This window comes from Labeo rohita, chromosome 5, assembly GCF_022985175.1.
Source record: "Labeo rohita strain BAU-BD-2019 chromosome 5, IGBB_LRoh.1.0, whole genome shotgun sequence".
Classification (NCBI taxonomy): domain Eukaryota; kingdom Metazoa; phylum Chordata; class Actinopteri; order Cypriniformes; family Cyprinidae; genus Labeo; species Labeo rohita.
Window position 1 is genome coordinate 46,783,435 of NC_066873.1, and position 72,089 is coordinate 46,855,523.

The window sequence follows — 72,089 nt, forward strand, 5'->3', positions numbered from 1 at the left end:
TATACAGTTGTACACGTTAAACACAAGGGTGTAGGTTTGGTTTTGACATTGGTGGCAGACAACAAACGTTTCGTTGTTTGATCAAAATTATTGCTAGAGTCAGTTTAGTAGAGAATATAGGAAAATATAATTTAAATTGTGTTTTCTGCTAGCTAAATTTTACATACATAAACAAATGTGGCTCTAAATCTCTCTTTTCTTTATTCAGAGTTGATCTAGACATGGAACCTATCCAAAGTTCTGTTCATCCTAAAAAAAAACAACAACAAAAAAAAAAAAAAAACACATTTACTATAGTTACACCATGGTAACCACAAATTAACTATAGTTTAGCCACAGTTTAACCATGGTATTTGTAGTAAAACTGGGGTTATACGAAATAAAGCATGTTTAATACGCTTTTGTTCATTTTCTTAAGGGATCTGTATGTGTGAATACTTTTTCCTCTGTTTTTTTTTTTTTTATAATTGTACTGCCTTATTGATTTTATGTTTTCTAATGTTTGATTAAAATAATCAGAAAAAAAGACCGTGAAACCGCTCCGAAATTCTGATCTGAAAGAAATGATTCGATGTACGTGGTCCGAAGTCCTGAACTGAATCAAATGAAACACGAACCCGCACCGAAGTCCAGATGCGAATCAAATGATTCACGATCCGAGCTCCACAGATCCAATCTAAAGCAAAATAATCGCGAAATGATTCGCGAACCCGCGCTGAAGTTCTGATCTAAAACAAATGATTCGCGCTCCGAAGCCCCGGTCAGATTAATGATTCGCGAACCATTATTTCTGATCACTCGAAGCGCGGATCGCGAATGATTCGTTCGCTCCGATTTTTTGCTAGTGAATGGCTTACAATGAATGATCGAAGTCACTAGTAAATGACCGAGTAGATTCGGTTCAGCTGTTCCTCTTTTCGCGTCTTCAGCCATGTTTACACGACACTTTCAGTAGCACTACTGTCTTAGCTCGCTAGTTTTATGACATTAACTGAAATTAAGCAAAAAAAAAAAAAAAAAAAAGAGAGTAAGTTTTTTTGGATTGCTTGAATTTTGCGTGCTTACTGATAAAAACAAAACACATCTTTATCCATTGCATTTCAATAATTCAAGCACTTTTCAAGCACCTCTTCAGGAATATTACTATTTTAAAGGGTTTTCCAGTCCTTAAATTTCAAAAAGTCAAATTCAAGTACTTCAAGCTCTTTAAGCACCTCATACAAACCCTGTAGTGCATTAAAGACTCCAGTGTGAGACAAAGACAAAAATCTCAAGACATTCAGATGAAGAGGCAGTGACATGTGATATTGAACATCATCAGCTTACAGTAAAACAATCATTTGACCTTTAACCTTTCAAACTCATCTCTACTACACACAGCTCACGATCTGAACCGAAACGGGAGGGTAACTCGCTCACCGAATACAGGGAAAGCGTGCTGAACTAATGCAGTCAGGTGTGAAACGGAGCGGGCCGGGTCTCTCACCTGTGTTTTTAATTAAAGCGTCAGGAGCGAAATGGAGGCTGGAGGCCAGACGACGGCAGTCGATCCAGCGCTAGAGATCGTCAATAAGCGCTTTGTGCCGTCGTCAGCTACGGGTCATTTACAATTAAAATCCAAGCGTTTCATAAATGCACACATTGTGAGGCCGGTTTTCCCGAGGCTCGGCCGATCAGAATAATTATTAGGCCGCGCTTTGAATGACGGCACTAATTTGTTTGGAGTGTTTTTGAAATGACATCAGTTCTGGGCCGGATCAGAGCGAGGAAAGTTAAACACGCCTGTGAAACGCCATGTTTAACCTGTGAAACGCCTTCTCTAATGTTTATGTTCTGACTGCATGAGAACAAACTCCATCAATCACTCAGTGATCAGCAACTCACAGCATCTTCGGCTTTTATCACGTTAATCTGCTCCCGGAGCCGTTACACCGTCCCTCCTGTCCTGTTCTTTACCCAGCGCTCCGTTATAGGAATAAAACCAGAGCTGAACATATGATCACCATGTATTTTTGCCCACATCGCTCCAAACCCAAATGCTGTTGTTTGTTCTGTGAAACACCAAAGGAAAAGTGCAGAAGAACCTTCACTCGGCGAAGACCGTCAAGATCCAAAAGAAAACAGAAGACACAATAAATAAATAATGAAGACGCTCCGAGTGCCTCACGTGCGATTATTTACCCATTTCTGTTACTCACACACAGAGCTACTTGTCTTCAGAGAGTTTGGAATACAATGCATGTGATTTATATATATATATATATATATATATATTGTCAGTCCTGGGTTTTCGTGTTCACTGTGATGGTTGCTGTTTAAAGCTGCATTTAGATTCTCCAAACACTTACAGACATACAGACATGAGAGCGAGTAAATGACGGCAGAATGATCATTTCTAACTGAACTAACCCTGTTTGCGAGTCCGTTCTCTCTCAAATCTTCCTCCTGATCTTGTAAATTGCGCAGGAATACGAGAACACGTCAGACTTGATGTTTTATCAGACATGAAACACTTGTAGAAACAGCGTGAACACCTGGCAACACACGGACAGAGTTTAAGATTAATTACCAGAGAAAACGTACTTGATATGAACTGAACGCCTAGTAGAAATTCAGCAGATCCAGTCAAGGAGGCTCGTCTTTCTCTGTGCGAACTAAACTCTGACAAAGCAAAGACAAATGACTTCTTACCTTAATGTAAAAAATAATAGCTGTAATCTTGCTGGAGGGTCTCAGGTAATTTCACATGCTGAATCTCCATCGACTGACAAACAGAAACAAAACCCAGTTTTCAAGTTCAAGTTTCAACAGTGAGCCTCCTGACGGGCAAATAACGGAAACAGCGATGACGTGAAACTGTAGTGGATTCATTTTCTCTGTTTTATGTCATTAGCTGCGCGGATTCTCACTTGGTGCCGTTTGTGAGATGAAACTCAAGTCTGTCTCAAGAGAAAGTTGGAAATTCTGAATTCCTTAGTTGACGCCATTCAGCGAGCCAGAGCCTTCAGCTGAAAGGTCAAAGGTCAGGCTGCTTTCACTGGGATCAGAGGTTACGATTCATTTGGGCTTTACGTGTCACGGCAAATAGATGAAGAACATCTTCGACTACAGAGCGCCGCCGTTCGTTTTGTTGCACATTCGTCCGCCGTTAGACTGTAACAGAAGGGGAAATCACGTCTAACGCTGATTACCAGAGAGGAAATGAGAAGCAAAGAGCAGCGCCGTCTCGTTTAGTTCATCTCATTGATTTGCATTTGTGACCGCAGGCGTCCGCAGCTGCTTTTACAGTAATGAATATTCCTGCGCCAAGAGAGGAAAAGATCATCAGCTACGGCAAATAAAACAAAGAACAGTGTGATTTTGAAACACGAATGTTTTATACAAGCTTTATTTACAACTTGAATAACAACTGTACATTTTGCAGCATTGGAAGCACAAATTCATCAACAGAGTCTGAATGGAGACACATTACGAAATGCATCTAACCGGTTCACGAACTGCTGAACGTCCCTCCAGCGGCTCACACATACAGTATGTACATATTGTATACAAGCAATATAAAACTTGGCAAATGGAACGAATATTTGCTACTTCAGACAAATGTTCACTCAGATCAGTGTTTCTCTGCTCATGGACGGTTGCGTTTAACCTCTGAACTCGGTCCACACGTGAGAAACGCACTCGATCGCTGTTAAAAACCACACAAGAACACCGCTGGAGTAAAATACACACTGATCGTCACACGGACGCGCGTCCGTCCCGTCCGGCAATCGTTGCGCATCATTACGTGAATATTTAGTAACAGCTGATGAAGAAAAGCAGCAGAGCAGGGTTAAATGTCAGAATTTGTACTGCTGTGGTTTGTAACGTTGTGTCAGAATCATCATCATCAATCATCATCATCAAAAGCACTTACTGATTAAGTATAAAACAAACAGAAGGATGTTGTGCTAGCGAAGCCGATGAAACACTGTTGAGTTCCTCTGTCATTCTCACACTGATTCTACTGAAACACGTCCAGCATCCGGACGCTGAAGAAAGAGTCCATGTAACGGCTGACGAAGCAGGTATGAGGAGGATGAAGAGGCTCGTTTGTTCATAAACTACAGAAAATACTGAAACACTCCACAATGCCACTAAAATGAACACATGACGTAGGAGCTCATCCATCTTTAAAGCGTAACAGTCATAGCCGCGCGTCCAGCGGCCGAGCTCGCGTCGACGGAACGGTTGACGAGCGCCGACCCCGGCCGCTTCCGGTCGGAAGGTTAGCATTCTGGGTTAGTTAGTGTGCAGCGATGGGTTAAACTCAGCAGCATGAGCTCAAATCACACTCTGTCATGCAGCCCCGCCCCCTGACGTCATGCAGCCCCGCCCCCTGCCGCTCATGCTTTAACGTCACTGTGAAAAAGAGAGAGATTGACAGGCGTCAGTCACACAGATTCAGCGGCGAGCGTCCGCCGAGCGTCACCGGAGGGCCACGCGCGACTCGCGTGACGTCGGCGGACGCCAGGCGGTGATCGACAGCAGCTGTGAGTCTGTATTAAGGCATCGGGAATGAATCGACAAAACAAACGGCGAGAAGCACCGAATCGCCGGAAGAAACGGCTGACCGACGCGCTTTTAAAATCAAAACATCATGACGATTGCGTTTGGTGCAACATTCTCTCCTTCGATGCATAGATATCAATAGAGAATAAAGAGGACAGATTAAAGAATTACAAAGGAACAGCAGCTTAGACCAGCCTAAGAGCAAATAAAACACTCACGAGTCTCCTGTGCGTCAGTAACAACTCTTAAAATACTGCAAAGCCTCCTTTAAAAAGTCTCGTTCCTTTGGAGTGTGTTCGATAATTAATGCTGATTGAATTGAGGGGGCGTGTCCGGATACCCTGATTGGTCAGATCGGTGGAGAGGAGGAGGAGCATATTAAGACAGCGAGGGTGGGAGGGGGTGGGGTGGAGTCAGGCGTCCTGATTGGCTGAGGTGGCGGTTGCCGTGGCGACGTTCTACCTGGCTGCGGTGGGCTGCACGTGGCTCGGATAACCCCGGCGGTTGCTGGTGGCCTGTCTCTGACGCGCCAGGAAGGACTGACCCGAACCCGTGTTGGCCAACCGGTCCTCGGCCGCTTTCTTCTGCAGCGCCATTCCCTGAATAAACACACACACACACCCCCCCGATTAACCCACAGCACAGAGGAGAACAGACTAACTCCAGCGCTCTCGATTACTGTGCTTAGCGTACACCACCTAGTGCACAGTGTACTAGTGTTGTCTAGCATACTGATTGTTTTATAATGCATATTGATTCTAAATATCTGAATATTCTGCAGCATCAATAGACCAACTGTGTTTTCTCTCTGACAGTCAGTGAAGCGCAGCACTGCGTTCATCACCACACAAACAGCACATGATTCAGTGACTCCTCCTCTGCGGGTATAATGTGCATGAGATACATTAGTAAACCTGATGTGACAAAAACTTGGTTAGTTGGTTTTATTCAGACAGCTAGAGGAGGAGGGGCAGGACTCATGTGCAGCGTAAGGTGACGTTCTCATGTTCTCGTGACAGTGCTGATACGCACCATGTTGTACCAGGCAGATACGATGAGTTTCTCCTCCTGGTCTCTTTGAGACTTCGTCTTGTCATACTCCTTCTGCGCACAGAAACACAGTACAGTCACGTGACTGAGCAGCGTGTGTTCGAGCATTTTCATGACGTCTGTGTGTGTGTATATAGTAATACTAGTAAATTTTGACCTTGTGGGGAATTTTTGGTCTCCATGAGGAAATGAGCTCAAATCACAGAAAACGAAGTGTTTTGGGAATCTATAAATGCCTCTAGTTTTGTGTGAGTTTAGGTGTAGGGTTAGAGTGAGGAGATCCAGTAGAAAAACCATTACACATATTGAATGAACCCATAATAACAGGTAGGTGTGTGTGTGTGTGTGTGTGTGTGACCTCGAGTGAGTGCAGCATCCTCTCGCGCTCCTGCAGCTGATTCTTCAGAGCCTGAACTTCAGGAGCAGAACCCTGATTCTGTTTGGGGTCCAGTGTACGAATGACCTGCACACAAACACACACATCATCAACATCAACCACACACACACACACACACACACGCACGCACGCACGCACGCACAGAAGAGTGTGTCAGACGTACGCTCTTGGCTTTCTCCAGGTACTTCTTGTATCTCTCCTCCATCTGTTTCATATCTTCGTCCTTCTTCTTCAGCGCGTCCTCCAGCTCTTCAATCCTCTGAACTGAAATCATTCAACAAGCTCTCATTTAACCACAATCTGCACACACACACACGTGTTCATGTATGATCGTCGGTGAGTCTCACAGCTGGAAGTGTGTTTGTTCTCCAGCTCTTCAATCACTGCGCTCTTCTTCTGAAGCTCGTTAGTGGCGTCCCTTAATTTCTCCCTACAGACCGAGAACAATCACATTCTGTGTCATTCATGCTGAACTGAGCTTCTGTAACGTCAGAGTGATTTTCTGCTGATACTCACAGATGTTCCTGACACTTCCTCTTCATGAGCACCGTCTGGAGCAGGAGAAGAAGCAGAGATGTTAAAGTTCATCCAACACAAACACACACGGACCTCACGACGCATTAATGCTCATGTGAAGCACTGCAGCGCCTCCTGCTGGACACCGGCGGAACACGACCGCATCCACGCGCCGCCCTACATAGTGTGCACTTCTGAGGTGCTGGAGAGGGCTATGGGGCGCTGCTCACGACGTGCGTTAAGAGTCCGGTGTCCAGCAGAGGACGCCGAAGAGCTCGTCCACAATCACACAACAACACCGTCAGCAAATCATCCATCAACACCAGAGCAAACAAACGAATGAACACTGTCTAAACACTACAGGAATACAGATATCAATGTGATAAAACACCACTAGAGATGAGTCAGGATGTTATACTAGTTATCAACAACTGACCAGTGCTATTTTAGTATAACTGACACAAATGGTTTTAGTTTTAGTTAACTATAATAACCCAGCAGCAACTGAGTAGTGGGTTAGTGAGGTCAACTACTGAATTTCTGGAGATGTTTTTGTGTGAACAGTGTTCCAGTTTCATGAGGACTGTTTTCAGCAATTAACATACATGTCTGGTGAGTCAACCTAAACCAGCCTTAAACAGCCCTTGTCTAACTCAAACCAGTTGACTACTTGCTCAGATAACCCGCCATATATATATAACTTTACTCTTTAATACTTACATTTGATTAAACCCCATTATCTGTTTTTAAAAATGAGTTCTGCTTCTAATGAGCAAAACCAAATCAGTGAAAAAAAAAAAAAAAAAAACATTAATTCACACAAGATATTCAGTGATTGACAATCAAACTCTAGTGTGATTGAGAGTGCAGGACGATTCAAACACACATCAGATCATCAGATCAACACGGATGCGTCTCGGTCGGTCAAGGCAGGATCATCTTCAATCAGCGTCACCAAACTCACGTCTCATTCAACAGTAAACCCAGCAGAAACACGGCTAGTAATGAATGGATGGATCATGCTCCTCTGATCATCAGCTCATAGAGATCCAGCAGCAGGAGACACGCGTGTTCGCTCCATGACACACGGATGCTGGAGGAACCACACGTGTGTGTGTGTGTGTGTGTGTACTTGTTTTTGCTACATTGTGGGGACCAAATGTCCCCACAAGGATAGTAAAACCTGAAATTTTTGACATTGTGGGGACCGGCTTGTGGTCCCCATGGGTACAAAAGCTTATAAATCATACAGAATGAGATTTTTTGAGAAAGTAAAAATGCAGAAAGTTTTCTGTAAGGGTTAGGTTTAGGGGTAGGGTTAGGGTAAGGGGACAGAAAATACAGTGTGGACAGTATAAAAACCATTGCACCTATGGAGAGTCCCCACAAAGATAATAAACCAGACGTGTGTATGTGTGTGTGTGTGTGTGTGTGTGTGTGTGAGCTGCCATGCGATCGAGCCGAAAACAATCACAGAGCTGCAAAATGCCTGACTGTACTTACAACAGACTGAGAGAGATTTGATGGACAGACAGAAGAAAGCAGAGCCTGTTACCAACGACAGACAGACGGGATGACGGTCAGACTAAAGTAACGGACACACACGTGTGCTTCTGATGATCATGATGATGATGATGATGATGAAGGCATCACGCTCCACACGCAGCCGGCCGGATGACCGACGGCTCACCTGGATCATGCTACACCGTGAATGACATCACAGAAACAGGTTAGTAACAACACGCAGCCGAGCGTTAGTTAGTGCGTACGATCAGCCACAGAGATGAGCGAGTATCAGGGTTAGTGACGCTTAAATGTGCCGTGAGACAAACATCACGATAAACACTGTGTCCATCATGCTGGAGGAACAAAACAAGCAGCGAACGAAGAGAATGAAGCCTGCGACTGCGCTTCTGCCGTTCATACACGACATTACAGTCAAATGATAACATGATGATGATGTGAGAAGAGCTCGTGTACGACACAGAGAATCTAAAGAACTGATGCTACGATCGCACTCTAGTGCTGCGTGAAACCTGTAGATCACGTGTGGACAAACAAACACGCTCACGCTCCTCTCTAAACCGCTCAGAAGATCTGCTGCGGCTCTGCATGATGTTTCTGCACGTGTGATTGTTCATTACGACACTTTAACTCCTCACTCTGAGCAGCTGCTGGATGTTTTTGTATATGATGAACACCTGTATTTGATGGATCGTTATTTTCTGCCTTTCAATCTACATGATACGTGAAACTGATCCGACACATTAATTAAATGTCTATCGAATCACATTTCACCAGTAAGTTTTATTGCACATCACACCGTGTCTCCATGTAGTGTGAATGTTTTAAAATAATTACAAATAAATAATCAAAACAACTGTTTAAGTTTTGTCCTGTCTTTAAAACATAAATGTGTTTACATTAATTTCACAGCATAAAAGCATTAAGAGATGCAAGCGCATTTAACCAAACTCAAGCTCTGAAAATGTCAGAATCGCTATAGAATCAGTGAAGACATGAGCAACTCGGTTTGTGAAGCCTTGCTCTCGAGGAATCATTTAGTTCAATTGTTTCCAGAGTGAAAATAATAAATATATGCATTTATAAATATGAACATATGTATTAAAATAAATAGTCTGTGTGAATGTGAATTTGTATTTCTGAGCTGCAGTGATGAGATCTCGCGTTTACGGCCTTATCACATTCAGATCAATAGCACTATATCTACTGATATATGCTGATATACAGGGCTGAAATGTTGGACTCACATCATCTGCTTTGGATCCTTGTTCCTGAAGAGACTTCTGCAGCTCCTCTACCTGAGACTGACCCTCCAGCAGCCTCTGATTCACCAGCCTAACACACACACACACACACACACAGACGTCAAGTCAGGTCATTCTCGTGTATAACTACATGCTCTAGTCCAGGGGTGTCAAACTCGGTTCCTGGAAGGCCGCAGCCCTGCAGAGTTTTGTTCCAACCCTGCTCCAACACACATACTATGCAGTTTTCAATGAAGCCTGAAGGACTTGATTAGTTGGATCAGGTGTGTTTTATTAGGGTTGCATCTAAACTCTGCAGGACCGGAGTTTGACACCCCTGCTCTAGTCTGTGCTGTGCGTGATCTGATGAGATATCTAGAAAGTTATCTGTAAGTTTATATTAGAGTGTTCCTGTCATCACACATGTGATTTGAGTGTTTTATACACTAAAGGGTTATTAATCTAGGATCTATAATGCTATTAAATATGTTTCAGTAACTCTATTGAGGTTCATGCATTACAGTGCCTGTTGAACACAACCCCAAACTTAGACTTCCTTAAAAGACTGACTAGTCATTCAGGTGAACCACCACCTAGTTGATGTTCTGTGAGCGTGAGAGTGTGTTTTTGAGTGTGAGTGACCTGTTCTCCGTCTCCAGCTCGTTCTTCCTGCTGTTGGCGTCCTCCAGTAAACTCTGCAGCAGAGCGATCTGTTCGTTATCAGATCCCTCCTGAGCCAGTTTCAGCATCTTATTCTCATGCTGCAGGCGAATCAAACGCTCCCTGAGAAGACAACATGACAAGACAACACTAGTCAGGACAAGAACAGGAGCAAACCAGACCATGATAACTAAATAAATCTCTGCAGCCAGACATCTATCAAAAATGTAGTTCCATCACCAGAGGAAAACTCAAGCAGATTCTGAGTTACACAGTTATAAAGAACGACACAGATTCGGTCAGAGCTGCAGGAGCCTCTCGTGGACAGAGATCTGAGCGCGCGTGTGTGTGTGTGTTCAGCGCTCGTGTGGCTTCATGTCACTGTATTTCACCTACCGAATCTCTGGTGTGACGATCTCTGCGGCCAGCGAATCGGACGGCTCGTTACTGCTGAGCGGCACCAAACCTGGTGAAACAGGTCGGCACGTCAACCCATTATATACATACATTTAATGAATTAAAATCAAACATATCCTCTATAAAAATGAGTCACTGCATGGAGTTTAAAGGAGTCACCTGACGTCAGCTGAGACTCCTGAGCTTTTACACACTTCAGCTCCTCAATCGTCTCCTTCAGAGAGTCTCGCTCCGTCCTCAAGCGCTACACACACACACACACACACACACACACACACACAGGTTCATGTCATCAGCTTCATTCTGTTATTTCACATCACGTGTGAGATTTGTACGGTTTTCTCTGCATGCAGCTCAGATATAATTGCTTTGACAATATGAGTCTAAAATTATCCGCTCTGCTAATAAAATACATTCAGAAACTGAGTAACGTTTTGTGTGAAAGTGTGTGTGTGTCATCTTCAGAAAATCACACAGAACAGAAACAGTGTTGATGTCAAATTAGGCTAAAGTGTCAATTGTGTTTAATTAGTGAGTCGAGTCAACATCTAATTTGGCAACATTCACACGCTTCATTTAAAAGACAATTCATATTCAGTATTGATATTCTGTGACCTCATAACTGAACTTTATAACATTAACACGGTTATTTTACTGTTTATTACTGTGAAGCTGCTTTCAATTTTTTTTTGTACAACGCACTATAGAAATAAATGTGACTTGACTTCATATTGAGAGAGAAATGAAGATCGAAGAAATGAAGAAATGAAGACTGGAAATGAAGAGGAAGAACAAAACAGACGAGCAGGAGCAGTGTGTTAGCGACTATAATAAAGAAGAGAAAAGAGTGAGATAACAGCAATGAATGAATGAAGTGCAGCTGCTGCTTTATCAAAAGACTCTACAGATCGGCTCGCTCGTATCTCCACGCGTCTGCAGCTCGTTCGTGATTCACCGCAGGAGCTTCACAAAGAACCGCCCTAATAACGAGAGCGTCCGGTGGCTTCGCTACGAGCATCTCGTGATTTAATTGAGCCGCTTTCTTACATCTTTCTCTCTCTGAAGAGAGTCGACTTTCTCCTTGACTCGTTTATACTCGAACTCCATCTTGTCGGCCTTCTTGGACTCCTCCGAGAGCTTGTTCTGAAGCTCCACCACCTGAAAGCACAGCAGGAACGGGTCAGAGTCGTTCAGCGGGTGTGAATGCGGGAGCAGCACATGCTCGGACTGATCACATGACACCGGTTACTGTTCTCAGAACTGAGTTATAGAGATTAACATCACTGTGATCTTGTCTCTCTAATAAGACAAACATCCTCCTGAGATCTGAATGCAGCTTAATGCGCTTTTATCATGTGTTCACGCTAAGGTTAAACATGTTTATTCATGATTTAGTTGACTAAAAGTCTGGGAATCTTAGTCTAGTTTTAGTCAATTAAAACTCAGTCACATTTTAGTCATGCTGCTTAATGGTTAAACTGAAAATCACAATTATTTTGCTCAAAATTATAACCACAAATCAAGAACATTTCAACTCATGCAGATGCTTCATGATTTATTATATTATCATAAACACTCCCTACATTGTAAAACTGGAAAAACACTGACATTCCTAATATTAATTCCAATAATTTTTAAACTATATTCATGTCTTTCTATTAAAACAACAACAAAAGGCTTTGTATTGCGGCAAAGAGGAGTGTAAATGCATTTATTCAGCCTCAATCGCAAACAAAGCAGTTGAGATCTTGTTTGGATTTATTACTTTTCATCAGTGAGAAGGTTTGACGACAGATTTACCACATATACTGTAAAAACGTTAATTTGGTGTAAAGTTGCTTTGTATCGTGAAAAGCGCTATACAAATAAATTTGAATTGAATTGAATTGAATTGACGCAGCAAAAAGCACAAACAGCCGTGTGAATGAACACAGACTGGCTGTTTTACACCTTCATTTGAGCAGAATGTCTTAACGGAGATCGCTAAACTACAACTTAAACGTCTGTCCATGTTTAACAGTGTGAGGGAGAGCGAATGTTACTGGTTTGGGAAAAAAAAAAAAAAAAAAATTAACACAGGTCACAAAATGTGTCCTTTTAAAATTGTGATATCTGGCAACCGCAAGCATGAAAACTAATGGAGGTCTAGATTTTTTTTTTCTCCTCTTATTGATGAAAAAAATATAGAGACATTTTGGATAAAGCAAGATTTTTTTTTTTTTAAACTACATTTTAGTCTCGTCTTGTTATTGCGTGTTGATGCAGACACAGTTCGTGACTAATGATGACTCTGTGTGGTCTTAGTCATGGAAAAACAGGTCATCACTGTTTATTTTTCATCAAATGAACACGAGTTCGCACCTGTCTCTTGTAGGTCTCCAGCTGTCCTCGAGCAGCGTTGGCCTTGCGCAGATCCTCCTCCAGCGTCACGGTGTTCTGCATGTAGCTGGTGTTCTTCTCCTCCAGCAGCTTCACCTGCCGTCTCAGATCGCCCAGATCCTCCAGCTTTTTCTTATACGCGTCCACCTGCGCCTCCAGCTTCGACACCTTATCAGACGAGTGCCTGAAACACGAACACACACACGCGCTCGTAACTCATCCTCAGCGCTGCGCTCCGTGATCTCAGGTCCGTGTCTCACCTCAGCACGTCCATCTCGTCTTTGAGCGACTGCGCCTCCTCAGCCAGAGAGGTCAGCTCCTCATTCTGACCTCTGACCTCCATCAGCTCCTTCTCCAGCTCCTCGCAGCGGATGCGGTAATCGTCTTTAGCCGCCTCCAATCTGACACACACACACACACACAACTCGCCGTCAATCACACATGATCATGTCATGCGAGCATAATAAATCTCTCAAATAATTTCACATCAATATTTCAGAACATAAATATTTCACTGAAATAAAATGAATATATCAAACACTGGGACCAAAAATAAAGTGTCTCAAAATGGTCAAAACAAAATCTCATTACTGCAGCACAGCCAGATGATTCTTAAATTAGTACATTCATAATACATAAATATTGTACAACACACTTTAATTTAATATCTTTTTTTGCTGTTTTGTTTTGCATTACAATAATGAGAATTAGATTTTTGATCTCATTTATGGAAATGGTCCTTCGTCTTAATCAACTTTCATCAGATAGAGATTAAAGGCTGTTTTCAATCAGACGTGCAGCTGCTGTGATTGCAGTGATATAATGACTGATTCACATGTTGGTGATAATGTGATGTGGTCGCTGGATTCATTCACAGTGTGACAGAATTAACGTGGTGAAGTAAAGCTAACGGTAAGGTTTCGCTCAGCGTGAGAGTGTCCAAACGGTGCCCGAGTGCGTCCCCAAACCCCGTGCGCCCGCTATTGAGGTGACGCCCCAGCGAGAGGGTGCCGGTGCCGTGATATCCCGTGATATCTGTACCTCCACTGGGGCAGCGTGAACGCCAGCTGAGACGGCAGAGAGAGACACTGCCAGTTCAGCCGAGACTCGTCCAGAGCGCTCGTCCTGTTATTACACACGACACAGGCCAGTCATTACGAGCACCGACCTCACATCATCATCAACACAACAACAGGACTGAAGCGCTGCCGCTGTGAGCGAGTGAGTGCACACACGGTTCACGACTGTAGGTAACTGGGTTGATGCTAAAACCTTAACCCACAGTTTCACAGACAAGGCTTAAGCCCAGTCCTAGACTAAGTCTGAACTGACAGAAACTTGCAGTGACTGATCTTAAAATATATCAGTGCCTTAGTTCTGTCTCAAGAAGCACACCAGTAATGTTTTTTTCTAAGCACGTTTATAAAAATGACTTAAATGTCGTAATTGAACTATGTCCTATTCCTGGCTTAGTCTAAACCCTGTCTGTGAAAGCGGGATTAAGTGTCTAAAACATACGAAAGTGTAATTTCCTGATCGACAACATGTTTGTTGTTCAGGGGTTTGAAGCCGTAATCTGACATTAACCAGCAGGCCTGTCACGATTGTGCTGCTTCTGCTGAAAATTAACTGTCATACATAGAAGTTTGTTTTGCTCATGTCATAAATAATACATTATTTTCTTTTTGTTTATTTGGAAAGATATCATTAACTATGCCTATGTGATTTGAATGCTGTAACAATAATATTTATAAGTTAATATATTTCTCTTTTTGTACAACTTTAATTTTAGCACATTCACACTGAAGTCCAGCAAACAAGAAATACATAACGAAATGGAATAGAGTCGAGTGTTATTAACCTACAACCTTCATTTTGCATAAAGACCTTAGACTGTCTTGCTGTATTTTACAGCTGTGTGTTTTTATTGTTACATTGTTTTCATATTGACTGCGTGTCATTACCTGTGTGTGAAACTGTAAGGTCTACAAATGTTTGGCATGATGCAAATGTCTAATAACAGTAAAATCTGAGCATTTTCGACTGCTTTTCCTCAATTATAAACTTTAGTTTGCAAACCAAAACCAAAAGTGCAAACCAAACCGAACGCATCTAACGTTCACGTGCTGTGCTGTGAGTGAGGTTCGATTCTCTTGAAGTGTGCGGCGTCGGTCACTGAGTCTGTCTGGGATCATTAAATACCAGTCCTGAAATCTGACTCTCCATATACTGAAATGAGATTCAGTTCAGTTTTCATGCACTTGGAAGTAACTAATTTGAATGACAAAATGTGACTGGAATTTAACCTGCACAATTATCACGGTCAAACGCCTGCGATCAGACGATCAATCAACAAATGCAACAGGTCTGGTTACCGGTCCAGATCTTCAGCGCTCTGCTGCAGCGGCTGCATCTCTTGAGATTCTCATTAGTATTAACGTCTGAGATCTCACATCAGACCCATAAACCCGCCCAATCAATAACGCACTGCTTTATTAACAATGAAACGGCTCGTTTGATTAGAGTTTACAGGCTTTTAATCTTCAAAGCTCGTGAACAAACACCCTGCGGCAAAACAAGGGAGCGATCAATAATCTCCCAGAGTTCAAGCAGACGGACCGCAGCAAACCCTCCGAGCGCTCACTACACGGGACACGGACCAGAGAAAGACTTTACTGGATTAGAGCAGCGAATCGGTTCTGATCCGTCTCTGTGATCTTTACATTTACACCAGACACCGCATTCAGATCAGAACTGCATTATCAGACAAATCGCTTCACGTGACACACACACACAGCGCTACAGTCCTACACTAACGCTAAATAAATACATTAAAAGCTGTTTGATGATCGCGAGTATGATGGGAACCACATTTCAATCGCTGGTGTCTTTACTCATACTATCGTTGCTGTCAATAACCTACTGGAGTCCATGCATTACAATGATTTTACTAGTGCGTTGTCTCAGAACACCCCTCAGCGTGGTCATTCCTGAACTCTGTTTTGGACTGTCCAGGGTGCGTCTGTGCTCCTCACCTGAAGGTCTCCTCCTGCAGCTGCTCTAGCTGCGTCTGAAGCTGCAGGTGCCTGCGTCCCGCCGGACTGTTCAGATCCTCGATGGAGTCGGACTGGTTGAGCCGCTCCATCAGCACCTGGTTTTCAGCCAGCAGACTGCTCTTCTCTTCCTGGAGAGCCGCCACCTTCAGCACAGACGGACAGAGAGTTAACGAGAGGTTAGCGCTCGTCTGCGTGTGTGTTCGTGTCAGTACTGATGATGGTGGATGTGCTGCTTCTCTCTGCCGTTTATAGAAACGTTTCTAAATCAGAGTTTATTACTGAAAACAGCCTTAAATCAATACTGCCACCAGCCTCTAACCAACGGACCCTCTGCAGTGAATGGGTGCCATCAGAACAGCTGATAAAAAGATCACAATAATCCACAAGTAATCCACACCACTCCAGTCCAGCAGTTCACATCTTGACAAGACAAAAGCTGAAACAAATCCATCATTAAGACGCTTTTAACTAAAATACGAGTCCATAATCCATAACAACATTTCCTTCAGTGAAAAAGTCCAACTCCTGTGGTCTCTCATCAAAATCCAGCCACATATTTGTTTAGAGCTGTTTTGGCTTGTAAACGGTGCTTGTTCTGTGCAGATTCCTCTCCTGATTCAGATCAGACCATTTTTTCACTGGAGGAAGCGTTAATATGGATTATGGACTTGCATTTAGTTAAAAAAGTCTTGATGGATTTGTTTCAGCTTGTGGATTATTGTGATGTTTTTATCAGCCGTCTGGACTCCCATTCTGACGGCACCCATCCACTGCAGAGGATCCATTGGTGAGACAGTCAGTACATTTACATGGACAACAATACTCCGATTTTAACACGATTAAGACAATACTCTGATTAAGAATCTACCATGTTAACAGAGATTTTTGATTACCTTAATCCGGCTAAAGTCATATTCGAAGTAAACACAAATCGAATTAAGACATGTGGAGTATTCCTATTTTAGTCGCATTATCCAAGTGCAGTATAGACATGTACACACCTTAATCACACTATTATGTGAGATTTAGGACTTTCCGTCGCAATTTGCGACAGGATACACACACAGCAGTGATTAACTGTTTGATGGCAACACCATCATCTGTTTACACAGACAGCGTGACAAATAATTAACTGCAATAATTAAAGCTTTCGTAAAATTAAAAATGAAACAGCCAAAACTGTTTATGACACCATAACAAATACGAAGTATAGGAAGAGTTCAGATGCCAAACCAGCTAAAAGCCATCTCGGTCAAAAATGAGATAATGATACTGAGTGAATGCTCTCGACACATATTATACGTCCATCAAACACTTTTACTTCAAACTCAAAAATACCAGCCTCAGCCCAATCAGAAGTACCGGTACTTACATAGAAACCTATACATCTGAGCCTGATAAAATGCATTTTTTAAAGAAAGACGTCAGATGGATTTAGCTGGTTTGGCATCTGAACTCTTCATATGTTGATACGCGAAATTCTAGAGGGAAAGTCAGATGGCGTCGCGTGGGGACGTAATGACGTGTGCCATTAATCGGTTTATGTACTATAACATGTAAAACGCAAACGTGAAAGGAATATTCTAAAATCAACTCATGTAAACACCTTAATCATAATATTGTCTTATTCAGAACTAGATAAATAATTCAATGACTGATGGCCATGTAAACGTAGTCTACAAATCTGATGAACAAACAAACCCATCCTAATCTCAGATGATTTTCATTTTTGGGTGAACTATAGTCACATGATAGTAAGTGAAATGAATTTGATTATTAAGCCAAAGACTTTTTCTCTAAATGGGCCTAAATGTTTTAAGCAGACGTACAGATGTATGTATTAAACTCATACGTATATAATCAATAACAAATCAATCGTAAGTTCATAGGTGCATCATGCGGCGGTCTGGCACACAAACGCACTCTACACTCAAGCGAAGCTGCGGCCGCATGTTCAGACGGACACGAGTCATGAAGGCGCTCCTGCGCACTGAACTCTGGGTAGTTTTGCTGCAGGATGGATCTATCCATGTGTACAGATATCAAGCGCTACAGCTGATTGGCCCATGGTGGCGTCTACTGTTGCCATGGAAACCATAGGGCCGTGTCACACAGGGAGGAGTGAGGATTAGTCTACGGGATGACGGCACTGAACACACACACACACACACACTATAACACACGTACACATACACACACACACACAACCACACCCACAAGCCAGGGCTATTATAGTTTTCCATATATATATGCAACACAAACTGTAAATATATTAAAACTTTTTTTGTTTGTTTCATTTCAGTTTACATTTTCTTCACTTTAATGATGTTAATTCTTCTTTCTTTAATTGTTAGTCGTATCCATTCGATCAGTTTATTACTACATCAGGCAACTAATCATGCAGAAGTAATGTTCTCTACAGCACTTCATCAGAAACCTGCGTCACACTCAAAGCTGTTTGTATCAACAAAATGATTGTGGTTTATTGTGTCTCACGGAAACTAAACCATTTAGCGCTCACTGTAAACGACTGTAAACTTTCTTTTATTACGGTAACATTAAAAAAACAAACAAAATGTGTCAGACAGCCTCTTCCTGTTTAAGTGGACCAGCACTGATTGAAAATAAACTAAAGTCTTTACAAGTTCTATGCAGTTTTCATTCCTACAGCATCTGTTACAACTTGTTTTGAGTTTTCCATTACAATAATAATCCTGGCGCACACACACACACACACACACACACACACAGAGTTAAAGGCCCTGCACACTAATTAGGGATGTTATCAAGCAGACAGAAGATTCTGGACGCAAAAACAGCAAAGGGTGAGAGCAGAAGAAAAGAAAGACATTTACCCTCTCTTCTAGATCAATACATTCTAACCTCAGTCTATCTCGCTCCTCTTGGACGAGGTACGCCTTCAAAAGCAAGGCAGAGGAGGAGAGGTTACCACATCAACAACAGCACACAGAAACACACCACAACACCTCACAAGCAGTTAGCATTCGCTAAATCAACACCGGAGCCTGTTACAATCACTACAATACTACACTACACAGACATTAGATTAAAAGGAGAAAATCAATGAAATGGTGGCGCTTTACCGTGTTTACCTGAACGTGCACTGCACAGATTTAATCCATGCATCGTCTAGCGACCAAACATCTGCTAACAAAACTACCGCTACAGGCGTCCTGATTAGTGACGTTCGAGATGCAGATCGGACACGCGACGGGACCGACGCGCGTCACACGAGACGCAGGGAAGCACGTCCGTACCTGCATGTCCAGCTCGTGACATCTCTGCGCGATCTCCTCTTTTGTGGCCAAAGCGTCGTTCAGCTCCTCCACCGTCTTCTTCAACTGATCGAGAGGAAGAGAAAAACATTTCACACAAATCTAATCGTGCATTTATCATTCGTTACGTCATCAATAACTGCGCTGCACTGAAACAGTAAGTCATAAAGCGGACGGTACCTGACGGTCCAGATCGGCGTACGAGTCGTTTCCTGTGGACACGGGCGTCTCTTTGCTCATCAGCTGTGGGAACAAAGCGACACATTAACACCAGTCTATAACATACAGACACCGACGGCACATCCGTGACACACGCCGACCCACCTCCTGGATGGCCGTCATGACCACGTGCTGCACAGACTCCTCCATCATCATGATGGTCTGGATATATTCTGGAAACAAGATCATAATACAACGTCACCATCAGTGAAGTGCCAGAACTTGTCCTACAACGATCCTAAAACCCCACTGACCAATGCTAGTTTGGCTGTCGTGCATTACTTTATCAGACAAGCTTCAAGAAAAGTGTTTTTCCACTTTTCCAACTGACCACATATAAATAAAAGAATAAAACAGGTCGTTATCAGCTGAATGTGTGTGTATTAATTCTGAATCCAACATATGAACTTGATGAATTCAACATGTTGAACTTTAAAGTGACAGGATTTTGATGCACAGTTCATCCAGAGATCATCTGATAAATGATTCAATCTGACCCAATCTCTCAGGACTAATCTTTGTCTTTCTGTGCATCTTTAGCTGCCTAAATCTGTCTGACTTCATGCTTAAACACACACACACACAGACACACACCTTGCTTCTGTTCGCAGTTGACAGCGCAGCCCAGGATGAGCTGCAACATTCGGCCCAGTTCAGCTGCATCTGAATGTTCTGCGATGAGATTGACGTCTGGAAGAGTGAAATCATTGATCTGCTGCCCCAACACCTGCAGAACCACAGACGGACGGGTAACGACAGCGAACAGAAAGAATACGGGTCAATTCAAGAGAAAGAATCACGTGACTATTACTTATAGCAACATAAACGTGTCACGTGTCAGTGTCACACAGACGGGTGCGTCTCACCTCATGGTTGTAATCCAGAATACCTTTTAATATTTTCTTTAAATTGCTGATCTGAAAAAAAAGCACACACACAAAATGAAAGATGGGTAAGACGTGTGAACACAAGTGTGACTGAGAGCAGACGAATACCTTTAACCTCCAGTTGTCTCCAACTTCAGGTTTGATACGACTGATCCAAGCGTCATTGAAATACATGCCGTCGCTGAGAGAGAGACAGAGAGACGGAGGATCAGACATCGTGAATGACCGTCATTCAGCCGCTCATCATGTTAATGACATCTGTCTCATTAATAATCATTCACAGATTGCAGCGTACTTCATCCGTAGCTGAACTGATAAACTGTTTCTATTGCAGCTACACCCATGTGACTCTTAAGTTCTGCCAGTTTAAACCTTTCAAGTGCAATAACATGTGCAAGAGAACTCAATTCATTCTTACACTGTTCTGATCAAGCTGACTGTAATACAGCAACTACTGAACTAAGTTCTGCTTCAGTTTATGGTGCCTGAACCATCAAATACGCTCACTTATGCGTCAAAATGCCTTAACGAGCATAAACGCAGTCAGTTATGAACATAAACAGTTGGGAAAAAAAATCTGATGTGCAGTATATTGGATCTGTGCATTTGGTCTTAAAGTGACGGCAGCCTAATAAACCTGCCACCGTCTCTGTGTCAGCAGAGAGAAAATCACTCACAGCTCTTGTGGGTTTAATAAGGATTGATGTGTTTATTTCATACAGAGAAAACTATGCAGTGTTTTATACATTCAGTAATACTGATGTTTTGAGTGCACTGACATCAGATGAGAACAAAACGTAATCTGAACTGATCTGAATAACAACTCTATTGTCTTCTGTAGAGCTGCTTTACAGCTGAAATAGAGTTTGTTTCACAACTGACGAATTTCACAACATTAAAACTGTTACTTTCCTGTTAATTACTGTCATGCTGCTTTAGAACAATGTGACTTTCTTTTACATTTATTATTTACATTTTATGAAATTTCAGCATCATATCAACATTATTTCCAGCAAAAATAATCGTATTGTGACATCTTTTATATGAATATGTTAACATCATTAACATATTTCTATAAAAGAATCAGATTGTGACATGTAGCGTGTGCTTCACATACATTTTCTGCAGGACTTGTGCCATTGCCTCTCCGCTGGTCAGCTCGTCCACCGCTGAACACGGCGCCTCCACACCGAACGTCTGGATCTGAACACAAACAGAGAAACAACACACGAGGACGTGAGGATGAGACGCTGAGCTTCATCTGCGTGTTTGTGTTCTACAGCGGGTCTGTTATTACATGAACCAACACTTTAATTTTAGACGTCACATGTGGAGTTAGGAAACTTCAGCGTGTGCATCTCACGCACGCACACACACAAGGTCCATTCACTTCTGCTTATGCAATGACACTGTAATCTGCATTAACAGCTCTCAGTTTCTGGAGATTCAGCTTTTTCTCAAGTTTCCACACTGGAAAGGGTTTTGGCGTTCAGGAGCTCTGGACGACAATCAAAAGACTATCCGACTCCACGCTGGAGCTCAGCCTCAACACAAACCTCTATTGTGCTGTGCAGATTTCATCACAAACATCACAGCGTCGCACTAAACTCAGGATCAGGACAGGAAGTCCCACCCACAGGAAACAGACGCCTCAGGAAAGAAAGAGCTGGAAAAACAGCTGCTGCGCCCTGCTGCTGAATCACACAGATACAGACAAACACGCGGCGCTGGTTTGATGATGCGCACGCTCCTCTCAGCTCCAGCTGTAAGTGTAAACAGGAAGACGTGCGTCAGCTGGGCTCGCGGCGAGGTGTCGGCTGCGATTTGAGTCGTCTGATAGCAGCTATGTGAGGAATGTGAGACGTCAGCGTGTGTTTGGGCGTGAGAAGCGGCTGCAGCAGAAACGGCAGTAAACCCTTCAGAGACGCAGGAATCCATTTCACTTCTGCTTCCTTACATTCAGTCCAGCCTCAGTCTGCAGCGCACTGATCTCGCTCTAAAGTGACATTTGCAGATGAAACTCAACGGAAGTGAGCATAATTTAAACAACGTTGTGCACTGGTGAACAGGACTGAATTCAGCAGTAAATCACAGCGCTGCTTCCCTTTTGTCCAATCAGACACAGTTCGCAGCGTTTAACCACAGCGACCGCAGGCGACTGTCAACAGCAGTCACACGAAACACTGAACATCCACCACATTCATCATTACACGGCACTCAACTCACATCTCTGACACGGAAGAAGCTCAAAAAAGAGATTGCTTTGATTAATGCATTCAGTTTGGAGTCACTAAAACTGTAGAAAACATTACTGATGATTCGCTGACACAAATTAAACTTCCATACAATCCATTAATGCTCAACTGATCTCCATTTCAGCTCAGGAGAATCTCACATCACCGTTTCTCACTGTAATCTCACAGGTGATCAATAAACGCTCTGCATGATCACATGTTCACATCTACACCATCAGCACCGACAGAAGCCCTGATCCACCGCCTGTACCGGATCAACACGCGCACAGTGCTTCACTCAACGTTTCACGAGTGTTTAGGGATGGTTTTGTTCCATGACAAACACTAGAGCAGATTTGTACACACATGCTGAAATATCAGGATACTCCTGACAGACAGAGACGCTTGAGCTTGAGCTCAAACTCAAAAATATTCAGACACTTGTACTGTACTGAAAGCATTAAATAAATGTGTGTATGCATTTTATATCAAACTGGCATCTGAAATATCTCCAGACATCAGCATCGTAGCGACCACATAAACGCTCGTGCGCCGTCTCTCACATCTTCATTTCTCACGCGTCCGATCTTCCGTTCGTTCTTCAATCCACAACGCGGCAGGATGAGAATACTGCGCATTCCACAATATCCTCTGTTGTGTTTTATTTCATTTCTTTCAGAAGGAAGCTTCTCATTCTATCCTTACACGTAAGCTCTCTTCTGAAGTCAAAGGCACGTGTCAGACGCGTGCGCTCAGAGGATGCTGGGATTGATCTGGTCATCACGATGTGACGGCCGTCCGTGCTCATGTCTGCATGTGCCAGATATAAACAAGCCGATTAAGAGCCGTTAATACTGATCAGGACAGACACCAGAGCTAATGACTAACTTAGTAAACTGTCACTTTCATACAACAGTCGCTCATTATGGGTCTTGACCAGGTCTGGATTAGCGGCCCAACACCCTAAAACCGGTCTGTCCGGGAACCGCTCCGAACTACTGAATAGAGAAACAACACTGATTCATCAGCATTAATTACAACAGCACACACACACACACACACACACCAGTCAATCTGATGATCAATAGGAGCTCAGACACACTCACTCATCTCATAATCAATTGATGTGAAGTCATTACACTGCACTTTATTTATCTTATCTAATCTAAACTAGCTGAATCATTTAATGTCTGGATGTTTGTAGTTACAGCGAGTCATTGATCTCAGTTTGTTCAGGGGGCTGCTATGTAAACAACTAGTCAGTCAACTTTTCAGACTGAAATTAGACCAGGCTAGCTCTTTGTGAACGTGATTTAATGAAGTTCCAGTCTTAACCTGGTGCGATACGAATCCGAAAAGTAAGACTGATTAAGCTTTTGCCGACTGCTAGTTAGTCAGACTAGTACTCGTGTTAAAGCGACGGTGTTTACGTAACTGTGACGCTACTGATCGTTAATACAGTGATTAAAAAATCTGTCATGAAGAAACGCTGTCAGTGACGACATCAGACGGCAATACCATAGTACTCTGACATTTACCATGGTACTGAAAGATCAACACTGTCATATTTACACGGCAATTCGAAGAACACACACAGAACAACACGAGAAAGAAGAAATCGATTACAGACGATCAATTCCGCTGAATTCCCATTCACAACAAACATCAGCGGAACTCACCCATGTCAGGAGACTTTCACACAACTCCACTCGATCCAGAGTCTCCAGTGCGCTCATGTTCGATTCGGATCGGATTCGGACTGAAATGCCGCTGTTTGTTTGATCGCGCGAATCTCCGGTGGAACGTAAATAAACGAGTGGAACGGAGCTTCCGCCGCTCACGGTGCGATCAGTGTCCGCTAATGAGTGAAATCCCGTCGAATTAGAGCGGTGAGAAGCTGATTTTGACGAATAAACCGGCGGGGACAGACACACATTAGCGGCTCCGCTCTGACGATTTTTTCCCCCAGTCCGACAGACACACGGGGTCCTTCAGCTGCCACCCTGCAGGATCGGGGCACCTAATGCCTGACGGAAAATCTCACAAGACAAAACCGCTTTGGTAAAAGATAGATTTAAAACGTAGGAAAAATATTATGGTATGTTAAAAATAGTATGGTAAAAAACCGCTCCGATAAGACTTGATGATATAAGACAGGCAGAGAAACGCGCCGGCGCCGGTCAAGGATTGCGGAAGTTTGTTCGTTTTTAAAAAAAGAGAACAGGATTTTATAAGATATGATGAATACAAGAGAAAATGCTGATAGGGTGATAAGGTTCTTCTCTCGCTTTTCCTCAGAATGTGAGTCTATTGTTTGCTCCACACTCCGGAGCAGAAGGGGGCGATGATGAACAACATTCCGCACATTAACCGCCGTAAACACGAAGAAAAAGAAGCATGCGGAACTAACGGAGTCCACAACAACGGTAAACACACACAAACACTAAACGTTTATCTTCGCGAAAGTGTGTTTGAGGCCCGAGACCGTGCTGTGTTTGTCTCATGTAAGTGTTTGAACGGAAGTCGCTGACATCACGTGTGTGTGTGTGTGCAGCTGTTTCCTGTGAATGTTGTGGGTTTATTTCCATACAATGTATTTATTCTCATGATTAATCAGACGTTTAAATGATGTGATTCTTGTGGATCATCACCCGTGTTCATGTCATATTATTGTCACAGTAGACAGTCGTGTGTGATTCTCACAGATTATCAGGTGTGAAAGACATTATTATTGATTTATTAATATTGATATTGTTAAATGATCCGACATTTAAATGAAATGTTGTTGTCATATTATCAAACATGTTTCTGTGACTATCAGAGATCATCAGACGTGTAAGTTAGAGTCAGTAACAGTTAGCAATCTAAACTAGCTGTTTTCTATGTTATTATGTGTTCAAGTGTAATTTATTTCTGTGATGCGCAGCTGAATTTTCAGCATCATTACTCCAGTCTTCAGTGTCACATGATCCTTCACAAATCATTCTAATATACTGATTTGCTGCTCAACAAACATTTCTGATTATTAGCAATGTTGGAAACAGCTGTGCTGCACAATATTTTTGTAGAAACTGTCATATATTTCATTTTTCAGGATTCACAGATGAATAGAAAGTTCTAAAGAACAGCATTTATTTAAAATCAAAATCTTTTGGGACATTATAAATGTCTTCACTGTCAGTTTGGATCAGTTTAATGCGTGTCTGATGAGTGAAAGAGTGAATTCGCTGTGCTGACGTTGATGTTGGCAGGTCATCGGAGGCGCGTGCGTGTGATCTGTGACTGGAGGATATGAGCAGGTGTAATGGAAGCAAACGAGTGTGTGGACGGCAGCTCTATGATTCCAGATGAGGACTCTCTGATTGAAGGAGTGAGCGATCCCGTCCTGCTCGTGCTGGTGCTCAGCGTCACCTTTCTGGTGGGTCTGGCGACGCTGCTCTGCAGGTGAGAGTCGACGCTGACCTCTGACCTCTGACCTCACACTCTATCAACACATACTAACACACAGTGCTGGTGTCGTCTCAGGAATGAGCAGCAGAGGATTCACCCGGAGAATCAGGAGCATGTGCGTGTGGTCAGAGAGCAGCTTCAGTCAGAACAGGTTTGTGAACGCCAGCGTTATTTCAGTCACTAGTGCTCGCGCTCATATCAGCACCGTTTGATACGAGCAGCTGCGCTCCATAATCCTGCTGTTTATTTAAGCTCATGCTTACAGTCTATATTTGTATGATGAGCTCGAGGCCATGTGTAAAAATATCTCTCAGCGCTGGTCTGGGATCAGGTTCAGCCTCATATGATTCAGTCACACTGCTCAGGTTTGAATCTGACCCGCTAAAAGTAGATAGATATACACCTACTGTAAATGCAACATTACACAACGTACATACGGTTCACTATAAACACTGTATAGCAGATCTCAACTTTTTGTAATGTAATTTACATGTTAATGCCAAAAGTCTTAATTAACACTCGTAGTAGTAGTGCTATCAGTGCGCTACTGTTTAGGATTAACTAAACACATAAAACACCATTAAAGGAGAACTGTACTCACCCCCTTGTCATCCAAGATGTTCATGTCTTTCTTTCTTCGGTCGTAAAGAAATTATGTTTTTTGAGGAAAACATTTCAGCATTTTTCTCCATATAATGGACTGATATGGTGCCCCGAGTTTGAATTTCCAAAATGTAGTTTAAATGCAGCTTCAAACGATCACAAATGCGGTTGTAAATGATCCCAGCCGAGGAAGAAAGGTCTTATCTAGCGAAACAATCAATTCAATTCAATTCAATTCAAATTTATTTGTATAGCGCTTTTCACGATACATATCGTTGCAAAGCAGCTTTACACCAAATTGACATTTTTATTTTTACAATATATGTAGTAGTAGCTTGATGCACATATGGCAGAGATGTGTGGTAAAGATCAATTAATGACGTAATCAAACAGACAAAGAACACTATAAATTAGTAGCAGAATTCGGTAGTGCTGTATGTTTTCAGGGTTGGCATCATCTGAAGTCCTCTGTGGGGTTGGCATCATCTCTTCTTAAGTGTTCTGGATCCACACTGGAGCTTGTGAATTCCTAGTTACCATGGGATGTCAATCCCATGGCAAAAACAGAGAACAAATAGGAACATAATTAGCGTAGCTGCTGTTCAAACTAAGAAAAGGAAGGTTTGTTAAACCAGAGCTAAAAGATTAATAATGAACATTTGATCAGATATAGCTGCAGGAAAAGTTTGAGATGCATTATTTGAATGCTTGGCTAAAAAGATGCGTCTTTAATCTAGATTTAAACAGAGAGAGTGTGTCTGAACCCCGAACGTTATCAGGAAGGCTGTTCCAGAGTTTGGGTGCCAAATGTGAAAAAGCTCTACCTCCTTTAGTGGACTTTGCTATCCTAGGTACTACCAACAGTCCAGAGTTTTGCGACCTTAGGGAGCGTGATGGATTGTAGCGTGGTAGAATACTAGTTAGGTACGCAGGAGCTAAACCGTTAAGTGCCTTATAGGTAAGTAGTGCTATTTTGTAGCTGATGCGGAACCTAATAGGTAGCCAGTGCAGAGACTTTAAGATTGGGGTAATATGATCATACTTTCTTGACCTGGTAAGGACTCTAGCAGCTGCATTTTGGACTATCTGTAGCTTGTTTATTGAAGATGCAGGACAAACACCTAGTAGTGCATTACAATAGTCCAGTCTAGAGGTCATGAATGCGTGAACTAGCTTTTCTGCATCAGAAACAGGTAACATGTTTCGCAGCTTGGCAATGTTTCTAAGATGGAAGAATGCTGTTTTTGTAACATGAGAAATATGATTTTCAAAAGACAAGTTGCTGTCTAATATAACACCCAGGCTTTTGACTGTAGTGGAAGTAACAGTACATCCGTCTAGTTGTAGATTGTAAGTCAAAAGATTCTGTGTATTGTTTTTAATCGGTTATTTTCATAAAAATAAGACAATTTATATACTTTTTAATGTCAAACGCTCGTCTTGTCTCACTCTGTCTGGACTGTTTTTGTTCAGGTTCATGTCAGTTAGTGTATGTGGAAAAACTCCCATCTCATGTTCTCCCTCAACTTCAAAATCGTCCTATATCGCTGTTTTACCTTTTTTGTTAAGGGTGTTTGATCTTCTTTGCATGTTCACTTTGTAAACACTGTGTCTGTTCTTCTGCAGTGATGTAGGATGATTCTGAAATGATTTTTGAAGTTGAGGGAGAAAATACGATTGGAGTTTTTCGACATACCCGAACTGTCTTGAGTCAGAATACACAGAGTTCAGGGAGAGAAAGACAAGACGAGCATTTGAGATTAAAGAATATATAAATTGCATAATTTTAATAAAAATGACAGATCTGTAAATTTTTGTTCTGGAAGTGAACTTCTCCTTTAACATAGGTTAGAAGGGATGTAACCAGAAGCCAGCAAAAGTCGCTACAAATATGTGGCAATTCAAGTTGGTTGAGATGTTCACAAATCGTGATATAGCTGGGGGTTTAATGCATCTCTGAGGAGAACTGACTGTCCTAAAGCCGGGCTCACACTACAGGATTTTTAAAGTCCTAACCGATTAAGAAATCTGGTTGCAGCACACACATAAGGAGAATCTTTGCAGATGATCTTCCCTGAAATCTTAAACATGCACACACTACAAGATATGAAAATTGTGGCGCATCACACACTACAAGATATTATTAAGATTATCATGAGGGAGGGAGCGCCTCACGTGATCTTACACAACCGATCATCATTTCAGCAACTAATGTTTACAAATGTTAGTTAGCGTGCTAGCAGCTTTATGCACTCACCCGATATGTTGAAAACTGAGACGATTACACTCCAGAGCTTTCCTTGCTCCATGCGGTTGTGGTATGCTTTCAACATATTATACAGACAGTGTTACTACAAAAACATAAGAGGCAGTTTCCTCCATCTCCACTATCCGACGGACCGTACAGCAGCTGTTTTGACATTGGCTGTTGTGAAAGTACTGACGTAATCACAGCCGTGATCATCCCGATTTAAAGTCCTGAATATCAAACATGTTTGATATGATCGGGGCGGCTCCGATTTGTGTGAGAGCAGATCGGGAGCTGCCAGATTTGATCTGTGAACGTCTCACATTACCAGATAATCCGTGCCAAACATCGAGGTCCGATCGAGGTGCTCGACAAGATCTTTGCTCCGATTCTCGGGAGGGGAAAACGGGGGCAAAATCGGGCTAAAAATCCTGTAGTGTGAGCCCGGCTTTAGAAAGACAAATCTTGCCCAGGCGGGCCAATGCACTGAAGAGTGTAGCTCAAACCCTGATTAAACTCCCCTGTGATTTTCTAATGATCATTGATTAGCATGCTCAGGTGTGTTTGATTAGGGTTAGAGCAGGGGTGCCCTATTCTGTTCTGGAGATCTATCTGTTTGTGTTTCGTGCAGATGTGTTTTACACTACGCAGCATAATTTCACAAAGTCAGACCGTTCTGTTTTTACTTCACAATTTCAAAATTATGCAATTTAATTTCAATCACAAACAGCTCAAAAACAGCTGCCTGTTTAGATGGTGATTAAAATGCAGTGGTTGTCTCTCATTTTAAAAGAAAAGAGCCCAGAGAAAGCCTTAGTTTGTTTATACGAATAGGTTTCTTTTATTTGTTTTATTTATTCATTTGATGTGAGATTTGTTTCAAAATGTCAGTTTAGTGTTGTTATTTGACAAATTTCAGTTTCACAAAGAAATGTGCAGCATTTGAGAAAAAAAAAAAAGTCTTAAATCTCATTTTATTTAAAAAAAAAAACTCACACTAAGCAGTATATACTGTAATGCGAATCACAGCTTTGTGATTTTTTTTATTTTTATTTATTGCTTCAAAGTGTAGCTATATTATCCAGCTGTAATCTGCTAAATGTGCTTATGACTCGTGAAGATACTATTAACATGAACATCGTGATTTTCTGTAAAGCTGCGTTGTCTATATGATTCCGTCAGACGTGTCTCCAGCGCCGTGAGGTGTGTGACAGTGTTTGTTGTGTGTTCGTCAGGTGTCGTCGTCAGAGCCGAGGCATCAGTATTACTCAGACATGTCGTGTCCCGTGTGTCTGCAGCAGGCCGTTCTGCCCGTAGAGACCAACTGCGGTCATCTCTTCTGCGGTGAGGCTGATCTCAGACGAGACGAGGTCTTACACGTGACCGTATCTGCTGATCTATAATCAGTATCTGTGTTGTTATTTATCGAAGGGCCGTGCATCATCGCGTACTGGCGTTACGGGACGTGGCTCGGCGCCATCAACTGCCCCATCTGTAGACAAATGGTAAATGTCCACACGCAAATCTTTCATATGCTGATGCTCAGCAGGTCAATAATACACTCGAGTCGTGAGCCGGACCGCACAGACGTTTGTCACGTTTTGTCACACTTCTACACTCGGTAGCTCACAGCATTACAGTTAACCACATGATGAGTGGCCAGTTAGTAGGTCTATATGTGTTTGTTGACTGTTGACCTTTATTGGTTTGTCAGGTGACCCTGCTTTTTCCGCTTTTCCAAGACACTGGGCACAGCGCTGAGACACAAGACGGACAGGTCGAACCCGCGCTGATCCTCAACGACATCAACGACTACAACCGTCGCTTCTCTGGACAGCCGCGCTCTGTGAGTATGAATCCGGGCGGCACTTTGTATTTATAAAACCGAAACATAAACACATCATGTTCAGTTAATAAGTTTGTCCCTTGTCCCTTGGTGTTGGTAATCAGACAGTTCCCAGTCCTCACTGACTTCCACAGTCAATGGGGACCAAATTAACTAAATGGTTACAAACATTCTTCAAAATATCTTCTTTTGAAGTAAGAAACGCATAGGCTTGGAACAACACGAGGGTGAGTAAATGATGATAGAACTGTCATTTTTGTGACCAGTTGAATTTCACAGGCCGATGAAACGCACCGCTTCACAATCAGTTGACGCTGGGGCAAGGCCGTAGAATTTAGTAGGAACACTAGGGACATGTCCCTACCGATATCCAGCGGCTAATCAATTGTCCCTAGCAATAATTTGGATCAAACAAGTGAACGTGTATGTAACCACAGTTGTTGTAATTTCAGCCGCATCTGAAATGGGTCATTCCATTGATATTATCTGAGAAGTTAAAGCAAATACACTAGAAAACTGTGCGCTTTCAAGAAATACATGGGTAGATAAGAACATGAATAAGACAGCCCGAGTGTTTAAAACATGGGTGAGGTGTACAGTTCAGTTGTCTGATAGAGTTTACCCTCTTTAACTTTGTTGTTATGCTTTTTTGTTTTTTTTTTTTGTTCAGCTGCTTCTCCCGTTCGCTCTATTTACATCGACTATCACTCTGTGTAGACTAATACATCAGATACAACAATTTCTCAAATATACAATGTATATTAATAAATTGAACATTCAATTGTTTTCATCTAACATGTATTTTGAGCTGCAGCTCATCATATCAACGGAGTGTTTCACTAGTTATCAGTAAACCGGTTACCTCACCTCAATATGTTCTAGTGTTGGTTATCTTTGTAATGGAAATATTGACATTTGTAAACATTATACTTTTTTTCCGCATATTTCAGTTAATCTTATGACACTAGCAAGCTAGGCCAGTAGCAGTAGTAGGCTAATGTAAACAGCTGAAGACGTGAAAAGCGGAGGAACGGACAAAGCGAATCAATTGAGTGAGTCATTTACGCTGAAGTTAACCATTGCGTCGCAAAATGATTCACAGTTTCAAAGTGCTCCAATGGGATCACGAATCGCTAATCATTATTGATCGGAACTTTGCGTATCGCGAATCATTTGATTCAAACCGAACTTCGATGGGGGTTCGCGAATCATTTGATTTAGATCGGGACTTCGGTGCACGTTTTCGAATCTTTTAATTCAGATCGGAACTTCGGAGTTTGTTCATAAATCATTTGATTTAGATCGGGACTTTGCAGCGGGTTCGCAAAACATTTGATTTAGACCAGAATTTAAGAGCGGGTTTGTGAATCTTTTGATTGAGATTGGAACTTCAGAGCGATCTGATCGAGACTAACGGATCTTTTTTCTGATTTTTTTTTTTTAAATTAAACTGTAAAAAACATCAACCCATACAGCAGTACAGTTATATACTGTGTGCATAATTATTAGGCACCTTAATATTCTGGTCATATTTTTTTACCAAGCACATTTTACCAATTCCAAACCACATCAATCTTAATAACTACTGTTAATACTATTAATTTTGTATTTAATCATTCATACATGATATATATTTGTCCATGAAGGCTGGAAGTGAAAAACTCCTTATATTCAGGTGTGCATAATTATTAGGCACGTGTTCTTTTACATATAAATAAAAAAGAGATTTAACCCAGACTGAAAAGTCAAAAATTATTAAATGCCCATGAGAAGGATGCAAAACTAATGCAATACTAGAATTTGCAAAGTTAAGGCTTGACCATTGGACAGAGAAATGCTCGCTGGGTCAGGACGGTGAGAAAAAAAAACGGTGGAGAAGAAAAGACACGTTAACTGCAAAAGAATTAAGAATTAAAGTAAAGAATTAGCTGTGAAACCATCAGGAACCATTTAGTCTCCAGCGCCACCATTTTCCGGAGCTGCAACCGACCTGGAGTCTTCAGAAGTTCAATGTGTCAGGTTCTCAGAGACTTTGCTTGAGAAAAATGACCCTCACTTAATAAGAATAACATTCTGAAGTGTTAAGAAATACATGAAGACTGTTTTTTTTTATAGGCTTTATAGACAGATAAGTTGAGAGTGACTCTTGAAGGACCAGCATCACATCCTCTTGTACCTCTGATTCAAGAATTTGTCTTCCAGAATCTGGCAGTACATTTTGGGAGTTCATGTTTAGTCTCCTATCCTGACAAGTCTGACTTGCAGAGATGGACTAAAATGAACTCACAAAACTTACTGCCAGATTTTGGAAGATAAATTCTTGAAAGAGTGGTATAAGAGGATTTGATGCTGGTCCTTCAAAAGTCACTCTCAACTTATCTGTCTATAAAGCCTATAGAAAACAGTCTTCATGTATTTCACAACACTTCCGCATGTTATTCTCTTTAAATTTTTTAGGATTTTTCACCCAAGAAAAGTCTCTGAGAACCTGACACATTGAACTTCTGAAGACTCCAGGTCGGTTGCAGCTCCGGAAAATGGTGGCGCTGGAGACTAAATGGTTCCTGATGGTTTCACAGCTAATTCTTTACTTTAATTCTTAATTCTTTTGCACTTAACGTGTCTTTTCTTCTCCACCGTTTTTTTTCCTCACCGTGCTGACCCAGCGAGCATTTCTCTGTCCAATGGTCAAGCCTTAACTTTGCAAATTCTAGTATTGCATTAGTTTTGCATACTTCTCATGGGCATTTAATAATTTTTGACTTTTCAGTCTGGGTTAAATCTCTTTTTTGGCTTTTTTATATGTAAAAGAACACGTGCCTAATAATTACGCTCACCTGAATATAAGGAGTTTTTCACTTCCAGCCTTCATGGACAAATATATATCACGTATAAATGATTAAATACAAAATTAATAGTAGTTATTAAAATTGATGTGGTTTGGAATTGGTAAAATGTGCTTGGAAAAACAATATGACCAGAATATTAGCGTGCCTAATAATTCTGCACACAGTGTAAAAACAAAGCGAAAAACAAAGAAAGTATACACAAATGCAAATATCTTATAAAAAAATTAACCATGGTTTTATTATGATAGAAGTGTAGCAACCATATATTTTTTTAACCATGGTTAAACTGTGGTGTAGCAAAACCTTGCTTAATTTCTGGTAACCATGGTTAGTTGGTTGGTTTGTTTGCTTGCTTTTCTTAAGGTATGTGTTGCCAGATGAAAAAAAAAAATAGTTTTCCTTTTTTTAATCAAATAATGAAATGTTACGTTCCCACCAATGCCAAAATCAAACCTACACCTTTGTGCTGGGGAAATAAAGCTGGAGTGATGATAGAGCAACCAAAGGCGGTGTGTAATGTTAATGCCCTGATAGACTTCAAGTAAATTTGAAGAATGAACTGGTGTGACGCCGTTTCAGACAAAATCAGGTCTAACATTTGCTTTCAGAGTTCGTTTCGGGAGTTTAAAATGTCTTGCCAAAGCAAACTTTCCAGTTCTCTCCGGCTGGTCTGTGGCCGTTATGCAATAGATAAAAACAAATGCAAGACTGGAAATTCTATTCACTGCATCGAGGTCAGACGGAAGTGAAAATATGAACACGCCGTTCTTTCTACTGGCTTTATAGTAGGAACTGACTTTTGCTGTACGTATATCAGGCTTTAAGTCATGTGATATCAGGGGCGGTACAGTCTCGTTCTCGAGAGCGTTCGATTGGACAGCGGCGTCTGTGCGGCTGTGCACGCGTGACCGTACGTTCAGGAGAACACTAGCGTGTAGATGAGCTCACAGCTGATCGTTGATGTTAAAACGTGTTTGTGTTTGACTCCTGAAGCTGCTGGACCGTCTGCGGGACGTCCCGACGCTGCTGCGGCACGCGTTCAGAGAGATGTTCTCCGTCGGCGGCCTCTTCTGGATGTTCCGCATCCGGATCCTGCTGTGTCTGGTGGGCGCGCTGACGTACCTGGCCTCGCCGCTGGACTTCATCCCCGAGGGCGTGGTGGGGCTGCTGGGCTTCATGGACGACTTCTTCGTCATCCTGCTCCTCTTCATCTACATCTCCATCATGTACCGTGAGGTGGTGACGCAGCGGCTGGCCGGATGAGGTGTCGCGCTCACGCGCCGCTCCTGTCGCGGGTTTCTGGGTAAAGCCCGCCGCTGGTTCCGTTTTTGCTTCTGTGCGGTAGATTTCTGGTTTGTGCTGCTTCGCTATGGACCGAAGATTCAACGCTTTTATTTTGTAAGACGACGTCCGATTAAACCTCATCAAGCGCTGGTGTTCTGAGTTCAGCGCAGCGTGAAGAGGAATCCAAAGTTTGAGCAGACGATCCTCAAACGAACACACGGAACACGCTGTTTTCTGCAATATTACAGATGTGTTTAGTACAGCGGTGCCCAAACTCGGTCCCGGAGGGTCTGTGTCCTGCGGAGTTTTGCTCCAATTTGCCTCAGCACACCTGCTGGGAACTTTTTAAGTATGCATAGTAAGAGCTTGATTAGCTTGTTCAGGTGTGTTTGACTGGGTTCGGAGCTCAACTCTGCAGGACACCGGCCCTCCAGGGCCGAGTTTGGTCACCCCTGGTTTAGTATGACAGAGCTGAAATATGACGCATGGACTCGTGCTGCAGTTGAACATTTGTACATCTCTCACACACACACACAGTCATTTTCTCTTGGTGAAGCCCAGATGGTGTCTTTCGAACGGGCTGATATCTGCATTAAAGAAAAAGTTTATTTGTGTTGGTGATGGATTTTCTTTGATTGTTACATTAGAGTTGAAGAAGCAGATCAACAGCTGGAGAACAATGAAAAGTCACAAATCACTTTTGAGTCTCTTGAGCTTCTCTTGATCTGTTCTTGAAGCAAAAGAAGAGCTGGAGAACACACGTGTGTTTACAATACAGCACCTTCATTTATCTTTATGTTTTTGCTTTTACTGGAGAGCACAGTTGAGCAGAGACGGGCAACGTGATCAGGGAATGTGAGATTTGCCATGAAACTACAGCTTCAATGGGTTTTACGTTACTTCAGAACGATGAGTCTGAGAAGAGATGCAGATCAGTGTAGATTTACTGAAAGAAAACACATTACAGTTTTTCACATCTTAACTAGTCAATGGTAAATCTGTTCTAGAAGGGACAATATCAGCCTGCACGTGGATCAGCTCTAAACAGTGAGAATGTGCCGTGTCAAGGGCATGTGTGTGTGATTACACACGCCGAACAATCCTCTTATGCCAGTATAATCATTTAATCGGGTGCTGCCATGTTTCGCTGTGATGCTGTCACAACACTAGCACTTGATTTCATTCATATTTTCTTGTAGAAGTAGGCTTTCAAAATAACCGCAGTCATTCCTGCTCCAGAAACACAAACAACAGCAGACGGAGGAACGAGCGGCTTGATGAGAGCAGATGCAGGACTCGCAGGTGAACAGCAGGTGGCAGCAGAAGCTCACAAACCTCACTGTGCAGAACATGAAGATCACTGATACAACACAATACAAAGTGCTAAAGCACTCAAGGATTTTACCAGGGAAAATAAAAGGCCTTCAGGCCCCTTAATCACAGTTGAAAGACTAGAATGCATTTTGAAAGTACTGGGAGAAACATCCTCAAATCTGAAGCAGAACTTGGTAAAATCTTTAGCTTAATCTGCATGGTGTTCCTGGTCTTTGAAGTCATTTTTTTTCTTCCTAGTCACCTTTCAGTCTGTTTGAGCTTCTCTCAGTCTGTTACTGAACCACTGAAAGTCACTGAGACCCTCAGAAGAGAGCAGTGCAAATCAGAGCTGCACGTTTTGGACGTGTGCTTTCTTTGACACACACACACACACACATCTTCACTGGTCATCTGACGAGTTTGCTCAGAAATTCAGAAATCATGAGGAGCTGCAGTATGTCGTGTTTAGTTCGTGTGACGTGCAGCCTCCAGTGGCTTTAGCTTTGATAAAACGTATAAAATGATAAATGAGACGGATGTTTATGAAATAATTACGTGTGGAAGTTGTGCTGCATTCATTATTTGAGTGTTCCTGTTGGATTCTATTGCTGGTTTGATGCATGTTTCTGAAACCTGAGTCAGACAGGCTTGAGATTCTGTGATTTGCCCGTTCAGAGACGTACAGCGCGTTCTTGTCTCAACTTCAACTGCTCTTCTGAGAAATCCAGCAGCTCATGGCATTCTGGGAAACAAAGTGTTCGTCAACATGTCAATATACGTCGCCCCATCTCTCTCTTTCTGTCTGTAGACCAAGAAAAGGAGCACAAAAAACTTTAAACTTTCAAACAAGGCTGTCATTCAAAACTTGTTTTGACAAATATTTCTTTTTGAATGAGTGAATTTTTTTTAATGAATTAATTTGATCAATGAATTTCTAGTTCCCGTCTGCCGCCTCAGTTCAAATTCAGGACGTGTAGCCGTTGCATAATCTGCTAAGATTAGTTTTAAAAAGTTAGTCATCTAATTATTTGTCTTCAAGACAGGTCATAAGTTTTTCAAAGCAGTTATGTAAGAAGGTAGATTGGTCTAACTAAGACTGATTATGCCTTGACTAACTGCTAGTTGGTCAGTCTGTGAACTGGAGTTTGAGACGCATTGTGAATTAAATTCAGAGTGTAATGAATCAACAGCTGATTGAGAACAAACACTCAGAGATTCAGCGAGTTCACCGGAGCTCTTGACAGTGTCCAGTTAGCCAGAGCTTTTTCCATGCAGTCAATGTGTTTGTCTGAGACGTGTGTGTGTTATTTGTGTGTAATGAGTGTGTGCGTGTTATTCATGTGTGTAATGAGTGCTGGTTCTGGCAGATGCTTTCAGCGAGTGTTTGAAATGTCAGTGATCAGGGAGTCGTGTGTGTGTGTGTGTGTGTGTTATTCATGTGTAATGAGTGATTATGGTGTGTGTCTGTGTGTGTGACAGAGAGAGAGACGGGGCCTGACATGTGTTTTCTGTCTGTCGCCAATCGCAGCACTCATGTTCAGTGTGTTTGTCCTGCAGTCATGGACTTCACCCAAGACGTCCACCGTCCGTCCCGTCTAAAGCGACATCTTTATCGTGTGTGTGTGTGTGTGTGAGTTGATATTTAGGAGCTCATCTTCAGACAGTCACTACTGCATCTAATTGAGAGAAGAAAATAGGTGGCAGGGGCTGATTTTTATTCATCCAGTGGTTTATTTAGTACATTTCCTGAGGCTGTGATTTACCATCACAGCTTAAACACCTCGAATCAGTCTGAAGACGTTGTGTGTGTGTGTGTGTGTGTGTGTGTGTTTCTGCCTTTTACCAATAATCTGCTAACACTGTATTTTGATAGACCACTTTAGACGTTCTGCTCATGAGTTATAAGTAACTTTGCATGTCAACTAATTCTACTCGCCCTAACCTAACAGTCTACTGATACTCTAATGAGAGTTAATTGACATGTAGTTGCAGTTACTTATAGTTAGTAGAATGTCAAGAGTGGACTAGCAAAATAAAGCCTAACCAATAATCTTGTTGTCTCGACACAAATGAATGCTGTAAGATGATGTTCATGAAATCTGAAACGGCACATGGTCTGAGCCTGTGCAAAACCAACAGCAAAACACAGAGAATTAGTCTGAGCAACTAGCAGTTAGTCAAAGGGTAATCAGTCTGACTTTGTGGATTCAAATTAGACCAATTTAGCTTTTTATGTAACTGTTTTAGAACCAGTCTTGAAGAAAAAGAATTAGATGACTAACTATTAAGACTAGTCTTAGGAGTTCATGTAACCAGCTCCAGGGCTGTACGCCCAAACTGCTTCTAGTGACCTAACAAATTAAATAACACAAAAAAATCATAGTAAAATGTTGTTAATTAAATTTGTATTGTTGTCATAAATAAATGATGACGCATTACAAACATTGCATCTTTGTGCAGTGAATGTGAATGTCAGTCCTGTAACAGCTTGTATAACTGTTCATAAACCAGTAGGGTTAGACGCCGGTCACACTAGTCTAAATGGAAATATTAGGCTGTTTGTGCTGAAAACAATATATCTGATCAGCGGTAAATAAATCAAAAATCACTGAAGTATGTTTTACAAGAAAATACCATTTCAGTCTGTGTACTTCAAAATGTAAAGTTTAATCCAATGTGTTACTTGCCTAACCCTAACCCCCCTTTTTTGTGAAATTTGCAGCGACACGTCTACTTGTTCTACTAACCATAACCTAGCAGACTCCTAATACTCCTGATGAGAGTTAGTTGAAGTGTAGTTCCAGATGAACTTCAGTGAAATGTCTAGAGCGGATTGTTGAAATACTCCTAAACCCAAAGTCTTTTGTAGAAACTGCCTTTGCCAGTGAAGTTGATCATTTGTTCTCAGTAAACACACACACAGTCTTTTATACATCCTGGATTAAAATAGTAGACTTGTGTGTCAACATGGAAATCTGCTAAGAACACTGTTGTATTACAAGGGTGTGTTTTCTTTTTGTGCGTTTTCTTTTGAACAGAAATGCAGATTGTTGCTTAGTAAAGTTTGTTGCATGGATACAGTGCTAGAAAATCTGCTGGTCTTCAGTATATGGATGAAACTTCATCCACACATTCACATGTGTTTTATTCCATGTCTATCATTCATACACACACACACTGCAGGATGTGTGGTGGTTAGTGATGAGCGGGTTAGATCTGTGACACTGGTTTGGTTTGTTCTCCACACCGATCTCTTCTCTTCTTCACGCAGCGGGTCGCGTTCATCCTCCTGCGCGACTCCGTTCCACACGTCCATCATCCTTCACTTCACGAGGAAGGAGCCGCAGCCAGGAGCATTGACGCACTGGCCAGTGTTTCCCAGAAGACTGTGCGTACGTCTCTCATGTTCTGGGTCAGTAAATGGAGAGGTGGAATCATGCTGCGTCCCACCCAAGACCTGCTGTTTCTCATGCCCTTCTGCCCGTCTGGCACAGCATCCTGGGTAGGGCTCTATAGGAGTGTCTGTACGTCTGTGTGTGTGTGTGCGAGCGTGTGTTTGTGTGTGTGTGCGAGTGTGTGTTTGTTTGTGTGTGTGTGTGTGTGTGTGGCGCCCAACCCAACGCCCACACAACCGATCCTGCCATACTGTATGAACGCAGATGCCTGGGTTTCGTTTGAAGTTGCAGACGTTCGTGTCGGTCTGCCAGGAAACTGAATCTTTTTTTTTAAAGCAGCAGGTTAATATTTTGAGGAAGAGCTAGTGATTGTGTTTGACGGCGTTCAGCAGGTTAGGAGGAATCGGCAGCAGACTGTGAGTCTGAAACATCATCTTCATGCGTCTGGAATCTCTAGATCCACTCGTCTGTTCTGTCCCACTCAGACGTTTGCAGAGATTGTTGAAGTGTTCAAATGAATGTTTTACAGATCGGTCTGACTGTGGTTTGTCTCTTGTCATGTCAATCAAACAATCACTTCCTGTCTAAGTGGGCGGGTCTTGACCAGAATAAGCTGCTACAATTTAAAATGGGTCATTTTCAAGGAACAGTCTTGCACACGTCTAATGTCCATGTGCTCTCTCTCTCTCTCTCTCTCTCTCTCTCTCTCTGTATATATATGAATATACCTAAAATTCTAAAGTAATATGACAGAACATTATTAGAAAGTTTTGACAAAAATAAAAAAGATAATAAAATAAATAAATAAGTTCATTAATTAATTCAAAAGCCTTGAACCCAGACGGGCCGAGTGGAATGATCTGCTTATGGAAAATATAGCAATAGATATATGTATAGAAATATTCATATAGCACATGTAGAGACATTGATATTTATGGGCAGTTTCCATAAGAACTAGTACTGCATTGACCTGGTGTGTGTGTGTGTGTGTGTGTGTAACAGAACTGAAGTTGTAGACAGTGACTCATGACATGAAACACACTTCCAATAAACAGGAAGGAAGTCTGCGAGCGGACACAGGAAATGAATCAGTGCTGGGAGCTTTGAGTAGTTTCCCGCTTCTTGATCCTCCTGTAGATCTGCACTGAACCTCAGGAACACGGCTCTAACACAGACACCCGTTAGTGAATTATCTGGTTTGCAGGCCTTTAGATTAGTTGAGTTATCATGGTGCAGAGAAAGTAAAACAGGAGCATGTTGGCATCTTCACTGGTGAGATTATAGTAATTCAGGTTCATTTACGTGCCAAACATTTTCTTGTCTTTTTGTGCAGATTTTGTGTAGATGATGTTTGAAAGATGCAAATTAAATGATGTAAATATCTGCGGTCACTCTAGATCTCCAATAATATGTCTTAATAAAATGAGATTGAAATGATCCAAACATATAATGCAGTGCAATCCAGTGATGAACAAATAAACGTTCCTCAAAAGATGTGAGATGATTTTGAGGCTTGTGAAGATCATTCCTCCAGTGAGGAACAGTGAAAGTAAAGCTTCTGGAAACAAACTAAAATTCCTAAAAGATCCTGATGGTCAGATTTGAGATTTGTCTACCAAATGATTCATGGAGAATCAAGTAAAGCCAAGCTGTCTCAGTCCAATGAGTCCAGAAAGTGGACATTTGTACAAGTAGACTAAAAGACCTTTGACTTCATTAAAAAAGTCTAAAGTAGTAAATGATGAAACAGGTTTAACAGCCATTTTTGATCATTTAGAGAAACTGGTGATCAAATGTGATACAGTAGCTTTATAAATCTAACAGAACAAGGTATATTTTTAAATAGTGAGCACTTATAATGTTATTTTGGTGGTGACAGACTGTGAGCGGCTCAGTTTGATCGCTGATTCTCAGTTTGAGTTTGTTTTTATAATCAGTGTTGGGGTAACGCAAGTTACGTAATAATATTACTTTTTTCAAGTAACTAGTAAAGTAACGCATTACTTTTGAATTTCTAAGAAAATATCTGAGAAAATATCTTTTTCAAATAAGTAATGCCAGTTACTTTTTTCCCCATTTATTGATTGACAAGTCTCTTGTCGGGAAATTGTGATGTTACTGTATTCTAGGCTAAATGTGAACATGCATTAATTCATCTCACTCACAAAAAACAGATTGAGTATTCCTCAAAATAAATAAAAACAGTGAAATGCAAACCCAGAATAGGACACAACCCTGCAATAATTACGTTAAATAAAACAAACATTCTTTATGTATTTAATCCCATTTTATTAACCAGTGTCTTTGCTGCCGACCTTCAACGATCCAATTCAACCGTACTAATAAGCAAAAATTACTTTAGATAAACTAACATTTGTGCTTCATTTTTTATAGCTTATATTTTTGCATATATTTATTTTTTAATGATTTTCTGTGAAAATGTACTTTTCTTTCAGCCTGAGGTAAATTCATTTCACTTTAGGTGTTAAAGGGCTTTTACATTAGAACACTTTATTTTACGGTCTCTTAACTAGTTGCTTATTAGCATGCACATTACTAGAATATTAGCCATTTATTAGCACTAATTAAGCACATATTGATGCCTTATTCTACACTGACCAAAATTATAAACGCAGCACTTTTGTTTTTGCCCCCGTTTTACATGAGCTGAACTCAAAGATCTAGGACATTTAGATCTCTATGTATGCTGTCTAATCAGCATCTTGATATGCCACACCTGTGAGGTGGATGGATTATCTCGGCAAAGGAGAAGTGCTCACTAACACAGATTTAGACAGATTTGTGAACAATATTTGAGAGAAATAGGCCTTTTGTGTACATAGATATCGTCTTAGATCTTTGAGTTCAGCTCATGAAAAATGGGGGCAAAAACAAAAGTGTTGTGTTAATAATTTTGGTCAGTGTACATGACCTTATTCTACATCCCTTAATCCTACCCAAAACCTAAACCTAACAACTACCTTACTAACTATTAATAAGCAGCAAATTAGAAATTTACTCGTAGTTAACAGTGAATAAGTGTTCCCTATTCTAAAGTGTTATGAATTGTTTTATATTAAAAACAAAGAAGCAAGCCCTGCCCAGATTTAAAAAGTTTCCATTACTTTCCATAAAAAGTAACTAAGTAAAGCAATTAGTTACTTTTTCAGGGAGTAACGCAAAATTGTAATGCATTACTTTTAAAAGTAACTTTCCCCAACACTATATAAAGGCTAAACACTGAAGCTCATGTTGTTGGATCTGCCCAATGGAGAAACATTGTGACTGCGGGAAATACCCATAATCCTTTGCAGTTGTGTGTGTTTGGTCAAAACATTAGGAATTATGTTCCAACATGTCATTTTGAAGTCACCACCACGCATGAATGATAGACATGGAATAAAACACATGTGAATGTGTGGATGATTACTGTTCCTTTCAGTTAGGTTTGTTTAGTTATTGAATTGTATTCAACATTCAACTGCTAAACAGTTTAAAGTCTAATTTTAAAGGAGCCAAAATACTTACTGTATTAACTCTTACTGTACTAAGAGAGATTTTTGGCTCAACCAGTCTAACTTTGTAGGCACAACTAATAAACACTCAAAAAGCAGCTGGTTGCCTCATTGTTTTAAGTTAATTAACCTCTTTATTTTTCCAGGTCAGACTTACAGAAGATGAAGGTGAAGCGCGTCTGCCGGACGGATGGCAGGATTCTTCTCTCCTTCTCACACGGTAACTCAGCGTCTCGCTCGTCTCCTTTAACCCGGGTTTGATTCTGCAGAACTCACTTAATTCCGCCACAATGATTTTCATCTTCATTAAACTGCGTTTATGCAGCGGTTTGGGGTTAATTCGTTTATTGAGTGGAAATAAAACCGCCTCCTCGAACAGCTTAGTGAAGTTTCACTCTGCGCCACCAGCGAGAATCTGTTCTTCAGAAAGACTCGACCTTCTGCAGGAGACCTCGAGACACACAAGAGCAGCGCACGATTAGAAGAATGAAAATCACAGCATTTGTGTTTGACTGGATTAAATAAATGATGTTGATGAAGAGTTGAAGCGCTAACCTGGTGAAGGTGGTAGTTATGAAGCGTCAGTCGTGCCGTCGGTTCAGTGTAAACTCACCCAAACTGAGTTTGATCAGCGTTTGTCAGACCAGCAGATCTGCGTGAGACTTCAGCACGCTAACATCCGTCAGCACTGCTGGGGAGTAAGGAGTTACATGTAACAGGGTTACGTTATTTCATTACAAAATAAATGCAACTGTGATCTGTTACAGTTCCTGACAAAAATGTTAATGATTGCAAAGGGGGTTACATCTGAACATTTTCACACTCAAACATGCAGTATAACACTATAACATAGGCAAACTATATCACAGATACACGTTATAACACTGTAGTGCGTGTGTGTTTTATGGTGCGTGTGTGTTATGAGTGTCGTTCTGTCATGGGATGATGTCAACAAAGCTGTAGGGAAAGTCTCTGGGAAAGTGTGTTATAGTGTATGTGTGATATATAGTTTGTGTGTGTTACAGTGAGTGTGTGTGTATGTGTGTGTGTTGATCTCCAGGGCTCTGACGGCAGCAGTGGCAGCAGTGAGCTCTCTGATTGGCTGATGGTGTTCAGCGAGTGGGAGACTGACTCATCATAAGTGGGCTGAACGAACACTGACGCAGAGAGAGAGAGAGAGAGAGAGTCATACTCACTGTGAGCTTCGACTCGTTTTATCTGACATTTAGATCCTCCTCTCCTAAAATACAGCGAGGATGTGGACAAACACTGATACATACGGAAAAACCTGCTGCCTTAATATGAGCCCAATGGGTGACTGAAAACAAGATCAGTGTGTGTGTGTGTGTGTCTTTAGCTCAACATGTCAGTTCTGTCATCATTTACTCCGTTCATGAAGTTTAAACTCATATGACAGATGTTTGGAAGAAGGTTCACGCTGCTTTTTTCCATACAGTGAAATGAGTGATCAGAATGACAAAAAAGCTGCCTGTTTATCATAAACGAGCCAATGGCATTCATATGAATTTCAATTTTGAGACTGGATGAGTTTTATTGACATGGACAAGAATGAATATTCCTCAGCAGTGTTTTCTTTCCTCTGCAGCCGGTCTGAGACTAGTTTTACCGACCGGAGCGACAAGTGAAGAGCGTTTCCTCTGGTTCAGCGTGTCAGGAACTGACTCAGTGGTTGGTTCATGTCAGCTATGTGAGGAAATATGTAAGGTTAACCACAGCGAGCGCCGTAACTGCCCTGGAGAAAGAGCAGGAAACGTGTGCAGAATTCCAGTCTTCATCTGTGTTCCTTTGTGATTGTCTAATTTCATTATCTTTTGGATGGTGAAATGTTGCAGGTGAAGGAGACGATGCGGATGTGGAACAGAGGTCGAACTGAACACCTTTCTGCTGGTCGTCGCTGCAGATTCACCACGCAAAGTTTATCAGACGTGAACCTGACACGAAAACAAAGGTGCAAAACAACCAAGGTGAAATTCCAACTGTGGGAATTTCTATTCCCATCCTGCTCAAAGGTAAATAACAGAGTCTTTAGTCACACTTACTGCCTTTGTATTAGATAAAATGTCAAACCAAGAGCCATTTATTGTCAAAAAAGAAGCACAAACACACACACAAAAAAACGAAAGTGGGTAGAAGTTTGTTTGGTTAAAGCTCAGGTTGAAATTATAATTCATTTTCAGTAAAGTGTCTGATTCTGTAGAGATGCTTTTTCTGAAGAGCTTGTGTTATAATAATGAATTTTGCGACGTTAACACTGTTATTGTCCTGTTTATCACTGTGAATCTGCTTTTTGAACAATTTGGATTGTATAAAGTGCTTCATAAAAAAAAACAAAAAGTCAGTCTTGTCTTTGTAAAGGATTTTAAACAGACACTCGATCTAACGACTGACGTTCAGGCACTCTTTGAAGTACTTTTTGAAGCGCATAAATCGGCCGGCTCGTGTCCTGTGAGTTGCGAGGCAGAGGCAGATGTGTTTGCATCGCACCCCGATGATTGACGTGGTTTCTCTGCATGATTCAGCGAGTGGAGGGCCGACTGTGAAAGTTCACGTCCAGAATAGTTTTGATGGGTGAATCCAGCACGGCTTCAGCGTGGCATACGGACGGGCATCTGCAGGTGTGCGTCACGCTGTTGCCACGGCAACGCCTCCAGAAACCACGCGTGCTCGAGCGCTGCTCTAACGAGGCTCGTCCGAGTTCATTAAAGACGACACCCACGGACAGAGGAACTAGTTACTGACCAGCATGTGCTCCGGTCAACCTCGCTGGATAAAACGAGTACTGGTGCTCCATATTCAAGTTTTGTGGAGAACCATCAAAAAGAAAAACACCTGTGAAAGATCAGTGTATGGGCTGTTGACGTGACAGGGCATTTTCACTGTCCCACAAGACCAAAATGAATATAATTAATGTTGTTGTTGTTTAAAATGCAGTACATGGACCTGCTGTTATTAAAGCTGCAGTGTTATACGTTTATTTTTTTTTATTTTTTTTTAAATTTTGAGCTAAATATCAAAACTGTCCTATGGTGTGACCGTCTCAAGCATGGTTCAACAAATTACAACTTTTATAAATGAAAAAGAAAAGCATAAAAATGTTAATAAACACCTCTGGCATAATTGTACAAGTGTATGTTGTAGTGACTGGCAATCATTTTTTTTTAATCCATATATTTCTGAAAGCATACAAATCTGATATATTTTGTCCTCTGGTGTGACACATCATATCCTGATTTTAAATCGCCCAATTCCAGAGAACACTTTCATTAGTTGATGAACCCATTCATGATTGTGTTACTGAAGCCCTTGTCAAGCCCACGACATGTGCACATGGTGCATTTTTGTCTCAGAATTGTTCAATATTTAACTTTTTTGGAAACACTACAAAAGTGTTACGTTTTGTTGTCTTTTGGTGTGTATTTCTTAATAAAAAACTGGATGTTAAACTACATAATCATGGAAAATTATGCAAATGTGTCTTGCTAACCGCTAATGACAGGTTAGCTCAGAATAGCAAGTTTGTTCATTGACACTAAAGTCCTATGGTTTGACAGAAAATGTCCTCCGGTGTGACACCTGAACTGTCTCACCACAGGACAAAGATGTCACACCAAAGGACAAGGTCTCTTTAAATAAGATGTGTTTAACTCTGTTTTTGAAACAGAAAGAATTGAGGGAGAGAAATTAGTGGAAGAGAGAGAACACGGAAATATAGACAGAAAATGAACAGGGCTAAAAGAGTTTCAGTAACATACTGATCGACTATGAGACTGAATTTTGTTGATGATTTTTTTTAAACGTTGATATTGTTTGTTTCAAAATTAAACTTTCTTTCACCGTTGACATGTTCAAAATGAAAAAGAAATACTTTAATAACTACTATTTCTGTCCTTTAGTGTGACGTAATGTCCTATGGCATGACACGCATAAAAGAGCCACAGATTTGTTTTTATCTCAAAATATCTTAAAAACAGTTGAGTATTGCACTGGGGAGACACTCATCTTAAAATGTATAATTTTCAGCAGTTTTAAACAGATGACAGCAAAGTTTGTCTTGAAATTCTTCAACAAGTCATTGGGAAAAAATGATGTTAATTATAATTTCATATTAAATAAATAACACAGGGGTGGTGAACTCCGGTCCTGCAGAGTTCAGCTCCAACCCTAATTAAAACTCACCTGCCTGTTGTTTTCTAGTAACCCTTCAGACCTTGATTAGCTTGTTCAGGTGCGTTTGATTAGGGTTGAAGCAAAACTACGCAGGGCTGCGACGTTCGCCACCCCTGAAATAACACTATATGAAAATAAGTGTCTAACAATGAAGATAAATCTCTCTCATGCGATTACTATTAAGAGAGTTTTTTCTTAATTTTTTGCTATTTAAGAGCACTGGACAAATGTATGGTACAGATCAGTAAAAATGTAAAAAAAAAAAAAAAAAAAAAAAAAAAAAAAAAAAAAAAAAAATTGACAAAGTTAGTGACCCTTTATATTTTCTCAAAGATCAGACTACATCAATGTATATATATGCATTTCTTCTTCAAAAACTGTCTTCTTCAAAAACAAGCATTTTTTACTGCCTATTTGTCAACTACCCATATACAGTTCCTCCATATGAACACGGTACACTGAGCCTTGTTGGTTCTTGGAGAGTAACCTGGTAAGATTTGTCACATCCAGTGACTAGTTCTTCCTCTGAATTGTCTTTCCACGTGTCGTTGCGGGCGGTCGGAATAGACCTGGGTAACCCTTCGTTCTGATAGTCCGCTTTAGTCATTCTGCTGACTATAAGTAACTTTGTAACTGCACGTGAACTAACAGTCATTAGAGTATTAGTGGCTGTCTGCTTCGTATCTGCTCACACTTTATTCGGATGGACATTTTGCTGACTCTAGTAACTTTGCAAGTACATGTTAACTAATGTACTTAGTCCACTAATACTCTAATTAGAGCTGTTTGACATGTACCCAGGTAATAATGTTGTGGGAACAATGTTTTCAAGTGTTTCTAATATGTTGAAATGTCCAGTTTTCTTGTGATTATAACATAGTTTAGAAGTTACAACATTCTACTTTTATTTTTACCTGTATATGATATTTTTGGAATATTTATCTGTAATATTCTAAGAATATTAAATAAGAAAATTATTTTAAGGCTATAGAAATGTTTCTTAGAATGTTCAAATACAAAATAAAATTATAATGACTTTCCAAAAACACTGATCTCAGAATGTTTTCTCTCCATGATAACAGAATGTCAGATCTTAATAAAGTTAAATGAACATTCCATACACATTGTGCTTTCACAATTACATGACCATTAACAAATGTTTTAACAAATGTAAAGCTTGTGAGAACCTTCCCTGCTGGTAGTTGCAAATGAATGAGAGTTAATTGATATGTTGTTTGTTGCAAAATTACTTACAGTTAGTAGAATGTCTGAAGTGGACTAGGGTCGGTGTTTGTGGTCAGTCTGTCTGAGAGTGACACCGAGTAATCAGTGGTGTGTCTCATATATGATGTAAAGCGCAGCTAATGTCTATAAAAGCACACAGAAGCTCTGCAGGAGCGCGTCGGGCCTGGAGCGCGCCGTGACATTTACGGTGATGTGGCGTTGCGTAAATGAACCCGGTGCCGCGCGTCACGTGCACCCGAATGATCGCCTGCGACGTTTGGCCCAAGTGAGCGGCTGCGATCGGTTTCCGTGGCTGTTTTGAGTAAATGCAGGCTTGGACAGAAGACGTCACGAATGCGCTCCCGCTCAAGGTCAGACGCACCTGCTCTGCTCCTCATTAGCGGTGACGGGAAACGCGACAAGCGGGCACAAGTTAGCCCTACAGGCTTCATTATGTGCATTAACCTTTAGTTTTAAATTTGGGAATGTCGTGTTATTTTGTGTCCGGCCCTGCAGACACGCACTACCACAGAAACCAGCGGCTGCGAAAGAGACGCTTTAATGCCGCACGCAAGAAGTGGTGATTTACAAAGAGCTGCAATACTAGCAGCGATGTAACATTCAGATGATATGATAAGACCTTATTCTGATACAAGATTAAATAGTACAAGAACATATTTTGATCAAAAACACTTTTCTCTGGAGTTCAAGTCACCTTTATTTTTATAGCACTTTATAAAATACAGTTGTTTCAAAGCAGCTTCACAGTAGGGAACAGGAAAATATCAGTGTTCATGTTAAAAAGTTGCATTTATATAGCGCCTTTCCAGTGCTCAAGGTTGCTTTACAGTGAAAATACTGTTGATTCAGTTCAGTTCAATAACAGTGTTGATGTTACAAAATGCATCAATTATGAACACATTTGATTCAGTTATGAAGCACGTTTTGTTCTCATCTAACAGTGTTAGTGCAGTTCAATCGATAATACTACACTGTGAAAAATTTCGCTTTAAAAAAAACGGTAATCTACTGGCAGCTGTGGTTGCCAGCATTATACTGTAAAAATACAGTGTGCTACTGTTTTTGAAATTAACAGAAAAATAGTTTTGTCATCTACAGTATACAATAGTAATTTAGCAGCATATATCTATATTACTCGTAACTCCATGATCTCAATTTTTCAATGCATATTATACCCTGCATTTTCTATTTGACTGTATCACAAAAGAGAACAAAGTCAAGTTGTTTTGTTACTTTATTCTGATTAACACTAGATAAACTTTTACAATATTCCATAAAACAGGCGTGCATACAAACAACGTGCATAAAGTCTTTATTTGTTCATAAAATACAAATTTACTCTCAAATCAGGCTTTAGTGAACACCAGCTAATGGTTTTTTTATTGTTTTTTTTTTAAACAAATTGTTTATAAAATATATCAGATGAAATGACTGGTGTCTTTAATTAATCATACCTTTATGTTTAGTTCCCATTTGTCTTCTATTGTATGGGCAAACCTTTCTCTATGCCAATATCTTAATTTGTCCTCTAAGAGAAAGTCCTACTGGTTTGAGACAGCATAAGGTTGAGTTAAGGATGAGATACTCCTGGACTGATGTTCTTCTTCATCATCTTGAGTCTTCTTCTGCAGTTTTTCCAGTTATTTTAGACACCTCTTTTCTCCATGCAGCTTTGATCCTCTTTTATGGATTTATTCCAATAAAGTATCTGGAAAATAAGAGGAGAAAAGCTTCAGAACATATTCTTGTGTATAATTTGATTTGGTCAAATTAAACTTTCTAACTAAAAACTAGTCAATAATCAAAAGGAGAAGTCCGCTTCCAGAACAACAATTCACAAATAATGTTCTCACCCCTTTGTCATCCAAGATGTTCATGTCTTTCTGTCTTCAGTCGTGAAGAAATTAGTTTTTTTGAGGAAAACATTTCAGGATTTTTCTCCATAGAATGGACTTCATTGGTGCCCCGATTTTGAACTTCCAAAATGCAGTTTAAATGCAGCTTCAAAGGCTCTAAACGATCCCAGCCGAGGAAGAAGGGTCTTATCTAGCAAAACGATCGGTAAATGTGTATACTTTTTAAGCACAAAAGCTGGTGTAGCACAGGCTCTGGGATGCGCGTCCATGATGCTACGTACTATTGAATCACGTCGAAAGGTGACATGGAACTACAGACCCAGTGTTTACAAGGCGAACGCGCAAAGACTAAGAAAGTGAAGTAAGTCAAACGCTCTTTACAAACAAAAAGGTACAGTGATGTCGGACGATTTTGAAGTTTGTAAGAGAAAATACAATTTTTTTTCACCACACATCGTCTGAGCCGGAGAACACAGACGATGACCGTAGACGTGATTTGTAGTAGTGACGGGAAGTTTGGATCATTTTACCGACTCGGACCTTTGAGTCTCGTTCAGCAAAATGAACAAATCTATTTTCCAAGTCATTTCAAGTCCCGTGACAGCCCCATAAGATTAACCAATGCAGTCTGAGCCGGAAAGAGAATTGATTAGTTCATCTCTCGAGTCTTCGAGTCGTTCGTTCATCACGTCACAGCCCCATAAGATGAACGAACAAATCGAAAAACCCGATGACTCGAAACAGGTGAACTAATTCCAGTACAGAACCTAATAGGATGTTGCACATGCGCAACTGAACGAATCACTCCCCGAGACGACTCGTTCTTCCCGAGTCACATTAAAGGTTCGTTCAAAATGAATGAATCGATCAAGAACGACCCATCAGTAATTCATAGCATCGTGGACGGCGTCCCAGAGCTTGTGCTACATGAGCTTTTGTGCTTAAAAAGTATACAAATTTTTATTTTCGGGAAAAAAATGAGCGATCGTTTCGCTAGATAAGACCCTTCTTCCTTGGCTGGGATCGTTTAGAGCCTTTGAAGCTGCATTTAAACTACATTTTGGAAGTTCAAAATCGGGGCACCAATGAAGTCCATTATATGGAGAAAAATCCTGAAATGTTTTCCTCAAAAACCATAATTTCCTTAGGACTGAAGACAGAAAGACATGAACATCTTGGATGACAAGGGGGTGAGTAAATTATTTGTAAATTGTTGTTGCAAAAGTGGACTTCTCCTTTAACTGAAGTCTTGGAATACACTGCACAAGTCATACATGCTGCATTTATAATAAATAGATTCTAGTATGAGGCACATTAAGGTGGATCTTTTCCTGATAATAGAAACTAGTGTCAGTCTGGAGCGTGAGCTTTGTTTTAGTGAAACAAAATGCAGACATATACTTACCAAGAAGGATCAAGCTATGAGTCACAGGCAGGTTTCTCAAGGTCAGAAGGAGTGGCAGACATCTATTAATAAAGAAAACACTTTAAAATGGCTCACAGTATCTGCAAATGAAACCAAAAAGAAAAAAAAAAAAAAACTTAGATGTGCTACTTGTTGCAATATTGTACAGAGGCAATAAAACTATTATACACAAAACTGATCATTTTCTTATTTACTTACCGTATGCTGATTTAAACTCTGAAGATGCAATAGATGACATTTAATGGTGATGAGATGTGTGTTTGTCCCTACAATGCAAAAGAAAATTGGGACCAAACTTTAATACCAACAGAATTTAATACAGTATAGTATAGATGCAATATAGTAATCGCATGGTTTAGCCAGGTAGGGTTAGGGTCTCTTTCAGACCCTAACCCTAAGTGATTCAATTTGTTTGAGTGAAAACAATTTTGCTTTTTGCAATTCCAGTTCTAATTTGTGATTCTTTGGTCTGATATTTTGATATTTTGACAAAATTACTGTAATTAATCATACCTTTATGTTCCTTTTGGAGCTCGAAGGTTTGGTTCCCACTGGCCTTCCATATGGGCAAAACAGACATCAGTTCTCCAGGACAACATCTTCATTTGTCCTCCAAGAGAAGGTCCTATGAGTTTGAGACAGCATAAGGTTGAGTAAATAACGAGAGAACCATTTTTAGGTGAATGATTTCTTGAACAAACAATAGGCAAACATTTTCTTCTGACAAAGTCAGCCTTTGAACTACAAGGATAAGGAAAACATAATGTAAAGAATAGATAGCTTAAAAGTAAAGTTTAAAAATAAAATAAAAACTTTGTCCATCTGCTGCTATTTTTGCAATCGCTTGCAGCGCTTTGAATACGTTCACAGTAATCATACAAGAATTATGAATTTTGTTCATACACATGTATCTTTTGCTTAGATGAAGTTCGGAGCATGTTTCGGTGACATAAATTGTGTGATGGTAATAAATAAATCAAATGCAGTCAGAGTATATGCTAACGAGCTAACAATGCTATCATGTCTTACTCGGTTACTGTTCCATGATTAAAACACGCTATCCTTTCATCAAATTATGCTTTGCTGGCTCTTTATAATGTTAATATTTAGAAGTGCACTCGGTAAGATAAAACCAAAAGTGTGGTTGCAAATAACAGCAGCAGATAATAGCCGGTTTGAACCTCATGCTAAAATTGTAACCACAAACAAACAAAACGTCATTCCACAGTCATTTTTTACTCAGATAAAATTTAAGTCGTGCGGGTTAGAGGGGGAAAAAAGTTTCTTACCAGTTGTGTGTTGTATGATGGCAGTCTGTACAAAGGGCTGACACTCCTGTGGTAACTTGCTGATTAAAACACGGTCACAAATCCAATTTAAATCCAGAAAGCTTAACTGGATGTTTAAACGTTAATTTTTAAAAGGTAATAAGCACTTTAGAAATAAAACAATAAAAGGCAGAGCTCCCAAATTACCTCTTGCAGAAAAACCAAAATGTCGTACTTTCTCTGCACATGCACAAAGGGAAACTATGGTATCATGCTGTTAAACAACAGTGTCATACTGTTGCTGGACAACATATCCCACAATGCATCGCAAAATACAGTAACCTACTGTTATTATATGAAAACAGCATTTTACTGTTAAATTTCCTTGTAAATTTACAGGAATTTTTTTACAGCGTACTGAATATTAAGTGTCTTAAAGGAGGCCCAAAACGAGCTCGCGCCATTTAACCTCTCACTCACGCACTCACTTCCTTTTTCTCCCTAGCTTTTTTTCTTTTGTTTGTTGTGATTATGCTCAGTTCAGTGAACATGATGACGAGAACTCGAACGTCTGTCGTGATTTCTTTATGTATAAACGTCAGGGGCCGGTTACGTAAACTAGTTTTAACAGTTAGTCATCTAATTTTGTTCTGCATGACTGGTAATGACTCTTTAAAGTCAGTCACATAAAAAGGTCAGTTGGTCTGATTTGAATCCAAAAAGTAAGACTGATTATCCTTTGGCTGAGCGGCTTCTGGTTAATTTTGCATGCTCTTTCACACCTGTGAATATGAGCACAGACATAACGCGGTAGAAACACAGCACTTCTTTAACATACGCTGTGATGGAGAAGTCTTGAAAGAGCAAACAAAGACTCATCTTTGGCCATTCATTTCAATCTAAATGTAGTCATTGTGCTAAAGCTACAGAAACCTCGCGAAGGATCCGGATGTGAATCACTGAAGTGTAGCCGCACAGACTGAAGGAGGTCAGCGGCCGCGAGTGTTTGATGAGGACAGACGGAGGGCAGATGTTCATCTCGAACTCTGACCCGACGTCACTCTCGGCTGCTCAGATCCACAGGAGACGCCTTCATCTTTTTAATGGGTTTTGGAGGAACGTTGGAGCTGTGACCACCGACTCAAAGAGAAGCGCCACGTGAGAACGTCTCGACGTCCTGCGGTACGTCTGATCTCTCCTTACATGCGTGAGCGCCGAACGCAGACCGACAGCGCCGCGCTCAGAACGTCTCCTCTCTTCATCTCCGTGTGTTTATCCGCAGATGATGGCATGAGAGTGAAAGCAGTGCTGTTTATGAATTTACATCCGCTCTCTTTGCTCTTGTTTGAGCTTTTGAAAGAGACCATGAAGCTCTGTGCGAGGCGTTTCCTCGAAAAAACTTTGTATTGCAAATATTTAAGGTACCTTTAGAAAGAAAGGAGTAATACGTTTTCACCTCATAATGAGTTTTCGCCCGCACACAGTGTACTTCATGGAGCAGAAGGTTAGCTAAAAAAATGTGCTCGCTCTCCATCATGAAGATGTTTTTAACTGAAATACGAGTCCACAATCCATAATGATGCTTCCTCCAGTAAAAAAGTCCATGTCCTGAGCTGTTTTGGCTTGTAAACGTTGCTTGATCTGTGCAGATTTCTCTCCTGATTCAGAGCAGACCACTTGTTCACTGGAAGAAGCGTTATTATGTTAGCTAAAAATGTCTTTATGATGGAAAGTGATCACATTTTCAGCTAACCTTCATTACTGGGTGAACTATTCCTTTGAATACACTATTATAGATAAAAATGTCTTAATGATGCGTTTGTTTGGGCTTCTGTCTTCTCAAGATGTTAACTGATGGACTGGAGTGGTGTGGATTATTGTGATGTTCACCGCAGAGCGTCCATTGGTGAGACAGTGATAGAATGACACATTTACACACATCTGATGAAGAAACAAAAACTTTCAAATGGCCTGAGGGTGAGCACACTTTCAGCTAATGCTCATTTTGGGGTGAATTATTTGTTGAAGCGCACACGCAGCAGTCAAAATAACATTCAGTCTGTTCTTTGTCTTTCAGACACATCAAGTGGCCAATCTGAAAGCGTCCTGCCCGTTATCACCCGGTCGAGTCTGAATGAGCCGCGTCTGTCTGTCCGTGAGTAATGGCAGCAGATATTAAAGTACAGACGTCACGACGGTGTAATTATGCCAGTCTCAAGGGCAGCGTCTGTGCGAAAGCGCTGCGTGACCGCGGGCCGCTGTGAGCCGCTAATGGGATCAGTTAAAGGTCCTGCAGAATTAAATGTTTGCGTGACGGAGCGGCGAGCGGGTCGTTAGTGTGTCACACAGCCAAAACCCAACACTGACCATTCAGACCAGCCTTAATCATCTCTGCTTTTATTCCAAGAAATGGTTTTAGCACATATTAATTTATTGTAAACTCATATCCACTTAATACGATCATTTAATGAATTAACAAACAATTTGCATACGATATGGACAAATGTTTTGTTTATGACAGCCAGTAAGATGCATTAACATGTTCACGTTTGCAGCCTTAGCAACCGAACCAGATTCATGTCACTGTTCTTTTTCTTTTTCTTTTTTTTTTGGCAAGGATGCATTAAAAATCATACAAACGTGTCAGTGAAAACATTTCTATTTCAAATAAATGCTTTTCTTTTGAACTTCCTATTCATCTGTGAATCCTGAAAAATAAAATGTATCACGGTTTCCACAAAAATATTGGGCAGCACCACTGTTTTCAGCATTGCTAATAATCAGAAATGTTTGTTGAGCAGCCAATCAGCATATTAGAATGATTTCTGAAGGATCATGTGACACTGAAGACTGGAGTAATGATGCTGAAAATTCAGATTCACATCACAGAAATCAATTACAGTTTAACATAGATTCAGATCAACAACTGATATTTTAGACTGGAACAATAGTTCACTATTTTGATCAAATAAATGCAGCCTTGGTGAACAGGAGATTCTTCTTTTAAAAAACAATAAAAAATCTTACTCACCCCAAAGTTTTCAATGGTGATGTGTAGTTTGCTTTTATTCCCTGTGTTTATATAAGTCTGTTCAAATTAAAAATAAAACAGTTGTGGCACAGACAAAGAGAAAACAAATGCTCCTATCAGACATTTCAGTTTGGAAAATGATGGCAATATTGATTAGGATTCTTTTCACATGCTTTTGCTATTATTAATTGTGTGTAAACACTGAAAGAGCCTGAAGAATCTGTTTTTTGCACGTTTGAATTACAAAGCGAGAAAGACACAGAGAGCCGAAGAAGACCGGCGACCGCGGGGAAGGGAATCTTACTGTCCATCTGCGGATCTGCAGTCCAGTTTGCGTTCGGAGCGAAGCGTCTGCTCTTTCCTTCTTTGTGCCGCAGATCCGAGCGCTTGTTTCATGGCAGACTGTGAGTTTGTCTGCTGTGCGTCCACCTCCTGAGACAGATGGTTGCTGGGGGACTCTGATAACAGGACAGCAGGTCAAAGCTGAGACTGCGCTCCAACTCAACATGTGTGTTTATCTGTCATGTCCAAATGTCATATTCAAGTGCTGGAGGTTTATTAGCCACAGAATCTGGTGCGAATCGGCGTCATCAGGAAAATATGAGCATCACGCTGACAAATCTGCTGCTTCATTCTGATGCTTGTTAAAGTGCTTCTGAATATGATACGATGACACCGAACCTTACTGGAAAGACTTACGGCATCTCTAACAGCGCGAGCCGCGTTATTATTCGTCTGGTGTTCAATGTTTGATCTCACCTGGATTTTGTGTTTCAGGTAACAAACCAAAGAAAATTAAAGTCTGACAGTTTGTACCTGGTTTGTTGGTGGGTGCTGAAGACGGAATGAACTTTTTCCTCGTTTGTGATTAATTAGGGCTTGCTGATTTTGGGGTCACGGCGGGGTCGTCTGTGTCTGTTCATCTCTATGGCGACAGTCTGCTCAAATCTTTACGGTTTTACATTTTTTCTTTTCTGTTTTGTTAGTTAGATGCAGTGTGCATCTAAAAATTACGCTTCAAAATAGAGGTTTCAAATGTGTTTTTTTGCAGTGAGGCCACAGAAGAACTTTTTTTTGGTTCCCAAAGAACCTCTCACGATTCACTATTCATTTTTCTCCATGTAAAGAACATTTTAATAATCTAAAGAACCCTTTTCCACTATAAAACATGTTCTGTCCAGTGGATGTGAAAGGTTCTTGATGGAATCACAAATGGCAGTAAAGAAGCTCGATTTGTAAGCGTGAGTCACCCCAATCAGAAACCTCGTTATATTTGGACCAAACTCCTCTTTTTCAGTTAGTTATTACTAATTCTATCATCTGATAATTATCTAAAAAATATTGTCCACTTAAAATGTAGTTTCTTACTTTCTGTTAGTAATCTGTAATGCAGCTATTTTGATAGGCCACTTTAGACATTCTACTAACAGTAAGTAACTTTGCAACTGCATGTCAACTAGTCATTAGAGTATCAGTAGACTGTCTGCTTCGTATCTTCTAACACTCTTCTAAACTTCGCCAGTATATGTCAACTTATTCTACTAATCCTAACCCTAACCTAACAGTCTGCTCTGAGAATTAGTTGACATGTCGTTGCAAAGTTACTTATAGTTAGTAGAATGTCTAAAGTGGACTATCAAAATAAAGTGTTACCCTGTCCACTTCATTTTCAGAGAACGCAATCCATCTTCAGTGAAGCCACACGTTCTTATTAATTATAATACATACCAGTAAAGATCACATGAAGAATGAATTCAGCCTTTCTTTTCTGTGTCTCCAGATCCAACGTTCCCTAAAGGAGTGGAGGGAAAAAAACGGACTCAGAAATAAGTGAGGTAAAGTGTTTCTAAAAAATGTCTATATTACTCTCATGTGTAATGTAATGTTATAAATCGACGTATAACGTTATAAAGTGACCAAAGGCTAAAAACGCATAAGTATCCCTAAATATACTGATTCCAGGTGAGTTTTGTGGAGGCTGAACGATTCATTCCCGTCCAGAATGTGACCCTTCGCCTCCTTCAGTGAAGTTCGAGTGATAATTAAAGCAGTCGGAGGAAGTGATGCGATATCATTCGCCGATGTCGTCCGATCACTGGTCTCCCCGTCATCAGCGAGAAGATGAAGATGAGGGTGAGTTTGGTCAAAAAAGCCAGGTCTAGTGCTGTGGTTTAGTTCTGAATGACTGCGGTAGAGGAAACCTGCAGTTGTTGGCTAAAACAGCCCCTCTGCTCGCTAATTTCTTTCCAACACAGACTGAATCGAAAAACATAACTCCACCAAAACATGTTCCAGCTGAAATGAACACCAGTGGCAGTAAAACACAACTTTTATTCCCTTTTATGACTACGAGGCAGATAACTGATTAATAAAGCCTTATTTCAGTGTGGTTAATTACACAATACTCCATATGTTTGGTTTTTCTGCCGCAGTGAACTTGCTCGGTAGGACCTGCGGTGTGAAGCGCCCGGGTACGAGTCAGTCGACCGCGAGTCACTGTATGAAAACGGTACGATTTCTGAACTTCTGTAATATTGTTCATACAACAAAAAGTCTTAATAAAGCATCGCCAGATTCTCATTCATATCTAAACATGCTTTTAGCCCCTATCACTGGATGATATTTTTGAAACATGCACGAAGCAGCGTTATTTTGTGCAGGAATGTCGCCTCAGGCACGTCTTTCCAGCCGGTCTGGGTTGTTTCTTCCGTTGAGCTCATTTCGGTGTCTGAATATGAAATCGCATCGTGTTGCTGCGTTAGAGATACGACGACTTTTTTAATGTTACTCGGAGTAAATCGATGTAATGCGACCCACTAAACTGTCTTATCTGCCTCACATCTGCCGTATGATATTTTCCGTTCTGCTGAGCAAATAAAAATGATCATCAAAAAGCCTACCAGCAACACAACGCTCTGGGCCTTCACAGATAACATTTGACAGCAGGGATTTATCTTTAAGGGCTTCAGCAAAAGCGCAAAGCAGAAGAATAGTGCGGCGTTTCTAAAATAGAAGCACACCAGGGACACGCCGGGGTTGAGGTCGGGGATTCTGGGATTGTGAATCGCTCAGAGCGCATTGATGCTGCCACTGATGCTTGTATTAAAGCCATAAATGATGAGCGTCTGTCCTGCCTGTTTATTCTCAAACGCAGGATAATGCGGCCACGAGAACGTTCCAACATCGTGACGTGGAGCGAGATTTTTTCTTCCCTTCTCTCTTCACGTGTATTTTCATTGTGTGACTCTGTTCCGAACCCCCGTACATCAATATTTGTGTCATACAGTATTTTCAGATGCCCTTCCGCACCGTAATATCAGTCATGAATGATTCCTCAGATGGTGTGTGTTGTGGAGGAGCGTGTGCTGCTGTTCCACTAACTGATCAGACGCACCGTTTCCACTTGCTGGACAATAAAACAGCTAAAAATAAAACACACAATAGAAGGAACCTGATCCACATCTACAGACCAGAAGATCACAGAAACTCTTTTCACATCAGACCGGAGGAAAACACCTACAAACTTCAAGGTTTTTAAATTGTCCAGTAACAAATAAATAAATGGTTGACAGAGAGAAATTCAGCAGAGAAATTGAATTAACCTAATTCACTGTAAAAGAGCACAGGAACTGTCGCCATCCTGTGCGTGTTGGATCCACGCATGGTTGCGATGTGTTCATTGTGAACCTCAAAAATTAGACATTTTTTTAATTCTTATAAAACACCATTATTTTATTTGAAAAATGTAATCATTTTATTTTATTGACAGAATATTTTAGTTTGTGGTATGTATTTTTTTCATTCGATCAGATAACATTTTAAGCTGTCATATGGTCACGTTACAACGCGCCCCTCACGTTACAATGTACCCCACCTACGGGGCATGTTGTCACATTTCACTTCCTTTCTTTTGAGGTAAATAACAAAAACGTACACACTGTAATTATGAAACAAAACAACGTATTTGTACTAGACAAGTGTGAAAATAATGTGGATAAAATATTTATACTCTGTACCCCACGTGGATTTACACAAACTGAGAGATTCAAAAAGTGTTGGGTTGTGCCCCGCTCCCCTACAATTACAGCATGGCAAATTTCCCTGGGCATTGACGAGAGTGGTTGGGAAGAGATATAGGTGTCAGCATGAACAAGCTTGTCCCTCAAACTATGGCTCGTAGAAATAACAAAGGGTGGTTGATCATTAAGAACATTCGATAACTGAAGATCACTTTTGACAATGACTCTTAATAATTCTCCTAATGTCATTACTTAATAAATGAGGGTATGAATGAAGAACTAGAGCTTTCCTGCCTTTTGTAAGTTATTTTTTGTTGTTGTTTTTGTTTGGGTTTGTGTGTGTGTGGGTGTGTATCTGTTTTTTGTTGTTGTAGCTGAATAGTTGCAATGTTCTGTGTTGAATATGTCGGTGACCAGACTGTTTTAGAGTTGCACCTATGTTAATTGAGCTCTACCTGTGATAATTGAATTCAGCTGTTTGTCCTCAGTTGTTAATCTGCTTAGTAAAAGGCTGAATGTTTGTTGTAAAGCGAGCACTGAAGATAGCAATGTGCTGAGCCATTTTTCTGTTTGATTCCAAGTATTCTTTTGACTCTTGCACCTGCAGTACAAGGATTTCTTTTTTCTTATTTTGAAATGCCTCTTCATGGCCACTGTAAAGCTTTGCTGTAAAGATTTTGCACGAAATGCATTTGGCAGACGTTTCTTCCGAATTGACTTTGCATTCAAGGTAAACGTGTTATGACTTCAGTATCGCCTGAGAATCGCAGCCGTGACCTTGTGTTGCTGCTCATTTGCTCAAGTGCGGTTAGAATCGCATTAGTCTCACATGTTTGACTACTTTTTGTGGATTTAAAATGAGTCATGAAATTTATGCTTGAAGTTGCAGATTTTAAAAGATTTTAGACCTGAAAAGCGCAATTATGAGCTTTATTATGAAGCATCTGGATCCTCATGAGCTCCGTCTGCTGCTTCTCACCATCCAGCTGATGTCAGCATGAGGACGTTCACACACGTTCAAAGAGAGGAACCTTATTAACAAAGAAAGTGTGTGAGCGCATGCGGCCGTGTGATTTTTGAGAGACGCCGCATGTTCTGTTATGAAACACTGATTAATAAGCATTAAAGGAAGCGTCTCAGGGTCCAAGTGTTTTTTTTTTGTTGTTTTTTTTTTTTGCCGCATCCCACAATACCCCTCAGTCCAGATTAGATTTCTCAGAGACTTTCCCTCTGTGTTTCTCACAAAGGCATCGGGTCATTGTGTGTCACACAGCCTCACAGAGTAAAACTGATCTTCATAATAACAAAAGTGAACGAATGCAGAAAGGGTTAGGGTTAGAGAATATGGTTAGTTCAGTATAAATCTGTTCTACACACTTAAAAGTAAAGGGGCTTAAAGGTTCTTCACAGCGATGCCATAGAAGAACCATTTTTGGTTCCACAAAGAACCATTCAGTCAAAGAACCATCTCTTTCTTACCTTTTTATACTTTGAAGAATCTTCTTTTGCCACAAAGAACCTTTTGTGAAACAGAAAGGTTCTTTAGATGTTAAAGGTTCTTTATGGAACCATTTAGACCAAAAAGGCTCTCCTATGGCATCGTAAAGCACCTTTATTTTTAAGAGTGTATCTGATTTTATGATGTGTGTGTGAGGTGTGGTGCTCTACATGAGTCTATATTCATTTTCAGCGGTGACTAAGTTGGGCAGCGTGACTCAAACGCGCCGTGACATGTTCAGTCTGCACTTGTCTGTCCTCTTTAGCGTGGACATGCGGACAGAAACACGACGGCCCGACACAAAGACAAACTACAAACACTGAAACACGCACATTATACTCGCAGAGATGAGGACAATGCAAAGTTTCTCTCATGCACAGACTCTGTTTATGTGACCGATGTAAACCAGAGTGTTTCTGATTATTGCACGTGGCCCAGAAACACACTACGACAAACACCACCACATAAATACAACACTGTTGCTGTTTTTTGCAGTGTGTGTGTGTGTGTGTGTGTTTGCACCATGAAGATTATTGTATGAGTACGATTTACAAGAAAATACTACTTTACTATTTGTACTTCAAGATGACACATTTAATTCAAGTGACTTTTTTGTAATTGTTTGTGAAATTTATTAGCAGTTTCTCAGTGAAATTTTTTTTTACATTAATTATTTTTTTCTGTGTGTATTTATGACTTTTCTTGAAAGGTTCTTGACGTGTTCCTCACAGCTTTCGTGAGATTCTCCCGGACAGATTTCAGAAAACTTTTGATTCAGGCAAGTCGTTTCTAAAAGACAAAAGCAATAATAATGTGTGCTCTTTAGCACAGTTCATACAACCTGTTTACAACCTGTCTGCTTAAACACATCACACATGATTCTACTTATTATTAGTGTCATATTAAACAGCTTGAGGGGATGTAGGCATTTCAGAAAACATTACAAAGTTTTTCCAGATCAAAACCCTGAAGTGACCAGGAGCTGCGTTCATCATATCACTTTCCCAATCGGACGGGCGGCACGACTGCTCTTCCGTATCTTAATTAGATTTTCTCAGTTGTCATGTGACTGTTCATGTGAAGGAACGTAAAGGCCATCGGAAGCTCTTCTGCCCGCAGCCAAAACATTTCTGCGCTTGACATCACATCAAACTTCATCACGCTCTAATCACAACGCCATTAAAACACAGCTTTGCTAAATTGTTTAAATTGCTGTTAAAAAGACCATTTGATGCGCATTCACAATTGACTCCACATCAAAAATCTGAAAATAAATCAGGGCTTAGAAAAAGATTTTAACAGTGATTGTGCTCCGTTTCCAGGTGCTGAATCAAAAGTATGTTGTGTAAATGAGTGTCACTGATCAGAATCAGCTTTATTTACACACACACAAGGAATTTGGTGACGGGAGATTCCAGTGCAGAATAAAGTGCAGACATACGTAGGAATTACAATGGAACAATGGAATATGACACATAATAATAATAATAATAATAATAATAATAATAATAAAATGCTATTTACAGATAAATTCTGAGATGCAAATGTACAGCTTTATTTATATACCATTTTATAAAATGCAGGTTGTGTTAAAGCAGCTTCACAGTCATAAGAAAATATATTAAAACTTCTAGTAAAAAGTCAATAGTGAGGAGTCATTGCTCGGTTCAGGTCGTGTTTTAACTGTAGCCCGAAGGAGACGGATGATCACGTGACTCTTTGTTCAGACGGTCCGATGTTGTCAGATGTTACTGATGTTGTTTCTGGATCTTCTCAGATCCTTACTGCAAAAAGTGATTTTCTCCTTCCATAGAAACTCACAGTAGAAGCGGACCGTCTTGTTTTGCAGTACAAATATCTGATCATCCCTAAATCACCACACGTTTACTGGAGATGATGCCAGATATTAAGTCTTGTTTTCTGAAAAATGAAAAATGTGTCAAAATTAAGAGAGAACATAAAATAATTTTCCTTCTTTTCAGCAAAACCTCACTTCATTTTAATACATTTTTCAGAGAGGTTCATTAAAGTCATTTTGCATCTCCAGTAAATGTAGCTCGGTTTAAGGATGGTTAGATATTTGTGCTGGAAAACAGGACAAAAATACAGAAGAAGAAATGATTTATTTGTTGTTTTTATCGGTTCCGACTGTCTGAATGAGGCTGTTACTGCACAGGACGAAGACCAATGAAGTATTCCATTACAGGCATCTGGCATTTATTTCACATGATTTTACAGATGTGCGTTTCTCCCTCTTGAGTTTCTCTGTGAGTTTCTGTCTGTCGGTCGACTCGTGCGTGTGCGTTTGTGAAACTCGTTCGCCTCTTCCAGCGCTTCGGTCTATAGAGAGATCTGACAGAAGGTGCGTCACACGAGACTTACATTCATGTCCATGTGAATAGAAACAGAATAGAAAGGAAGTTCTGTGAGTGAAAAGACATTCGATCAATAGAGGACACTGAAACGTCAATGATCTCTTACCATAATACATTCCACATATTAAGAACAAACTATAGATCTAATTCATTAAATGGAAGCTGAACTAGTAATAAAATGCGTTTCACGTGTCTAAGTAACACAAACAAATCTTTTGCGGCTTGCCATTTAGCGTCCTAAATATAACTAGAGTACCTTGTGTGTTATTGTAAAATGCATGTAAAACACGTTTGCGTCTCCTATTTGCATGCTGACTTTGCATCTTGCACATTTAATGCATCTTATGTAACGCAGGGCTTTGTGAGGGTGTGGAAACAATCCAGGTGAGTCACAGAAACACAGCGGTTCACAAAACTAACGCTGCAGCCGACGACTTTGTGTTTTTCAATCACAGGTCACGCTTTGACGGAGTGTGTCGCAGCAAAAGTTTTGATCTCACACTCTACTGACAGAGAACAAATGCAAAATCAGTGTTGAATCTCTCCCATGTTCTCCTCACAGCATCCCTGAGCCAGGCGTGACAGTGATCGACAGCTCCGCTGAATCCCCAGCCGTCCCACCGCAGGCCTAAACGCAGCATGACGCCTGGTGGCAAAAGAATCGTCGTGTCGCTAACACTTCGCAGTGACGAGCCAGTTATCCACGAGTTATCCGGAGCAGTGACTCCATCATAAACAGGTAGAGCGTGACAGCTGGTAAAAAACAGCAGAGTTGAGGAACAACACAGATTTTGGTTTTATACTGATTGATCATCTGGGATCTTATGCTCCATGATGCCTGTTTATGAAGGTAATAATCGTCAGATGTTCTCGTGAGCATTTACAACCGCAGTACTAACGCAGAGAGTATGCGTATAGTTGTAAGTTCATAAACCTGCAAGATGTTTAAAAACTAAGGAGGAGTCATGAAACACATTTCGTTTTTTGGAGCCTCCATCTATTCCACACAGTAATAACTGAACCACACTGTCGATCCTGTGGTTTCCATCCTCTCGCTTCTTCTGTTTCCTGAAGGTCGTTCAGGAGTGTCTGTTCTGTCCGCTGATCTTCAGTTCCTGCACATTCGCACTGCTTTTTCAGCAGCTTCTGGATCTTTTCCAGCAGCGACTGTATGATGTTCAGATCCGTCTTTTCACGTTGAGAACGAGCCAAACACGACTAATATTACTAAAACACAAACATTCACTGATGCTCATGCATGAAGACATCAAAAGAAGAACCAAAAGCACAAGGAAAGGGTTTTTATTTTGTCTAGTGGGAAACATGTCGCTTCTGAAGGACTACTGTAAATAAAGGAAGAGTTCAGATGCAAAACCAGCTAAAAGCCATCTCGGTCAAAAATGAAATGATGATACTGAGTGAATGCTCCTGACACATAGCACACGTCCATCAAATGCTTTTACTTCAAACTCGCTAAATTCCAGCCTCAGCCCAATCAGAAGTACCAGTACTTACACAGAAACCTATACAGAGTAGCCAGAAACAAATGCTCATTTTAGAGAAATACGTCAGATGGAATTTTTGCATCTGAACTCTTCAAATATATGATATTTGTATAAATTCCACAAAGGATTTAAACTTAGGGCAGCATTTTTTTACTAACAAAAACACATATGACAAACATCACAAAAGATACAAACATCTGTACACTAGAGGATTGTACACAAATGTGTGTTTGAGTGTGTCTGTTTATAGATGCTGCTTCATTAATATAAAAAAAGAAATGCTTTTTAATAATGTTTTTTTTTTTGCTTGTTTGTTTGTTTTACCAGACAGCAAAATCACATTTTCCTTACAGTAAAGAGACAGCTTGTGATTTCTGCCCTTTCTTGTCTTTTGCTGTATTTTTCTTGGCTGTAATCTCCTCCGCTCCTCACCTCATTCGCAGCTCACACGCTTTATTCTGATTGTTATAAAAATGCACTGAAGTTTGTGTGCGTCTTTTTAGCATCTCCAGAGGACAGAGAGCAGAGTTACATAAACACCAAACAGCGCTGGAGCCGCCGTCCAACAGACCCGACACAGCGCGGCTCCGTCTGAACGCTGGCGAGCACATGTGGCCTTGTTTGTTAAAATACTATGGCAACATCACAACAAATACAGCGATCGAAGCGCATGAAATCACACCGCTGCCTGCGTTCAGATCGTCCACGCGTCTCACGCGTCTCTCTGAAACTAACGTGACCTTGTCGCTGCGTTTGGATTCGGTCTCGCATCCTTTAGCAGAGCAGGTTCAAACAAAGTGAAGATATTCTAGAATTAAGCAGGAAATGTTCATCTGTCTGTCTGTGTCAGTCACATTAGTGACGCTTTCATCACGTTGAGTCTAATCCGGTCCGCGCTCGTCTCCAGACTGATGTTTTTGGATTTATATGAGAGGCTTATTCAAATTTCACACAGCAGCCTGAAAATAAAGGCTGGCAGGAGAAGCGCGGATGGATGTGAGGATGAGGACGCCGTATCGTTTGCATTAAACAGCCGTTAATTAGCACGCTAACGGGCGGGAGCTCCTGCATTCACATGCAGCGGTCCGTGAGCGTCATTCTGGCCCGAACACAAACCGGACTAAACTGCCTTTTATCATGGGTTTGTGCAACGCCAGATCACTGGATCAGCAAAGAGAAGGCCAAATGATCGTAAAAGCAGATGAAATGTAGTACAAGCTGTTTTACATCTCAAAATCCTCCAAGATGGTTCTTTAACAACACCATTTTTGGAGCCAGATTACAAATCGGATTACGGTAATCGCGTTAGCGCGCGAGCGTGTGGAGATGACATTGTGTGCTGATTGCAGTAAGACACGTTGCTACATTTCTCTTAATCTCTTTTAATTACTCGACCGGTCGGTTAAAAACGCAGAGGAAACTCGAGCGCAATCCTGAGCCATTAGAGCCCAGATCAGAGTAAAGACCGAAGCCTTTTCATGTTCTCACATCTGCGACAGAACAGATCGAAGGACACGCACGCCGCATACAGTAACTGTCTTCAGTCCTGATGAGCAGTGTTGGGGAAAGTTACTTTTAAAAGCAATGCGCTACAATTTTGCGTTACTCCCTGAAAAAGTAACTAATTACGTTACTTAGTTACTTTTCATGGATAGTAATTGGTTAAAAGAAAGTACACTTATGCAAGAGATCACTCTTCAGCTATAAAAAAAAAACATGAAGCACAAATGTTAGATTAATAAGCAAAAATTACTCAAGATAGTATGGTTGAATTGCATCATGGAAGGTCGGCAGCAAAGACACTGGTTAATAAAATGGGATTAAATACATAAAGGATATTTGTTTTATTTAACGTAATTATTGCAGGGTTTTGTCATATTCTAGTTTGCATTTCACTGTTTTTATTGATTTTGAGGAATACTCAATCTGTTGAGTGAGATGAGTTAATGCATGTTCGCAGTAACATCACGTTTACTCCCAATTTCCCGACAGGAGACTTGTCAATCAATCAATGGGGAAAAAAGTAACTGGCCTAACTTGTTTGAAAAAGTAACTCAGATATTTTCTAATGTAATCTAATGCTAATTTTACCCCACCATAAAACCACCCTGGAACACGAAACACGACTGAGCTACTTTTGGGTTAATTCTGAGTAGCCATTGAGCGGGTTTTGTTGTAAAAATCTGACAACCTTTATAAATACTTACAATATTACTGAGTACAATATTTCTTACAGTCAGTTCACAAATACAAGAAGAACATTTGTACCAGTTGTATCCACGTAAGATACGGTTAAAACATCTTAAAGCTCTAAAGCCTAACTTACTCATTTCAAATGTTAAAAAAGCCTTAAAAAGAAAAGATATCGGTAACACTTTAGAACAGGGAACGCATATTTACTGTTAACTAAAGAGTTTTCCCTAAACAGACTGCCCATTTGCTGCTTATTAATAGATAGTGAGGTAGTTGTTAAGTTTAGGTGTGGGGTGGATTAAGGGATCTATAATACGGTCATGCAGAATAAGGCATTAATATGTGCTTTATAAGTACTAATAAACAGCCAATATGCTAGTAATCTAGTAACTGATCATTTGCTATTTAATATCAGAGAGTTCAACAGGGTGAAGTTCATCACTAAATCACTGAACAATTAAATGAAGCGTTCATGGTAGGTAGAGTTCATCTCTAAAAGATTTAATAGCAGTTTTGATTTGCAAAAACATTGAACGGCTCATCGTACCGCTGTAAAAACAAAACGAGTAACATTCGGTCGGTCAGTCAGTGAGTAACTCGCTCGTTCACATAATCATCGGTCGACTTACTCACGTTCACTCACTAACTGTGCTGTCAGATGCCGTAGTGCTCCGTCTGTTCATTTCACATCTGCGCCGTAAACATTTACGTCTACTTCAACTAATAAATCTTAACTTCAGCGGCTGCCTTAAACATTTATGTATTGGCTCATTTCAACTTAAACTGACTATATTAAAGTTAAATCTCATATAGCGATGAAATTGATCTTGGTTAACTTATTTTGATGAGCTAAAATGGAAAAACATATTTTGCATTGATTTACTGATCACATCAACATAACACACTACATTGCACAATAACTATGAAGTTATGAAACATTGCAATTTTAGAGCACAGACTAAAAATCACAAACATTTAGGTTCAGTTTTACGTTTATAAAAGGACAAGAATGAAATGAAATTCTAGAGTATTTCAAAAAATAGAGTTTGTTCAATATCTTTGCCAATTTCTCCCAGCGGGTCAGGACACTACAATGAATGTGTGAGCAAAATTCATCATATTTAAAGTGTTTCTATCGTCCCTCTGTTTCAGCTCAACTCGGTCTACACTAGCATAAACAAAGCACACTGTTTCACTCGCTGTTTGTAAGAAACTGTCGGCAGTATATGGTGCTGTATCAAGTCATTAGTGAGCCGTATCCGCTCCGACGCTTGTTGTGTGCAGAGTTTGTGCGAGAACAGATTCGGCCATCAGGACTGACACAAAACAAGAGAGTGTGAGTGTGTGTGTGTGTGTGTGTGTGTGTGTGCTTGGCCTGTTGTTCATCTGCTGTGAAAGCAGCGAAACGTCAGCGTTTGAGAGCATCGGGACACACTTCACCACGCTAAACAAAAGAGAGTATTTTTAGCACGACTCTCTTCTATAAATGGACAGGTTTTGTTTAGACGGCTGAATAGTTAATCTGTGAACAGCAGTAGTTAGTCATCGAGCGACGCTGGATGATTTTACGGTGACACGAGCGCGTGTTTGTTGTTTCGTATCATTGTGAATAATGTGCATTTATTATTTTAGCCAAAAGATCATCAGATGTAAATTGTCAAATTCAAACAAAGTGTTTGATTTAAAATATTAATATTAATTGATATTAATTTCAAAATCCACTTGAAATCAAAACTTAAAAAATGTTGGACTGCTTGGGTATGCGTCACATTTTTTTTTTTACTTTTGTGATTGAAATGAATCTAAAATGCTTCAGCAAAAACCTGGCGACGTGAACCGCACCGATCGTCTGCGAGAAACTCCGTCGGGTTTATTACGATCGCATCTGTTGTTTCTCCAGGATTATTTTTCTGTAAGTCTTTGCTGTTTATCTTCATAAACTAGCATGAGGACAAGCAGTAACAAAAAACTCACAATGCATAATGCATGCTAACCTTCAAACACTCACACCCTTATTGTGTTCTCTTGTGTATGTGCGTGGAGATCATTCGAGTTGTTTCAATTTTGTCACGCGCGTCGAAGTTCGTCAGATGTTGTGAAGTCTTTGCGCCGGTATCCGCAGCATGCCGTTCTCCCCGTGAGCGGGCGGTGTGACTGCGATCTTACGTAACCTTTTCCATATGTGTAATAGTCACTACGGTCTCCAAACCCACGCCAGCGCTGCATATGTAAGACATTAACTGCTGCTCACAAGCCATTCAATTAAAGAGGAAAAACCTTTCAGATCGTCTCAAAAGAAATAAAGGTGCATCTTCTCCGAGCACAGAAACCTCCGGCTCGTTAAACGGCCGAACATCCACCAGTTTCTTAGGAACAGAAATGCTGCCGTAGGTAATGAAACGGTTCGTTAAGTTGTTTGTATTTTCTCATTCCACTAACAGCTCGCTAACATGAATTTGTGTATTATAGGTTTGAAGAGGAGCCGGACCAGAAACACTTTCAGGAGAAAGAACACGTGAAGGAGCGTGTCATGGAGTCAGAGTACACGACGTGGTCTCACAAACACACACGCACACACTCGTACAAACTCAAACACACATAAAAAACATGCACACAAACTCTGTCAAGCATGAGATGTATGCAGATGCGGATGCTGCAGCCGGTCAGACAGGTGACGTGATGTCAGTCTGAATCACTGCGTCTATAAGATCGGAGCTGACGGTCTTTGTCAGCGGACGGCAGAACACAGTATCTGAACGTCATTCATTAGATCACAAAATATCAAATCAAGTCTCATAAGCTAAGACAACCGATGTAGTGTTGAAGAGGAAGATGGCCCGTGTTGTGTTTGTTCGCGGTCAGTGGATCACGCTGACAGATCTGCCTGTTTTAATGAACAGAAAAGGTCCTGCAGGTCTGACCGATCACGTTCACGCGTCACGTACGTTACTGCCGTCACATTTGACTTGATTAGTTGGGGTTTAAAAGAGACTTTAACATTCGACCGTACTATCAGTTTAACTGCACCATCAGATGAGAACAAAACTAGAACTGAACTGATCCGAACAGTGACGCTATTGAATTTGTGATGCTTCATAAAATGTGTAAAGCGCTATAGAGATAAAGGGTTAGACTTTAGTGTTTAGTCTGGTCGGTTTAATCTGAAAACCCACATTTAGCAGGTTGCGCTGCTTGAGGAAGACGTTTAGGATTGAAATCTCAAGTTAAGATGATTCATGAATGAGTAAATGAGAATAACCCTCGGTAATGTTCTTTGACAGACTGTGTTTTCGTCGAGCTTCTTCGCTGTCGTGTGTCTTTTGTGAAAGCAAAACACGTATTTACAGTAACGGCAGTATACAATCTGCTCCTTCTAATGGAGAAATTAGTAGAATGAAGTTACGTAACTTTATAACCATTTTGTCATTCCATAAAGCCAGGAGTGCTGGTGTCCATGACGACCACGAAAACACAGGCAAACATTTCCCTCCAAAAGAAAAAAGAAAGAAAATGGAAGGAGAGAAAGGAGCAGGCTCATGTGGACGACTTTGTCTCTCAAGGGCAGAACGGCGCTGAACGCTCACGTGTGCTTCACGGCGTTTGCTCGTTCGATCTGATGCGAGAGAAAACAGAGCAGCTCTGAATGTCTGCGTGAACAGATAGTGTGCGAGGTTCAGGGTCAGTGAGGTGGATCACACAAAGCCTGCTGGACACTCGTCTCTTCTCGTCTTTCATCTCTCTGTGTCTCTTCTGCATGTGATTCTGTGTTGGAATGATGTGGAAGTGCCTGGGGCTGAACCGAGGCCAAACGATGATAAACAAACCATTAAAGTGTGCGTGTGTGCGTGCGTGCGTGCGTGTGCGTGTAATAAGGATTGAAATGAGACTAATTTGTTTCTCCTTAGTTTCACCACAGACACAGGGTCTGTTCCTCACGTTTAGTATGACTTCAGAAGACTTAACAATATTTATACGGAGCTCAACAGCATCTGTTCTCCTGCACTCAGACTCTTTGTAAAAGAGGGTTTCATTTATTTCGATAGTCCAGATCGAGACATTCAACTAATTATAAGGCAAGGCAGTTGTATTTCTAAAGCACGTTTAAAACAGCGACTGCTGACCAAAGTGCTTTACAGTAAAAGCATAACTTCACAAAAACAGACAGACAGCATGAAAGGTTCAAACAATTAAACAAAATTACAAGAATAATACACATCCCCACAATCTGCTCAAATAAAATAAATAAAATAGCAACAAATTAAAAAGCCAAGGAAATAAGGTTAGCTTCCAATATCAGGAAACAGCCTAATATATGCTGGTAAATGATTCCACAATCTAGGGGCGGCAATTGAAAAAGCACAATCTCCTTTTAATTTCAGACGAGATCGAGGCACAGAGAGCATCACGCTATTGGAAAACCATAATGTTCTAGAGCAATTTCCAGGGATGAGGAGATCTGTAATATATTCAGGAGCCTGATCGTGTAATCCCTCGTAAACAAACAGTAACATCTTAATAAGTAACTTGTCAACTAACAATTTACAGCTACAT

General features: G+C 40.8%; 2 protein-coding genes and 1 long non-coding RNA gene across 11 annotated transcripts in view; 1 reads left to right on the forward strand and 2 right to left on the reverse strand.

Annotated features, from left to right (window-relative positions):
* Positions 1-3,355: 3,355 nt before the first annotated feature.
* Positions 3,356-24,251, reverse strand: hook3 (hook microtubule-tethering protein 3). 4 transcript variants are annotated; one of them, XM_051109785.1, is made up of 25 exons: positions 24,110-24,251; positions 21,314-21,399; positions 20,305-20,377; positions 20,176-20,226; positions 19,904-20,036; positions 19,415-19,482; positions 19,271-19,333; positions 19,073-19,156; positions 18,650-18,712; positions 15,774-15,937; positions 12,999-13,139; positions 12,721-12,922; positions 11,407-11,517; positions 10,519-10,603; positions 10,339-10,408; positions 9,925-10,065; positions 9,286-9,373; positions 8,018-8,062; positions 6,515-6,549; positions 6,346-6,428; positions 6,162-6,262; positions 5,960-6,064; positions 5,584-5,655; positions 5,014-5,150; positions 3,356-4,401 (listed from the first exon to the last, which is right to left on the reverse strand). In XM_051109785.1, the coding sequence occupies exons 1-25, from the start codon at positions 24,164-24,166 to the stop codon at positions 4,386-4,388; spliced, it is 2,274 nt and encodes a 757-aa protein (XP_050965742.1). In that variant the 5' UTR covers positions 24,167-24,251; the 3' UTR covers positions 3,356-4,385. The 4 variants fall into 4 exon arrangements, with proteins under 4 accessions (XP_050965742.1, XP_050965744.1, XP_050965743.1 ...); XM_051109787.1 differs by lacking the exon at positions 18,650-18,712; XM_051109786.1 differs by lacking the exon at positions 8,018-8,062.
* Positions 24,252-24,376: 125 nt separating this feature from the next.
* Positions 24,377-35,331, forward strand: rnf170 (ring finger protein 170). Of its 2 annotated transcripts, XM_051109795.1 has the most exons (8): positions 24,377-24,491; positions 24,729-24,934; positions 25,682-25,874; positions 25,956-26,031; positions 29,967-30,075; positions 30,163-30,236; positions 30,446-30,577; positions 34,420-35,331. In XM_051109795.1, the coding sequence occupies exons 3-8, from the start codon at positions 25,735-25,737 to the stop codon at positions 34,687-34,689; spliced, it is 801 nt and encodes a 266-aa protein (XP_050965752.1). In that variant the 5' UTR covers positions 24,377-24,491; positions 24,729-24,934; positions 25,682-25,734; the 3' UTR covers positions 34,690-35,331. The 2 variants fall into 2 exon arrangements, with proteins under 2 accessions (XP_050965752.1, XP_050965753.1); XM_051109796.1 differs by lacking the exon at positions 24,377-24,491 and having other exon boundaries at positions 24,545-24,856.
* Positions 35,332-49,544: 14,213 nt separating this feature from the next.
* LOC127165321 (uncharacterized) overlaps positions 49,545-72,089 on the reverse strand; it is a 57,038-nt gene continuing 34,493 nt past the window's right edge. For 2 of the 5 annotated variants that reach the window (XR_007827762.1, XR_007827765.1), the window contains exons 2-7: positions 57,677-57,740; positions 56,253-56,406; positions 52,163-56,005; positions 51,848-51,915; positions 51,629-51,690; positions 49,545-50,075 (exon numbers count right to left, since the gene is read on the reverse strand). This is a non-coding gene — a long non-coding RNA (uncharacterized LOC127165321). The remainder of the gene's footprint in view (positions 50,076-51,628; positions 51,691-51,847; positions 51,916-52,162; positions 56,006-56,252; positions 56,407-57,676; positions 57,741-72,089) is intronic. The other 3 variants (XR_007827766.1, XR_007827763.1, XR_007827764.1) reach the window with 3 other exon arrangements.

Coding starts and splice junctions, on each gene's coding strand:
- hook3 (XM_051109785.1), bottom strand. CDS start 24,166: ATGAGCGCACTGGAGACTCTGGATCGAGTGGAGTTGTGTGAAAGTCTC. Junction 13,140..15,773: donor CTGCAGGAGGAGACCTTCAG/GTGAGGAGCACA, acceptor TGTGTGTGTCAG/ATTGGAGGCGGCTAAAGACG. Junction 6,550..8,017: donor CAAATCTCTCTCAGTCTGTT/GTAAGTACAGTC, acceptor CTCCTGCTCCAG/ACGGTGCTCATGAAGAGGAA.
- rnf170 (XM_051109795.1), top strand. CDS start 25,735: ATGGAAGCAAACGAGTGTGTGGACGGCAGCTCTATGATTCCAGATGAG. Junction 25,875..25,955: donor CTGGCGACGCTGCTCTGCAG/GTGAGAGTCGAC, acceptor GTGTCGTCTCAG/GAATGAGCAGCAGAGGATTC. Junction 30,237..30,445: donor GCCCCATCTGTAGACAAATG/GTAAATGTCCAC, acceptor TTGGTTTGTCAG/GTGACCCTGCTTTTTCCGCT.